We start from the raw sequence: 72,089 nt of genomic DNA, 5'->3' as shown, positions 1-72,089 counted from the left end.
AGTTCACTTTCCAATTGAAGAATGTAGTTGTATTTTAATTTTCCTAAAATATCCTTATTTAATGTAAGTTGTTGTTACTATAAACCTACCCCATTTAATGAGAGTTTATTCTTTTTTTACCATCAATTCAAGTTCCCATAAAGTTGTACTCTAATTAATGTGAGGGTATTTTAGGAAAATAACTACCTAAATTGATTGTTCCAACAAAATTAACTACTTTTTCTTAAACTGTGTGAAAAAAGAATCAGGACTATCAAAGTGGGACGGAGTGAGTAACTTTTTGTTCCGTGTGGTTGGTGGTGGTGGTGATTCAGAAAAAGTGAAAAACACATAACTTCAGTCATTATCTATTAATTAAAACTCAGGAAATTAAATTGCCATTAGGCTGGCCTTCCTAGGGCCTTGTGCAATCAAAGAATTTCAATAGGGATAATATCAAAAACCTCCCCTAAGGTTTCTTTTAATAGCACTTAGCACCCCTAAAGTCTTTAAACTATTGCTTACCTCCCTTGATGATTGCAAAACAGCTATATCAACCCTCACTTCACACATAACATACCTATAAAATAAATGGAGCTCAAAAAATTGAAGAAAAAGAAACAATAGTCGCTCTTTTTGCTTCCCCTTTCTCTAACTTTCTATCTTGTCTATTTTTTGGATGACTATGCAATTTTTTTTTTTGTAAATTATCACAAAGTGAATTTTGTTTATCTTTTGTTTTGAGTGATTGTGTTAGAGTATGGTATGATTTCTCTGGTTATTTTGATTTGATTTTTATAGTCATTTAGTACAACTTAAAGGCTTAGGTCATGGGTTAAGAAGAGATTGGAAAAAATGGAGTTCATAAAAATTTGATTTTTTATCATATAAAGTTGGATTGATGCTAATGTATTTCCTTACAAGTATCTTTTTTGTTTTTTAAATTTATATTTTAAACAATTATGGTTAATGATGTGGTGGTAGTATTTAAGATTGCTTTTTAGGTGGTGGTTTTTAATAGAGTAAACAAAGTAGTTTAAAAATATTTTTATTTAACAAAAGGAGCAAAAGTGTAATTTAGGGTTTTTAAAGATTTGCCATACAAAAAGCAAAAGTAAAGGAAGTAAATAATATTTTTAAAACCTTGGAGGCACTAAGTGATATTAAGAAAAACCTCAAGGGAGGTTTCTTATATTATCCCATTTCGATATCTTGGGAAAGGTTTACATCGTTGAATAGGTGAGGCATGAAAGTGAAAGATCATTATTTTACTTTTCTTTTCCTGTTTTCATTTCTGTAACTTTCATCCCATAAAATTCTTTATTTTCGCCCTCCCTGATCCTGGCCGCCCTGATTGAGGTAGGGTAACGAGGAAAGAGATACATTACTATTGTTGTGATTTTCTTTTTCTTTTTCCTTGTCTCGTTATATACTAATTATTTTCTATACTCTGAGCAAACTGAGGCAATTGATAGCATCTCTCAAGTGCCTTGTTCATCAATTCATTTTCATCCCTTTGGGTAGCAATATCATGAAGTTTTGTTCAATTAATTGATTTGCTGAACAAATTGGTGCTATTAGGCTGGCATTTCCTAGTCCTATCATATGATTTTCATACCTTGATGTAGGATTATTTTGTGGTTTTAATTACATTACAATATTGCTGATTAGGTGGTGCCTGAGCATGAATGACAAGGGCCATTACTATTATTTTCGTTTACTATTTTTGTCTCATTAATCTTTTCAATTTCTTTAATTTTCTCAACACCCAGCCTGGCCGGCTGGCCGCCTTGATTGAAGAAACATATACTTTAAAATTTTGCTTTGGTTGAAGGATAATATTGTAGTTTTGTGCTTTTCACACTAACCATGGTTAGTGCCCTCGTTTTAAAATTTTTATTGGTTTCAATGCTGCTTTCACCCTGTCTGTGAAAAGTCTGCCAAATAGAAATAAAATCCAATAAGGATCCGTTAAAGATGGGGTTGAAAAATGAATTAAATTATTTGATACTCGAATCTAATTCGACTTGATAAGAGCTCATTCGAACTTCATTCGTCAACTAATTAAATCAAATTTAAACAGCATTTTATTTTCCATAACATTTAAATTCGATAAAAATCCTGTTCAAATTCGGTTCGACAAAATAAACAAACAAAATTTTAAACTCGTTAAAATAATCAAACTTGTTGGAATGGCAGTTTGAGTATCCATTTAATTATAGTTAATTCCACTTTGTACCTTTTTATGATATCTAAATTTTGACTTTGGTTTTTAAATTTTAAAATAGAATACTTCAGTACCTAAGATTTAAAATCTGTCTCGCTTTAGTCTCTAAAGTATATTTAGTTTCACTTTAGTCCCTAAAATATTAAATTTGTCCTATTTAAGTATAAAAATCTCTCCCACTTCCATCACCGATTTTACTTAAGTATGAAAAGTCTTAAATCTTATTCCTACATAAGTAAAATCATTGACAAAAGTGAAAGAGTTTTTATAATTAAATAGGACAAACTTTTTAGATTTTTTTAAAAATATTTCTAGGTACTAAAGTAGGATAGAATATATACTTTAAGAAATAAGGTGGGGCAGATATTAAATTTCAAGAACTATCTCATTTTAAAGTTTAAAGGTTAAAGTGAAGACCCAGTTATAGTTGAAATGTGCAAAATGAAATTAACACTTCCAATTTGATGTAATGGATTGTATCAAGTTGGCTTTCTTAGAAGCGTAAATGAGAGATTTCGAGTTCGAAACACTACTTACACTGGAAAAAATTCTAAAAGTTGCAATCAACCCATCAACTTTAAAAAAAAAAATGCTACAATGACAATATAGAAAAAATTAATTCATAAAATCAAATATTAGAAGTGAATTAATGTGGCTCAACTAGTGAAAGTAGTTTAGTAAGGCTCCCGTTGCCCGAATTTCTGTCAAATATTGCATTGCGAAAAGAATCTCCAATCACTGGAATATACGGAAAAGGATGGGATCTTTTCGGACCTAGATTCTATAAAGAGTTGGCTTTTCGGATCTGTTTGGCAAGTGAGTTTTTTGGGTGTTTGTATAAAATTTTACTGTATTTTACTGTAGAAGTTTTTAAAAAAATTTTTGAAGTGTGTGTTTTTTTTTTAAATATTTTGAAATGTATAGTTTAAAAATTTTGAAAAGTTTTTTGAGGTTACTGTAGTTAAAGTTTTTAAAAAATTGTACCAGACGAATTTGGTAAAAAACTTGTCTGGCAAACAGTGCTACGTTGACACCCCAATTTTTTAAAAAAATATTATAATAGGAATCTCTAGCTTCTCTGACAAGCCGACATATACAGTATAATAATGCAATTGCTGTACTATATTCCAATTAGCTCTAGTTAATTTTCTTTTCTATTGGTAAACAATTTCTTGAAAGAACGTGCAATTGCATTGTACATCAATCATTAGCAAGATGGTAGCGCCAACCTGAAGTAGTCAAATGCGGCGGCAATCGACATGGTTTTCTCTCATCCACAAAAGAAAAAATAGATGCATAAAAAATGAAGCATATTATTTGGGAAAAGATGCAAAACGTATGTGAAATAAAAAGATGATTAATATTAAAATTAAAAATATATTTATAATATAATAAAGAATAAATTTTTATTAAAAAAAATTCACTATCCAAACAAACAATGAAGTTATTGTCTCACCCCCAAGTCTCTTCTAGTAGTAAATTTTCTAAAACAAATTAAAAATACAGTTTTAGTCCCTAGTGTTTAATACCTGTGGGAATTTAGTCCTTAAAGTTTCGATAAAAACAAATATGTTCCTTAATGCTTAACATGTGTGCAATTTTAGTTACTAAAATTTTGGCAAGAACAAATCAGATCTTTGATGCATCCAATTTATAGTAGATTTTGGACATTTGAAAAATGTTTTATTGGAGATTATCTTGTGTATATGTCTATCTTTGTATGTTTAGTTATTCTCTGTAGTCGTTATCCCTGGAAATATGTTTAGGAGCAGTTGAGGTATGCTAGAACTCTGTCATTGAGATGTGATAGGATTATGCTTTCAAGTTGGGCGGTGATAGGACTCTATCCTTGGTGTTTGTATATATGGAAGGCACGAAAGCAATAGAGAGGCAGACTTTCCCACAGAATTTTTACATGGTATCAGAGCCATGGATAACGAACGGAAAAGCAAGAGTGTTGGGAAGAAATTTGTTTTACCATACATCTTGAATTCGAATGATAATCCTAGGACTATTATTACCCAGGTACAACTGAAAGGTAACAACTATGATGAATGAGCTCGAGCGATGTGCACTGCGTTGAGAGCCAAGAAGAAGATGGGATTTATCGATGGAACGGTGACGCAGCCAGTTGATAATTGTGCCGATCTGGAGGATTGGTGGACTGTGAATTCGATGGTAGTGACATGGATTCTCAACACGATGGAGCCAGCTTTGCGCTCCACCATAACTCATGTGAAAATCGCAAAGGACCTATGGGAAGACATCCAAGAGAGGTTCTCTGTCGCTAACGGGCCTCGGGTACAACAGATCAAAGGAGAGATTGCAGAATGGAAACAATGGAGACTTCCAATTGTGACCTACTATGGAAAATTGAAGCAATTGTGGGAGGAGCTTGCAAACTATGAACAAATTCCGACATGCCAATATGGAAGATGCATGTGCAATCTTTCAGTTCAACTTGACAAGAAACGTGAGGAAGAGAAACTTCATCAATTCTTGTTGGGTTTGGATGACATGGCATATGGAACAGTTCGTTCCAACATTCTTGGCACAGAACCACTACCTAGTGTGGATAAGGCATACTCGTTGATATGCGAAGAGGAGCGCGTTCGAAGCATGTCTAGAGGAAAGGAGGGACGTGGAGATCACGTGAGTTTTGCGGTTCAGGCCAACGCAGGAGGGAGGAAACTTAGGACTGAAATAAAGGATAGGTCTGCATTGTGTTCATATTGCAATCACAGCGGACATGATGCTAGAAATTGTTTTCAGCTTATTGGATATCCTGAATGGTGGGGTGATCGGCCCAAAGGAAATGGACGCGGTTCAAGACGTGGATGCGGAAACCAGAATTCACGACGTGGACGTAGGGGTGCGCCTAGGGCTAATTCTGTTCAGACGATTGGTCAACCCTCCTCGTCAGCAGTAGTCACAGAAAGGGAGCATACGGCACAAGGATTGTTGAATGGTGAACAATGGGCAGCTTTTCTAAGTCTGCTGAATTCTTGCAAATCTAGTACCAATGAAAAGCTATCTGGTAAGCATTATTTGAACTAGATAATTGACTCGGGTGCGTCTCATCATATGACTGGGAGTTTAGAATGTATGTCTGAATCGAAGGATTTGACGGGGTGTGCAGTAGGATTGCCTGATGGCAACCAAACAATGGCGTTGAAAGAAGGATCAGCTCGTTTGGGAAAATATATGAAGTCGAAGAAAGTGCTATATGTCCCCAATTTGAACTGCAATTTAATTTCAGTATCACAGTTGCTTGACGAATTGAATTGCAATGTTTTATTTACTAAAAAATTATGTGTTATACAGGACCGCACTTCGAGGATGGTGATTAGAACGGGTGAACGACGCGAAGGGCTTTACTACCTCAGGTCCATGGGAGAAATCAAGGCATGCAATACAAAATATCTGGATATCAGTGGGCTATGGCACAAAAGAATGGGACACCCATCTGCAAAAATAGTAGGATTACTTACTGATATGAGTTCTAGCAGTAATAAGTATGATAAGGGAAAGCCTTGTGAAATTTGTTTAAGAGCCAAGCAGACTAGAGAAGTATTTTTTCCTAGTGATAATAAAGCAAATGCAATTTTTGAGATGATACATTGTGATATATGGGGACCCTATCGAACTACTGCTTCTTGTGGTACCTTATATTTTTTAACTATTGTAGATGATTTTTCAAGAGCTGTGTGGATATATATGTTGGTTGTTAAATCCGAAGTAGAACGTGTACTTCATAATTTCTTTGCAATGATCAAACGACAATATAACAAGGATGTGAAAATTGTTAGAATTGACAATGGCATGGAATTCACTTGCTTAGATAGTTACTTTACTGAAAATGGAATGATACATCATACATCATGCGTAAGAACACCCCAGCAGAATGGGTTGGTTGAAAGGAAACATCGCCATATTCTGAATGTGGTTAGGGCATTGCATTTTCAAGCAAATCTTCCTATTGAATTTTGGGGAGAATGTGTGCTGACTGCCGGATATTTGATTAATTGGACTCCGTCCAAACTTTTGGGGAATAAGACGCCATTTGAATGTTTGTTTGGAGAGCCACCCAATTACAAACATATTCGTGTATTCGGATGTCTGTGCTATACTAGAGATGTGAATCGAGAGAGAGATAAATTTGTCAATAGGAGTCGGCGGTGTTTATTTGTGGGATATCCCTTTGGTAAGAAGGGATGGCGGTTGTATGACCTTGAAAATGTGACTATTTTGTATCATGAGATGTGATGTTTTCAGAAGATAAGTTTCCGTATGCAAGTGCAACTAATACGACCAAAGATGTCCTGGGGACAAGTCCACTTAAGCTGCTTCACCTCGTTGAAGACGAAGTGGTTGATGCAAGGAAAGATGATCTGCTTACAGAAGTTGCGAGTGTAATACTGGAGATCACAAATCGGGATCATAATGATGAGAATAACGAAGACAGGGGCACCACAGGCGAAGAAGTTGGATCGGTTGATGAGCAACTTGGGCGTGGTCAACGAGTGAAGCGCCCATCTAGTCGCCTAAATGATTATGTGACGTACACAGCTCAATGCATAAGCCCTTCAGCGTGTTCACACAAATCAATCTCATCTTCAGGTACTCCTTATCCTATAGCACATTATGTAACGTGTGATAATTTTTCTGTGCATCACCGGTCATTCTTGGCAGTTGTGACAACTGATAGTGAGCCAAAATTTTACAGTGAGGCAGTGAAGGACTCTTTGTGGCGACAGGCCATAAAGAATGAAATTGATGCACTTGAGAATAATGGGACATGGACGGTGGAAGACCTACCACCAAGGAAGAAAGCCATAGGTAGCAAATAGGTATACAAAATCAAGTATAACTCAAATGGAACTGTCGAGCGGTTTAAGGCACGTCTGGTGGTTCTTGGCAATAATCAGGTTGAGGGAATCGACTTTCATGAAACATTCTTTTCTGTTGCAAAAATGGTGACTGTTCACACGTTCTTGTCAGTGGCGGCAACAAAGAAATGGGAACTTCACCAGATGGATGTTCACAATGCATTCTTGCATGGTGATTTGGCAGAGGAAGTGTATATGAAGATGCTTCCGAATTTTACAACTCCACAATCTGGAAAGGTGTGTAGGCTACAGAAGTCCTTTTATGGGTTGCGACAAGCTCCACGTTGTTGGTTTGCTAAACTCACAAATGCCTTGCAGCAGTACGATTTTTCTCAATCTCATTCTGATTATTCATTGTTTACTCTGAGTCAGAATACCATACAAATAAGTATACTTGTATATGTTGATGACTTTGTGACTGGGGGCAATAACAGTGCTGCAATTCAGCAATTCAAGGAATATTTGTGTCAATGCTTCCATATGAAAGACTTAGGAGTATTAAAATACTTCTTAGGATTGGAAGTTGCTTGAAATAAGGATGGAATTTTTCTGTCAACGAAAGTATTCGCTGGATATTATTACCGATGCCGAGTTATTGGGTGCTCGGCCAATAGGAATTCCGATGGAGCAATATCATCGGTTGGCAATGGCAGACAGCAAGCCTTTGATAGAGCCAGAAAAGTATAGGCGGTTAGTAGGCTGGTTAATTTATTTGACACTAATGCGCCCTGAGTTGTCATATGGTGTCCATGTCCTCGCTCAGTTTATGCAGAAACCCAAAGAGGAACTTTGGGCAGCAGCTTTGCGGATGGTTCGCTATTTGAAAGGCAGCCCTGGTCAAGGCATATTTCTTCGATCGGACTGCAATTTGCAATTGCAAGCATATTGTGATTTGGACTGGGCAAGCTGTCATCTGACACGCCGGTCTCTCACTGGATACTTTGTTTTATTGGGCAACTCTCCTATATCTTGGAAAACTAAGAAGCAACATACAGTGTCAAGGTCATCTGCTGAAGCAGAGTATAGATCTATGGCAGCGACCATCTGTGAGCTGCAATGGTTGCAGGGCCTGCTAGCTTCCCTTGGGGTGTTACAGTCTGGTCCTATGCAACTTTACTGTGATAGTCAACAAGCCATGCATATAGCAGCTAATCCTGTGTTTCATGAGCGGACAAAACATATCGAGGTGGACTGTCATTTTGTGCGTGATGAAGTTCAGAGTGGAAATGTCACTACTACTTACGTGCGTAGTTCAGAGTAGTTAGCCGATATTTTTACCAAATCGTTTGGGAGACAACAATTTGAGTACCTTCTTCGCAAGTTGGGCGTTTGCGATCTGCACGCACCAACTTGAGGGGGTATTGGAGATTATCTTGTGTATATTTCTATCTTTGTATGTTTAGTTATTCTCTGTAGTCGTTATCCCTGGAAATATATTTAGGAGCAGTTGAGGTATGTTAGAACTCTGTCATTGAGGTGTGATAGGATTCTGTTTTCAGTTGGTCTGTGATAGAACTCTATCCTTGGTATTTGTATATATGGAAGGCACGAAAGCAATAGGGAGGCAGACTTTCCCACAGAATTTTTACATGTTTCCTAATTATAGATAAAATTTAGTCATGTGCAATCATGTGTTCGTTAGATTGAATTTAAAAATAAAGAAGCAAAATACCTACTATCTTTAAACAACAAGATTAAGAACTATTATCAGTCAAAACAAAGATTAAGGACTAATAATCCACGTGCTAGATGATTAATATGTAAAAAAAGAAAAAAATTTGTCAAACTACAATATTGAAAACCAGTCAAAGCATTCAATTCATTGATTAAGAAGCCATTTTTATACTTTATCTCCATTACCCTTAAGCCAAAAACATAATACTCAATGTTCATATGTAGTTTAACAAATTTCCTTTTTTCTGTTTGTAAGGATTGTAGTTTTGGTTCCAAATATTTCAAGTATAAATGGTTCTAGTCATTAGAGTCTGGACGAAAATAAATATAGTTCCAAATATTTTAATTTCTAAGCACATTCAGTCCAATTGACTAATTCTTGCAACTTGCTGCCCAAATCTGGTCATGTATTGTCACGTGTGGCAACTTTTGGAAAAAAATTTTTAAAAACTGAAAGAAATATTGTTGGCTGCAATCTATAATTAAATGGAAACTCAGTACTCACATGCCAACCACAAGAGTAATTAGTCTAAGCTTAAAATAAACAAAAAAAAGCTAAAAATGTAAAGGAAAGAAGTCCAATTGAGCTAATCACATCTTTGCATTAGACATTGCATCTTCTCCGCTTTACTCTTTCCAACAAAAAGAAGAGCCCTATGCTCTTATTTCAATGTAAAAAGAAGGCCATGCGACAAATGGGTCTTCGAATTTTTCTTTTTGCTCGAGAAAATGGAGCGCAGACGATGAAGTGCCTAATGCAAAGATGTGATTAGCCCGATTGGATTTCTTTTCAATTTTTAGCTTTTTATTTATTCTAGTAGTGGAAGGCTAATTACTCACGTAATTGGCATGTGTGTAATTAGTCCCTTACAGATTATGGTCAACAATCTATAATTTTTCATTTCTTAATTTTGTTTTTACTGACAAATGACAGCGCACGATCGGATTCCAATAGCAATTTACAAGATTCAGTCAATCAAACTAAATGTGTTTAGACTGGAAGGATATGATGAGAAAATAATAGAGACTGATTGCAAAACAGTGGTGGATAAGCTGGAGAATGATATGAAGGATGCTGTCATCTCTACAATTTTGTAGGATATAAAGCTGTTAAAATATAATTTTGAGGAATGTTGTTTCTCCTTCGTTAGGAGGGAGAACAACTTTGTCAGCCATAAGTCAGCAAAATTTGCTCTTAACTTGAAAGATGTTTCTGAGTGAAAAGTTACTTTTCCAGTTTGGATGCTTGAAATTGTTCAATCAGACGTTGTTGAGGAGCAGTTGCTCCAAGATTTGTAATTTTGATGAAATCTATGAAACGTTGCCGTTTGGGAAAAAAAAACTAAATGTGCTTAGAAATTAAAACATTTAAGATTACGTTTACTTTCATCTAAATTTCAGGGATTAGAATTGCTTATGGTCCAAATATTTGGGATTAAAATTGCAACTCTCTTTTTTCTGTTTCTTTGTTAATTAGTTAGTCACTGTTTTACTTCTTTTTAAAAGATTTGATTTAACGGACACAAGAATGTAGCTGATTGATTTTGTCAATAACCGGAAAAATCTATCAATTGTCCTAAATTTGCTTCAAAATAGCAATATTGGGGATCAGATTTATTTTTGCTCAAACTTTTAAGGGCTAAAACCACACTAGGTGCCAAGCATTGTGGACCACACTTATTTTGTCAAAACTGCAAACAAATCGACCACTCACGAACCTTGAGTTGACCAAGTTGAATTCAAATTTAAAAATATTCAATTCGTTAGCTCATGAGTCGACTCGATTTTAAATATATTTATTTTTTTATTCTAATAGTATATATATACATAATATTTTATTATTTGTTAAGAAAAATTATTACTTTATTTATTTCTAAAAAAAATTATTTATTTATTTTTTTAAGCTCGAGTTCGAGTCGAATTTGCGTTCGAGCTTTATATTTTGAGTTCGTCGAGTTCGAATTTCATAAAATTAAGTTGAAACTTGTGACGATCTCACCTCCCCCTAGGGCGTACCCCAGGGTTTAGTGGACCGCCTGTCCAACTCTCGCCAGGACTCACTCACTCACTCCAACTCAAATAGAGTACAACCTCAATAATAAAGGAAATAACAGTTACCAACTTTGAAAAGTACATGTACATTCATTTCTATTCAAGGTATTCGTACAAACCTAAATATATCACAAGATTTAAGTTCTCAATACATTCAACCCTAATTAAGCGACTAGTGCGAGTACAATCGCAAAATTTTCAAAAACTAGACTATGCTAGCCTGTACCAGTCTTACACCTCGCTCGTATCCTCTGTAAGAAAAACAAATGGCGTGGAATGAGCTAAAAATCCAGTGAGATTCCAAATAGCAAGTTGACCATAATTTAAAAGTGCACGTATCAAAGTAGCAAAGTAGCGAGCGTAACAAGTTCATAAAAGTGAGCAATAACACTTCAAATAGCAAATCTCAAAATGAGCGAATGTAAAATTCTTTTATAAAAGAAACAAAAACACTACGAATAACAATCAAAGTATAAGGATATAGATGGCTCTCAGGAGCCAAATTCTCGTTGCTTCACCGGAGCTTGATCAAGTATTAGTTGACACTCCGTCAACCTTCAAGTAAAGTAACCAATCCAGTAGTGCTTCGTTTCACACCAATCCGTCCACCATTCAACCCCCTTGTCGGGTTCGAATACCAACTAAACATTGGTGGTAATACTCGAATATACCGATTAGTCGAGAAGATAACACTCTATTCGACAACACTAAATACCCATGGTTCGTTATCTAATCGACCAAGTCCTTGCCGACTCGACTTGATTATCTAGCTAGTGGGGTTTGGGTTCCTAAGAATTCGATGAGATAACATCTCCAATCGACTAAATCAAGATAACAGTACGTAGACGGGAATGAGAGGCACCTCCCACTCGGATTGAGTGTGGTACATACTGCCGTTCAGCACTTACAAGTCAAGTACAAATATATCAAGTTAATTGCAACAATAAACAAGTACATATCATATTAGGGCAAGTGCGATAAAGTATACCCTTGCCCAACCATACCAATCAAATATCATTTGATCATATTGGTCACGTATTGAAATCAAGTGTCAAGTTCAATCAGATATTTGGAAGCACTCACCAAAGATGTAGTGTTTCTACGGATCACGTTCAGGTATTACTTCTTGTTGGGAGTCCAAATCTGCGATAAAACACTGTTTAAGAGCTTTGAAATCACTAAAGTTTGAAACTTAAACGTTTCATTTAATGAGAATCAAGTAATTGAAACTCATTTGAAGAATATTTGTAAAACTCATGCTCGCTCTTAAAACTTTGAAACTTTAAAACGATTAAACTTTGAAATTACCATTCGAATCGAAGATATGAGGAAAACGTATTTCTATTAGTCATTTTTTCAAAGGTACAAGCTTCAGCCAAATTCTAGCTTAAATACCTCCATGAAAGAGGACTTGAATAACCTAGACAGTTCAAGCTCAATTCAACCCCAATTCCTCGCTCAAACTACAAGTGCACACGTCTAGTCCTCGAATGAAAATTTGGGCAGCAAGCCCTTTGTATTTACCTATTTTTCAGCCATTTATGGCTTCATTATTTTTCTCAGATCAGCTCCAAAGTCACACACAAGCAATGTTACCATCATAACCCTTCAATTAGGCTCCAAAATCATCCAATTATAACACAAGTATAATAATACAATCAGAAATCAGTTTTGAAGACAAAAAACTAAACAGCAGATTTGACATATTATAGCATTTTGGTAACAACTGAAATTACGTTTATCGGATTGGGGTATACTTTATACCGTTTTGAAACTAAACAAAAAGGTTACAATTTTCATGAAGACATTTTCAAATACTTGACCAATACTTAAACTTGACTATATTTCAAATACTAATTTTCTAGCTATTATTATAAGGGAATTAAGTTTCAAGACATTTTTCGCTATAAGTTAGTTCATGTGACATTAGTAGTGTATATTGAACGTAGGACCCGCTAGTGCGGTACGTGCGATAATTTTTAACAACTAGTTCGTGAACTATGGAGATAATTGCAAAGATTAAACGTTATTGGAGCCATAGTGTGAGGATTAGCAAAGTAAGATATTAGGAACCTTAGAGCTTCTAGAATTTTCCTAAGCTCAATTGTGATTGGTGGAGAAAAAGTATCTTTGACCTTAACTTAAAAATCTAAGTTGTTAGTAAATGAAAGGAAAACAAACAAAGCCAAACATTAAGACAAAAAAGAGAGAGAGGCCGTGAGCTCCTTGGAGAGAACAAGAGAAAAGTTTCAACTTTGGGGATCTTGATTTCTTACTCAATCTTGCAAACTAACCAATAGATATACCAAATAATCCATAGAAGTTGCTTAGGAAGGTGGATTGCCATCTTGGAGTGAAGAGTTTTGGTGGTTCAAGCTTCCTAGGGGTTGTTGTGCTTCCCCAATTCTAGGTAAGCATGGTATTAGTTCATGGTTGTGCTACTTATTGGTTTACAAGTGAAAGTTATGGTTTGTTAGGTAGATTTCATGGTTTTAGTAGTGGGTATAGTAAATTCTAGTTTTATAGTGTAAATTTCAGCTTTGGTTGTTGGAAATGATGGTTGTTCTTGATGGTCATATGTAGTAATGACTATGCTTAGTTTATGGAAGTAAATTTATGGTTAAGCCTTGTTAGTTTTGTAGCATATAACATTCGGTTAGCATGAAGGGTTTGGATTAGAGTTTTGGTTGATGAATTTCTATGTACTGTTGTGTTAGTAATGAACTGCCCTATTCTGACCAGTTTCATTCGGCCATGATGGAGGCCAAATTAGGCTTAGATTAAAACATGAAAGTTGTAGGAAATGATGTTATATAATTGCCTGTAAAATTTTAGCTCGATCGTAGCACTGTAGCATGTGAAATGACCGAAATACCCCTGACTGCCAAAAGTCTCATTTCGTGGACAGTTTTGAGATTTCATAACTTTGGCTTCATTTTTCACCTTGATCCGTATCTAATACTGTTAATCGAGCCGAGTTAAGCCGAGTATCTGAACGCCGAGCTCAACTCGTGAAGAATTCGAGCCAGGCTTGAACTCGCTCGATCGCGCTAATGAGCCATGATATGCACTCGAACTCGACTCGAAAAATGAAAATGTGACTCGAACTCGAGCTCGAGCTCGACTCGTTTATCACAAACGATCCAAGCTCGGACGAGCTCGAGCTCGAGCTCGAAATATCTGTCCGAGCTCGAGGCTCAAGTTCGAGGCTCGAGGCTCAATTTTGAGGCTTGAGGCTCGATTTTAAGGCTCGATTTCGAAATATTTGTCCAGCAATCAGTTATTACGAAGTCCTGCTCCAGCATAGTTCCATTTAATAGATCCAAAAATTTGTCCAGAGTTAGGTTATCCAAAATCAACAAAAATTACTAGGATTGGCAAGCAATGCCATTCTCATTCAAGAATACACAAACTCTAACCACATTTCATCAGAAACAACATATAAGACCATAACATCCATACAACACAAACTTTAGGAATAAAAGTTAACAAATACACAAACTAGAGCCTAATGCCATACGAGGCAACATCCATAAGAGCCAATATATCATAACAGGTTTTGTCCAGCCAAATAAACGCACAAACTACAGCCAAATAACTATGTAAAACACTGCTACAAAGCTAAAAAATTGTCCAACTTCAGAAATCACAAGAAAAAGTACAGCAACCGCTTCAGAAATCACAAGAAAAAGTACATTTCACAAGGCTAGTTTTACAAATCACAAGAAACAGCATCACATATTCTAGAAAACAGCCTTCAAATGTCCGGAAGATCAATTTCTTCAATTGTAGATGATTCGGGAACATCGAGTGGTTCCTACAAAACGAAAACAAAAAAGTTACAACTCCTAACAAGATAAAATGAGCTGCCAAAATAAACAACTGGTAGAAGATATATTTTACTTACACGAGACTTGTTTTTTAACCCATGAAGATTGCGGATCCAATCATTCCCACAAAGTAGCATTTGCACCGTTTCAACAGACATAGAAGCACGCCTATCATCGATTATTCTACCACCAGCATTGAAAGTAGATTCGGACGCCACGGTTGTAACTAGAATAGCGAGTACATCACTTGCCAATCTTGACAATATAGGAAACCTCCACCTTTCCCCTTTCAACCAACCCAGGACATCAAGATTTGCATTTGCATCACAAACATACCTGCCCTCTTCCAAATAGACATCTAAATCTGATTTTTCAGGGGGAGCCTTATCAATTTCACTAACAATCATCCGAAATTTTTCTTTTCCAGTTAGAATATTAACTCCAAGCTTTTTAGCAGCCCCTTGGGTAGATTTACTTGAAATTTTTGCATGTTTTCGTTTTCCAGCTTCCCTTTGTGGTTCCTCACTATGAGATCAGATGTGAGCATCCACATATTCATTATAGAGGTCATAAAGAATGTATCTAATCTCATCAATGTACCTAGGGGCTGCATCTTCTCCATAAATAACTGGGAAAGTATGATTAAAAAGGATCATTTTGTACCTCGGATCAAGAATAGCACCCAAAGACATCAAGACATTGCTTTCACCCCAATACTTGTCAAATTTTTGTGCCATACTCTCAGCCATAAACCTAATATGATCAGAAAAATCGAGAGCTTTTTCATTTAATAGCTCTTTAATCCTATACAACTCTACAAGAAAAAGGTTAGCTGTTGGGTAATCGGATCCAGAAATAATATTGGTGATCTCATAAAAAATACCCAAAAATTTACAAACTTCTTCAACTTTCATCCACTAGTACTCACTTGGGACATAGTGAAACCCAGGATCAATGTCCCCATACCTGGGAAATACATCCCTAAACTCTAGAGCTGAAGCTAACATCAAATAAGTGTTGTTCCACCTAGTTGGGCAGTCCAAAATGAGCTTTTTAGAAGGCAATTGAAGCTGTTTTTTTTATTTTGGCAAATTCATTGAGACGAGACTCTGAATTTTTCAAATATTTAATCCCCTCTCGAACAACATCAATCACATCAACAATTTGATTAAGCCCATCTTGAACAAGCAAATTAAGTATATGGGCACAACACCTAACATGAAAAATTTTTCCTCCAATGCTCAACCTTTTTCTTAGAGAGAAATCCTCTTTAACTCTCCTAATGCATACATCATTATAAGAAGCATTGTCCACTGTAATAGTAGAAACCTTATTCTCAATCCCCCACTCAAGAAAACACTTACTTAAAGCATCGGCAATAATTACCCCCGTGTGAGGAGGTGGGGCATTACAAAAATTTAGAACCCGTTTTTGCAACACCCAATTACTATCAACAAAATGCCCTGTCACAATCATGTATTGAATTTTTTGACCAGATTTTCACAAATCTGTGGTTATACTAACCCTATTGGCACCTTTTAATATATTTCTCAGCCTTCTCTTTTCAAGTATGTAAGCAGTCACACAATCTTCCTTTACTGTTTGCCGGTTAATCTTTTTATAAAATGGAGATGCAGCTTTCATGAACTTGTTAAAAACAATATGGTCCAACATCGAGAAAGGATACTCATGCACAAGAACCATATGAGCTGCTAACTCTCATACTTTAGCATGATCATAGGAGAAATTAGTTATAGAAGTTATACCATCCGAGGGGTCCTTCGGTAAAGGATAACACTTGCTGCCTCTTTCGATCTTCCACCCCAACAGCCAGCCTCTTTTGTAGGCAATTTTTGAGGTGACGCTTGTGTTGAGAAGTAGCTCCAGATGGACTTTTGGCAAATAGTTCTTTGCAGTGATTGCACTGCACTTTCAATGTTCCATCAGGCTGTTTTACTACTGTCATATCCTCCCATATTGTTGACTTCTTTTTCCGTTGCTTTTTTTCAAACGGATTTGCTCCTTCAACAAGACCTTTTTCCCCTGTTTCTACTCATTCATTCAGCTGCTCGAAGTTATCTAAGTCCAGCTCTTCTTCGCTCATCTCATCAGCATTAGACTTCACCTCAAGTTCTTGTTCTACAACTTCATTTCCAACCTCCATAATAGGACTTGTTGACGATCCTTGGTGTGAATGAAATGGAGGACTGTACATACCTATTATTTAAAAGGGAAAATATACTTGAGTAAAGTCCATAAGGAACATATGCAGGAATATATGCAGTCAAGTCCATATGATATTTAATAACTATTTTCAACTTGTTTTTCGCCATTTCTACAAATGCATTTATCCAAATTAGCAATAAAACCTGAAGTACCATTTATGCAACGAATAACAAACAATTTCAGCAGAAAAAAAATCTTCTTAAGCACTAAAAGTATTTATTTTCGGGGATCACTAAAAGTATTTCTAGAGTATTTGGTGACTAATTTTTGGTAACATAAATACTCTAGATTTGATAATTTAAAAGTACTTTTTGGTAACAAGCACTTTTTATTTCAATGTCATCCTAATTATGTAATATTAAAATAATTAAAAAATATTTGGTTGGTGCATTGCTGATGTTTTGCCTAGGATGGCAACTACCATGGAACATGGATGCACAACAAAATGAACACTAACAATATTTGCAAGAAAATAAAATGTAAAGAGGACGAGACACAGAATGTAACAATAGACCATGATGTATTCAGCTACTAAATTGAGGTCCCTGAAGCCTTTATTTCATGTTGAATGCGAAATAAATGTTGCAATATACTGAGGCAATGAGGCATATAAATCATGTCTAAAGATCAAGTTTGTCAAGTTTTTACTTATCACCATTCGAACAGCACAAAGTAGAAGCAATTCAAAATCTACAATACATCCATAAAATCATGAAGTTCAAGAAAGTAGGGAAAAATCAAACAAAAAATGCTTCCTCGATGGATGAGATGAGCATTTAGAATTATAATCTCCGTCGGAGACAAAATGAGAGGTTACGGGAACAATTAGCAATACACTTCCAGTACCAATATGCTTGTTCATTTGTTTGAAGATAAAAAATGCAATTCTCTTGTCTGAAAGATCTTGCTTCTCATTGCAACATACATATCCAGCCAAAGCAATTTTCTCAACAATTAACCCTTCAGGTAAAGTGTACTAAACTTCAGGTGTAAATCTATTTTGGCCTAATTTCATCTTGGTAATATAGCATTTAAAAAATTGAATAAGTTTATGCATAATCTGGTTATGATCTATGAAGTGATAATTTACCTACAAAAAGAGACAACACTTACCACAAATCACGATGGATTAGAGAAACCAGTCAAATTGGACTGGTTTTGGCCGTGGCAGTGGATCGGTTGTTACTGGAAAAAAACAAAGGCGCTGGCTGTGGGTTGCTGCTGTGGGCTGCGGTGGAGAGGCAGAGCTTGCTGTGGGTTGCGGCTATGGGGTGCGGTGGAGAGGCAGAGGTTGCTGTGGGTTGCGGCTGTGGGCTGTGGTGGAGAGGCTGCGGTGGAGAGGGAGGTTGCTGGCTGTGGAGTGCGGCGGAGAGGAAGGGGTGCTGCTGCGGGTTACCGGGGAGGGTGCGGCTGTGGGTTGGGACTTGGGAGGCTACTGAAATGAAACGATGCAAATTATGCAATATCGAACCCTAATACAAATTTTTTCTCCTTGACTGCTAAAATGACAAAAATGCCCTTCTTTGTCGAGCTCAATCGAGCTACTCGATAAAGAAGGGAATTCGAGCTTACTTGGCTCGATAACTAAACGAGTATTTTTCAAACTCGAGCTCGACTCGTTAATTGAAATTAACGAGCCAAGCTCGAGCCTTATCGAGCCGAGCCTTAATGAGTTTTCGAGTTACTCGTTTGGCTTAATAGCTCTATCCGTATCAAATCAGCCTTTGGCCAAAACATAAAATTTTTATTCCTATATTTCAGTTTTCCAACGCATTTAGTGCTGACAACCAGACTAACCATGAACTTCGGGTTCTGTAATTTGTAAATTCGACCTAGATCAACTGTGAACTAGATTAATTTATCTTCATGAAAGTTGTAAACCTTTTGCTTAGCTTCAAAGCAGTATAAAGTATACCCCAATCTGATAAACATAGCTCTAGTTGTGGCCAAAATGCTATAATATGTCAAATCTGCTGTTTAGCTTTTTGTCTTCAAAACTGATTTCCGATTGTATTATTACACTTGTGTTATAATTGGATGATTTTGGAGCCTAATTGAAGGGCTATGATGGTAACATTGCTTGTGTGTGATTTTGGGGCTGATCTGAGAAAAATAATGAAATCATAAATGGCTGAAAAATAGGTAAATACAAAGGGCGTGCTGCCCAAATTTTCATTCGAGGACTAGATGTGTGCACTTGTAATTTGAGCGAGGAGTTGGGGTTGAATTAAGTTTGAATTGTCTAGGTTATTCAAGTCCTCTTTCATGGAGGTATTTAAGCTAGAATTCGGCCGAAACTTGTACCCTTGGAAAAATGAAAGAAACGACTAATAGAAATACGTTTTCGTCGTCTCTTCAACTCGAATGGTAATTTCAAAGTTTAATCGTTTCAAAGTTTCAAAGTTTTAAGAGCGAGTATGAGTTTTACGAATATTCTCCAAATGAGTTTCAATTACTTGATTCTCGTTAAATGAAACGTTTAAGTTTCGAACTTTAGTGATTTCAAAGCTCTTAAACGGTGTTTTATAGCAGATTTGGACTCCCAACAAGGAGTAATACCTGAACGTGATTCGTAGAAGCACTACATCTTTGGTGAGTGCTTCCAAATACCTGATTGAACTTGACACTTGATTTCAATACGTGACCAATGTGATCGAATGATATTTGATTGGTATGGTCGGACAAGAGTGTATTTTATCGCACTTGCCCTAATGTGATATGTATTTGTTTATTGTTGCAATTAACTTGATATACTTGTGCTTGACTTGTAAGTGCTGAGCGGCAGTATGTACCACACTCAATCCGAGTGGGAGGTGCCTCTCATTCCCGTCTCCGTACTTTTATCTTGATTCAGTCGATTGGAAATATTATCTCATCGAATTCTTGGGAACCCAAACCCCACTGGCTAGTTAATCGAGTCGAGCCGACAAGGGTTTGATCAATTAGATAACGAACCATGGGTATCTAGTGTTGTCGAGTGGTGTGTTATCTTCTCGATTAATCAGTATACTAGAATATTATCACCAGTGTTTAGTTGGTGTTTGGGCCCGACAAGAGAGTTGAATGGTGGACGGATTGGTGTGAAGCGAAGTACTACTGGATTGGTTACTTTACTTGAAGGTTGACGGAGTGTCAACGAATACTTGATCAAACTCTGATGAAACAACGGAAATTTGGCTCCTGAGAGTCATTTGTATCCTTATACTTTGATTGTTATTCATAGTGTTCTTGTTTCTTTTAGAAAAGAATTTTACTCTCGCTCATTTTGAGATTTGCTACTTGAAGTGTTATTGCTCACTTTTATGAACTTGTTATGCTCGCTACTTTGCTACTTTGATACGTGTACTTTTAAATTATGGTCGACTTGCTATTTGGAATCTCACTGGGCTTTTAGCTCATTCCACGCCATTTATTTTTCTTACAGGGGATACGAGCGAGGCGTGAGACTGGTACAGGCTAACATAGTCTAGTTTTTGAAAATTTTGCGATTGTACTCGCACTAGTCGCACTTATAGTGCTACCGCAAACTTATCTCAAGTGCAATCAAGATATAGACCCTTATTCTAGTGCTCTCCATTATTTGGTACTCAAGTACGGGAATCCATAATAAAATAATTCACATCTCGAGTTAGTCGGTCCCAAGAGTAAATCACACCTACTAGAGATTCCTACCTGACGTACATATCTATCCATGATAAGGGATTTTCACTTATAACAGGCACGATTCATAACTTATGTCCAAAAAGAGCACTTAGTCCTTTACACTTATTTACATAATCAGGACCATATCACCACTTGGCACAAACTCACTCCGCGCAGAGACTACGCAAAACAGCTCTGATACCATCTGTGACGACCCCACCTCCTCCTAGGGCGTACCCCAGGGTTTAGCGGACCGCTTACCCAACTCTCGTCAGGACTCACTCACTCACTCCAACTCAAATAGAGTACAATCTCAATAATAAAGGAAATAACAGTTACCAACTTTGAAAAGTACATATGTATTCATTTCTATTCAAAGCATTCATACAAACCCAAATATATCACAAGATTTAAGTTCTCAATACATTCAACCTTAATTAAGCGACTAGTGCAGGGCAGATTTTTCAGTCAACTTTGCCAATTTTCTAGATTTATAGACATTGAATCAAACTCTAAATTTTACACTGTAAGAAATCCTCTGAGTTTAGTTTCAAACGCAACAAACGAAACTCAATTCCAACTTTTTTATACGAAGTTATAATTAATTTTCCAAAGTTGCGCAGAGTCTTCTGCGAAAATTCTTAGATTTTCTAACAATCTGAGATTATGAAACTTTTCTTAACAAAATTCACTCCCTTAACTCAAATTCAATCATTAAAATAATCAAAAATCAAAGATACGTGGGTTCATATAAGAATTATAAAGACAAATAAAATTTCGGGGTCTCACAAAACTCGTCTGTCCAAGACTCGATTCGTTTGCATTCGTGGGCACAGGTACCAAACATTGAGGACAAAAACTTCTCTCTGTGACAAACGCACTACAACTTTCTGCTATTTTAGTCTTCACCCATGGAACTTTCTTTTCCTCAGCCCTCCCTTTTGAGCACTTGTTTTTTTTTTTTATACTTCTGTGACTATTTGACCACATCAAGACCCTAAACCAAGCATCTTCCTTCTAATACGTGAAAATTTCCAGACTTCTGCAGAATCAACATATCCTAGTTTTTTCTTTGCACTAAAATGTGAGTCTGCAAATCCAAAACTGTTCTGTTCAGTTTATCCTGTGAGTCTGTAGAATCTAACTTTCAGACTTGCTTCTTTTTTACCTTTTTCCTCTCCCTTTTCTTTTTGAATTAATTCAGGGATGCTATGGATTGCTGGTTTACCCTGTGCTGTCCTCCGTGAAAGAGATCCCACAGATAGATGGAGAGGTATGGATATAAATCATCTTCTCTATGTGTGTTGCTTGGTTCTGCTTTTTTTTTTTTTTTGGGAGGGGAGGGGGGGTGCTGAAATTTCGATCTGTTTTCTTACTTCGCTTGCATTCTGATATAGTGTAAGTTCAGTTGAGTTGATAAAGGTGTGGAGTGTAGAAGGGCCAGGAATAGATATTCAGGGGAAATAATACAGTATAGATGAATTTTTGTTATGTGGAAAATTGTTTTGTAAGGTTTCCTATTGCCTAAAGTCGTGTCATTTATTCCATTGCAGGGGTTTCTTAATGCTCGGTCTCAGCATAGTAAACTGAGCGTGAAAGAGAGAGAGTAATGGAGAGCAATTGTGCTGATTCTACCATTGAACAGCTCACAAAGCTATTGAGTCGACCATGCCTGACTTTGCCTATGAAACACCAAATCCAGGATCTGCAACTGGAACTGAGATTCCTGAAAATGTTCTTTTACTGCTCCACAAAGTTCAGTGGTCCTGATGAGGATATTATGGGCGTGAAATCGGTCCAGAATAATGCTGAATCTACTTTAGAATCAGCAGGAAAGGCCCTCTATCAAGCTGGATATTTTGCAATCATTGGAATAGATGTTAAAGACTGGGACCGTTTGGCATCCGATCTGCTACAAAAAGTCTGCATGTTAAAGCCTGAAATCAGAAGACTCTGCATTCATTGGCTAGAAAGCTCATCGCAAACCAAGTCCTCCACAAGTGATGAGATCCTGGAATTCATGGATTCCATCCTCGTGAATCTTAAGGATCTTGTCAGCTTGAAAGCTGATATTGTTGTTCCTGTGAAGATACAAATCCGATCTCTTGAAAACAAGCTAAGGTTTTCCAGAAACTTTGTTGACTTCACAGCAAAGCGCTGCATTAGTCATGGCAAATTGGAAGATTTCTTGACATACATTCAAGCTTGGGCTAATAGCGCTGCCTGTATGTTACTTCGGTACTGGGTGGATTTTATGAATGAAAACATGGAACTTCATTTGAAAGCTGTGCTTTCTGCTACGCTGCTGAAGGTCATGCCTTCTACTCCAGCAGTCGCAGAGATGTATCTTGAACTCCTGAAAGCTTCAAAGTCTTTGCCAACAGATGCTCTTTTGATGGGAGAAATTGTAGCTAGCTTTATTGACTTTCTTCTTGAAAATCTTGCGCTTTCTTTGAAGGATAAGTATGCAATTCTTCGGGAAGGGCTGATATTCTTGATGATTTTTCTCTTGGATCCCCCAAAGGAATGCACAAGAAAAACAGAAAATGTATCTTGGACGAATGTTGATATTCTGAACAGTTTAGTGGAATCTCTGGTTTGCTCGCTCTACACTGATCCGACCGAGGATGACACTTCCAAGAGAGATGTTCTTTCAGATTTGCTGGAAAAGATTGAGAAAGTCAAGGTAGAGGTCAGAGCGCTTTATCTTGAGACCTCAAGCTCATCACAGTCTAACTTCCCCAAGATTAATGGAATGGGATTCATTGATTTCCTCACAGTGGATTTCACTGACATAGTGAAATGTGAGGCCAGTTTCATCCCCTTTGCAGAAAATAAAGTTATGACAGTCCATGAGGAGCTGTTATATTTCAGGTCCTTTCTTTGTGATATCATGAATCTGCAAAATAAGCATGAGGAGTTAAAGGCTCTCTGGACACAAATCATCAATTTGGCATACCAGGTGGAGAATGTTATCAGCTCTTTTTCTATTGTTGACATTCCTATTTGGTACAACATAATACGCTTCTCCAATATGCTAGAAGAAATCAAGCTGGTCAAGAATGAGGTGACGAAGTTGAAGCAGAAATATAACATTGGAAAGAGAATTGCTGAGACAAATTCCATGCATGGCCATCCGTCTCAAGTTAAAACTTCAAAAATCGATGAAACTGTTGTAGGTTTCATGGATGAGGCAAAAGAGATAATTAGGTTGCTTACCGGACCATCCAGAAGGCTAGAAATTGTTGCGATTGTTGGTATGCCTGGAGTAGGTAAGACAACTCTAGCTAAGAAAGTTTATAATGATCCTTTCCTTGCATCTCGGTTCCAAATACAGGCATGGTGCTTTGTTTCTCAAGTGTATACTCCTAGAGACTTGTTACTTGCCATTTTAAAGACTGTTATTGATAGTGGCCGTGATGTTGATTTATCCAAATTTAGCGATGGAGACTTGGCTTTAAAGCTCAAACAATGCTTAAGTAAACAGAAGTACCTCGTGGTAATGGATGATATTTGGGAAATTAAAGCTTGGAATGATATAAAACTATCATTTCCAGATGATCGAACAGAAAGTAGAATAATGTTCACGAGTCAAAATCGTATTCTGGCTTCAGATGCTGGTCTAACTAGCAACACCTATCCACTCTCTCCACTGACTGAGGAGAAAAGTTGGGAGTTTTTACGAGAGAAGCTATTTCTCAAAGGTGACTGCCCTCATGAGCTATCAAGAATCGGGGAGCAGATTGTGAAACATTGTGAAGGACTGCCTCTGGCAATAAGTGTTATTGCAGGTCTACTTGCGAAGGAAAAGAAGAATGTAAACTGGTGGAATCAAGTTGAAGGAAGTTTACATTCAAATGCTACTAGTGATGGGTACATGGGAACTCTGGAACTGAGCTTCACGCATTTATCTTATTCGTTGAAACCATGTTTCCTTTACTTTGGATCATTTCAGAAGGGCGAAGTAATTAGTGCCCAGAAGTTGACCCTGTTATGGAGTGCTGAAGGACTCATAAAGAGAACCGAGAGGGAGAGCTCTCAAATTCTGGCAAAGGGTTACTTGACGGAGCTAAGGGATCGAAGTTTAGTAATTGTTTCTGAAAGAAGCTTCGACGGAGGAATAAAAGCTTGCCGTGTTCATGATCTGCTATATGATTTTTGCGCAGGAAAAGCTAAAGATGAAAAGTTTCTACATGTGGCGGAGAAGTCAGAGGTTTCTCATAGTTCTTTGGATCCTGCAACGCATGGCTATTGCCGATTGTGCATTCATGGTGACTTGGAAGCTTTCATGAGCTCTGTACCTCCTTGTCCATGTGTATGCTCTCTTCAATTCTTTGGCACCACTAGATGGAATCAGTCATACTCTAACTTGGTTGGCTCTGACATATTTAACCGATTTAAATTTCTTAAAGTGTTGAATTTGGAGAGAGTCTGTCTGGATTGCCCTTTTCCAGAAGAAGTAATATCAATAATTCGTCTGAGGTATATAGCAATTTGGGGTTATATTACAGCTGTTCCTGCATCGCTAGCCAAACTTCGGAAGCTGGAAACACTGATCGTAAAAGGAATGGAAAAATTCATTCATTTGCCTGATACCATCTGGAAGATGAAAAGCTTAATGCATGTTGAAGTAAGTGAAACGGCTGTTCTCTCCTTGGGTGACTATGAGGATGAGGAGTCCTGTCAATTGGGTAATATGGTGACCTTTGCTTCACTATCTCTTTCTCATGTAGGAGATACAGAGAAGCTGTTAGGGAGGTTAAGGAGAGTTCAGAAGCTGAGATGCGTACTTATGGAGTCAAAGGATTATCAAAAGACGGGCATTCAATTTCCAGCACTGTCCTCCTTAGAAGATCTTCAATCATTGCAATTGTCAATCGATGGTTCTCATGAGCAAGTGTTCTATTGTTGGTTGCGCATTCAGTTTAAGGGATTTAGCTTTCCGTCAGGGCTTAGGAAACTGACCTTGTATAAGTTGGGTCTACCATGGAGGGCAATGTCAACAATTAGGAAGCTGCGATTTCTTGAGGTACTGAAATTGCGACAGCATTCCTTTCGGGGCAAGATATGGAACATGGAAGGTGAAGAATTCAGAAAGCTCAAATTCTTAGAAGTGTCAAACTTAGATATCGTGCACTGGAAGGCCCGCACAAATCCCCTTCCCAGCCTTGAGCAACTTGTTGTGGGAGAGTGTCTTGAACTTGTGGAGATTCCTTTTCGCTTTGCAGAAATTCAAGATCTGGAGGAAATTCTGTTAAGGAGGTACAACAATGAATTGCTGAAATCAGCTCAGGAAATTGTCGAAGAAGCGATGATTGAAGACGGCAGGGAAATTCGTTTACTCAAGTTCCGTTAACAGAAGTTTCCGGACGAGGGTTTGTACCTCTTCCCACTAACATGTAAGTTTAAAGTTTAAGTCCATCTTCTTTCTTCCTATCAACTATATCCGCAGCTACAGTTTCTTTTTCACTGGAAGCTCAAGTGTCATCTTCCATCTCCTTTTCCTTGTATAAATAACCAACTTGATGAAATAATAAATAGACTTCTGTTAAGATTCCTCCAGCATGAGGAAGGAAGTATGCACATTACCGACTGCTTTCGGATTATATGTTTTCCTCTTGAGCAATGAACTGTGAGCTGGCCATTGACAATTTGCTTGTGAGTTCAGTTTGCATTCTTGTTCTTAGCTTATTTATTTGTTTGGTAATTCTTTTTTCCTCGTTTGCAGATGCTTGAATGTCAAATCTCAGACGAAAGTCAAGATTCAGTTCTGAAAAAGCTGTATTTGGACAGATCGTGTAGCTCTGCTATTTCACAGTTTGAACATACTCTCTACTACTAATTTGGCAATTGTTATATGCCTTACTGAGCAGATCAGATTCTCTTTCAAAGATTTTTCTTTAGTTTTCTTCACAGGAAACAGATTATATACGCTGTGTCCATATTTTTTTTGGATATCTATCTGTGTGTGGTTTTCCGAGATGAAAATGAAATTTCAGGTCGTTTACTCTAACTTGTAACTTCTCACTGATAAAACTGAGTCGTCATACAGCCAATATTGGAGTGGAAGGGCATGGAGGAGAGGCAAAGAGGGGAGGAGGTTTGGAAAATTGACTGGTCTTACTTTTCGCTTAATAAAACAGTTAGTCTGCAACAAATGATCAAGAGTCTAAAGAGAGAGAATTGATCAACTTTGAGTAGACATCAAATGTTCGATATGCTAATTGTCAACAAGAAGGGACCAAAGAAATAAATAGACACTTAGAATTATGGCCAGAATGCTGTACTTTTTTTTTAAAAATAATTATAAGGGCAAATTATATTTTATCCCTCTGTGGTTTAGTGTTTTTATATATAATTTCCCTATAGTTTCAAAAGCTATACATAACCCTCTCATGGTTTGGATTAAAGTGTCAAAGTAACAGAATTTGTAATCCATAACGGAGTCACCTAAAATATCAAAAATATTTCTATATAAAGTTGAAAATTATTTATTAACCACAGGGAGTTATGTGTATATTTTGAAAATCATAAGGGGGTTATATGATAAAATATTAAATCATAAAGGTTAGTGTATTATGTATTTTATGTTTATATATTTTGATCACTTCAGCCATTTTAATTTTCAAACAATGATAATTTCGACATTTTTAAAGGTTCCGCTACGAATGATCATTTCCGTCACTTTGATACTTTAATCCAAATCATGAGGGGTCATGTATAGCTTTTGAAACCATAGGAGGGTTATGTACAAAAAATACTAAACTATAGGGCGTAAAATGTAATTTGCCCTAATTATAATATCGTAAAGGAGTAGTCCAGAATTATAACTAATGACATCTGATTACAAGAGTTTAAAGGAGATAGAAATGATTTTTCCTTATTGCTGGGTTTTAAACAGTTGTCAAAAAATTGACCAAAATGTTGTACTAATCTAAATGTCTAGAAGAGAGGAGGCTAAGCTGACTCAGTTTGTAAATGAAATGGAGAACTGGAATTCCAATGGCATATGCATATCCATCACATAGGAAGAAGGAAGCGCGTGAAAGTAACAGGACGCCAAACTGTGTAGATAAACTGGACGCTGTAAGACAGGAACTAGGATCACAGGTTGCTTAAACGAATGTCTCTGATCTGATTCAACCAGAAGGCTATGAGACATTAGTGGCCAGAGAAATCAGTTGATGATCCAAAATACAGAAGTTGTTTAAGCAGAAATTGTTTCACAGTCATGTATAAGAACTTCTGTTCTGCTGATATAACTAGCCAAATTTTTTCGGTATTAACTTCTACAAGGACCATGTGGACGTGGTGGCGAGAAAGCCAAGAGAATAGAAAATCATGGCGCAACCTTGGTGGCTGAAGACATGAAAAGCTGGTGGAGAGGGCTCTGCTCTTGCTGCTTAAAGAAATATTTGGAAAACAAAAGAGTGACCAAATTGGCAAATATTTGGGTAGACTCGGCTCGTTCTATGTTGATCATGTGATCCAAGTTTTGCCATATTTTCAATTATTTTGTTGGTCAGATGATCTTCAAGATCAGGTATATCCAAGTTTTTGTCGACCCATTTCTAGTTCCTCCTCCAATTTTAACAAATTAGCAAGTTACTATCCTGACAATTAGGGATGGCAATGGGGCGGGTGCCCGGCGGTCACCCGCCCCGCGGGGGACTGTTGGGGCGGGGGGTGGGGCGGGGGCGGGGGTAATTTTATTCCCCCGTTTAGAAACGCCCCCGCCCCAACCCCTGCCCCGTCCCCCGCCAAAAAAAATATACATACATATAATATATATATATATACAAAAGTAACAAAAGAACAAACGAAGAAACGAACCTCCATACTTCTCACACCGCTCTGCACATAATAACAAACCATGACCAGAGTTTGAGTCTTCCCCCGCAGACTTCTCATCATCATCAACAACTAGTGCATAATTTAAACTAGGCCCACTAGCTACTTTGCCAACAGGACTAAAATTGTCAGCGTCTACCAAATCATCAGCAACATTGAAATGCAAACTAGGCTCACCGCAACTTTGTTGATATTTCTGCTTCAATCGTTGTTGATTACCAGCACCAAATCTTCCAGAACATCCAAATGCTGGGCTCTTCAGATTTGCCCTCAAATCAGAAGAAAGTTTCGACCTTTGGGAAGAAGTTTTTGAAGCGGGCCTTCTAGCGGATTGCCACTGGGAAAGGAAAGAAGGGTTCTTTTTAAAACTTTGTGAAGACGATTTTTTGGGCACATCATTTTCATTAGCAATTGATTTATTAGATCTAGCCCTGGAGGAATTAGAAGCTGATTTTGGGGCGGACTTGGCAACGAGGGGTTTATTTCTGAGTTTGAAATTGGGATCCTTCTGAAGATGGGAACTCGAAGAAGAAGAAGAAGAGGAGCGAGGTCTTGAGTTTGACGTGGAGGAAAGCAGAAACTTGAGGCAACGGGGGACCGCGGGGACCGTGGGGAAACGGGGCGGGGGATGGGGCGAGATATTTGACAATGGGGCGGGGGACGGGGAAGGGATCCCCCGCCCCACCCCCGCCCCATTGCCATCCCTACTGACAATGGGAACCACACTATTTCACCCCCCTTATGACCTAACAATTTTATCAATTTGTAGAGTTTTCCTTCATTAATATAGGGTTTGTTCTCGGTTGATTATAGATATTGATTTTGAATAATCAGTTTTTGTGATGTTTTCGATTATTTTTATATTCTGGGTATAAATTTTTTTAATGATAAAAAATGCTAAAATCTATAATCATTCAAAAAGTAGTTGATTTTTTTTTTTATATATATAATCAGTTTTTACAATCAGATTTTATAAAATTTAAACCAACCCAGAACAAGGCCACAGTCATGTTGCTACTCATATGTGAAGAAGTAGCAATATGATCCGTACACAGGCGAGATTCTAAATACTAAAACTCGAATTCAATCCCGTTACAGTAATAACATTATTGTGGGATTATTTGATGCGGTTTGGAGAAGCTAGAATCTCCAACATGATAATGTGTTTAAATTGGATTTTGGTTGAAGTTTCTATTGGAGGTTGGAGCTGAGGTTTTTTTGCATTCCTTCATCTCATTCTGATGAACATGTTTGGCTATGCCTGATCCCACCACTTCTATGTGGTTCCGGTTGAAGAAAACAGATGTATTCATTCATGTAGTAAGATGACGTTTTTATGTTAATGACAAAAGTGTTTCTTTAAAATGTACAAATAACTTGTGATGAGAATTGAATGTCTTTTCCAGAATCCAAAAATGAGAAACAACATATTCATATGTCAATCAACAATTGGTTAAGTATGCTATACTTCCATTTTGGCTCGCTCCCGGTTTTCTTAACAATTTGCTAATTTTAGGATTTTGAGGTGTTATGGTATTCATTTTGGTCCTGCTCTTCACTTGGTGTGAAAAAAATTACATGTAAAAATAAAATAAAATCTTGGAGGAGAATTTTGATAAAAACTACCCCTTTTATAGAGGTAGAATGAAAAAACCAATCCCAAATATCTCCTAACAAATCTCAACCCAAAAAAAAAGAAAAGAAAAAAAAACTTGTTAACAACTCAACATAATGCTCTACTAATAAATCTCCAAAACAATCTTTACAAAATTCTAGAAATTCTAACAAATTGAAAATAACTAAATACTAAAAATGTGGAAAACCCCTGGGTTTATACAACAACTATTCCATTTATTCTAGTGCTACAAAATCTAGAAAAATCTGCAAAGAAGTTGCATATTTTGACACTTCTTCTTGCTACTTTTACTGCAGATTCCTTATTGTCTTTGGCTGGCAACTTTTCTTTCCTGAATATGTTTTCTTGGTATAACTTGCAACTATCACCTTTAAAGCCATGAATGAAGAGTAAGGGTACCCAATCGAATTAGTGCAACAAAAAAATACATGAAGCTTTTAGCAGATGAACAAAAGTCTACTTCCATTACCACAATCTGGAAATGCTCTTTGTAGCTTTTGCCATGCGCTGATGCACCAGCCCTCTATAACAATGAGGTATCTTCTTTCCATGAAATAGTAATACAAGCTTTCCTCCATGTCATACAACCTTGTGAATGTATAATTTGGGATGGACACATCAGTATGACCTGAAATAAAAATCAAGGCCCTTCGGTGGTCGTATTCTTGCTCGACATGATACCATATACGAGAATCGAAAAAATTGACAATTGAAGGATCATTGTATACTTTCTCTGCAAGAGCTTTCTTACCAAGCCCAGGCATCCCTACTATGGCAATGATATCCCTCGTCTTTGTCCCTCCTGTCAGTTGATGAATTATCATTAAAGCCTCATACTTCAGACCAACCACATTGGGATCTGATGGTGGCAAGTGGGAAGACTTGGCAAAACTATGATCTTCTATGTCAATCTCATTGTCTTCACAAAGCTCCATGATCTTTCTCTTAATCACGTTGATCTCTTCCATGGAAATAGAGATCCACAGCATAAAGTACCAAAACAAGTCATCTCCCACAAAAGAATCGATGACATATTCTGTCTTGTAAGCAACGTCTGTAATACAGTCCCAAAGATCCTTCAGTTCCACATGATCAATATGTTCCATTAAGTTTTCCATCAGAAATGATTTCACCAGTTCCAACTCTGCATACATGATCTCAATGTGATGCTCCACACTAGCAACTGAAATTGCTTTTCCATTCAACAGCTTCCTCATATTCTCTGACAGGGAACTAATATATACTGATACAGCTACCATGGGATAGCTAGATTGCAGTGAAGGCAGAACTTGAATATAAACACGTTTGATCTCTCCTTTAAAAAGCACAATCTTTTCTAGCAACTCAGAAATCAAAGGGTTCACTTCCAAGGCTATGCCCTCTTTGGTCCAGTTGTCATACATCTGAAGAATTAGGGATGCTACCTGATTGGCTAACAAACTACTTCTTCTGAAAATTAGTTCCCCATATTCCTTGTTTTTCTTTGGAGGATCCATGAGAAATATTCTGAGAAATCTAAGCTCCCTTTGAAGGTTTTCAACTTTATCCTTCATATTACCCGTCAAACCATTCTTGTCATTTGGTAATTCTACGAAAATAATCTCTGCCTTTATGAACTTAATCTTCTGAACCAACCAGGAAAGTGAAAGTTTCAATTCACAAATTATGTCTTCTGTCGGTTCATAGACATGAAGCAAGGGATCAACAAAAGAGGATATATCGCTGGCCACAGCTTTTATGTGTTTTAGGAGCAATAGCCAGTCCTCTACCTTAGCTTTCAAGTCTATTGTGTCCATGAGAAATGATGTCAAGAAACTCAACCCCTCAAGAAGGCTTTCTACTTCATCCTTCACCAGAGACACCACGTTAACTTTATGGTTTTGTTGCAACTCAGTCAAATACCACTCTGCCTTAATAAGCTCAATCTTTAGCAACGATATATGTACTGCAAGATTCATTTTTGTCACAGTCTCATCTGCCAATTTGTTCTCGTGAACTGAGCAAAGAAGAGTCCTTACCTCATTTGTCACAATTTCAACATGAGTTGATATTTGAATTTTTCTTGTCTCCTTGGTCACCTTTGTTCCAAGGGATTTCAGCTCATCAAGAAGGGTTCTAATGGTGTCCTTCATAGATACCACCAAGTTGTCTTCAGAGCACGGTGGCGACAACAAAAACGCCTCTGGCTCAATGGGCTTTGATATCTGAATCATCCTTGAAAGCACAAGATTCACTTCCTTGAGCTGGATGAGAGATGAGGCTGCCTCCCGTAGTGCTGCTCTGCTTTATTTTGACCACCAGTAGCTTTTTGCATCTCCTGACCACAAAGCACAAGAATCCTTTATATCATTTCTGCCGACAACTTCTTCCCCACTACGATGTGAATGCAATAAAAATGTATTGTGGTATAATTCGTGTACTAGCTTCTTGCAAACAGATTCAACTTCATCCCTGATGGAGTCCACTGGATTCTCTTGGAGAAAATTGGAGAAGCAAGCAAATTCATTCGATCCCTTTATCTGCTTTGAAGTTTTCAAAATTGCAATGAACATCTGTACCAGGTATGACGCACAAGGAATCATGGTGTTCTGCAGCAAATCAGAAAGCTTAACATCTGGCTCACATGACAAGATTTCATCTTTGTGCCCAGCCCAGAACAAATAGGACAATGAAGCAATTAGGATGACCGCCCTTTGCGTGTCTCCAAAGCAGTAGGAGAAGCGACCAAAATGTTGTTCAGCATTCCATGGGTTTGCAAAAAGTTGCATCAAACTCCTACGAAAGGTTAGATGCTCCTGCAGGATTTCAAGTTTTTCCTTAATGCGAACTTCCACATCCTTTGAGTCTAGAAGATCCTGAAGATTGTCCAGGACACAATCAATCATGTCCTTCAAAAGAGTCTCTGGATGGTTAAATTTTGAAGGCTTCTCAAACAAGATGGCGTAGGTTTCCGCGATCTCAGGTCTGCAACTCTGGACCTTTTCCAGCATACGACAAATAACTTGATCAACTGTCTCCATGGTGTCTGTATTCAGTAACTGCGTACAGCATGCAGAGGTAAGTTCCTGCGACACCTCTGCCAATGAAGCTTCGACATTACAGCTCAGTGAACTCGATCCGGAACAACGGGCCTCCAATTTTCCCATCAACGTTAAATAAGTTCTGAGAAACCTCAGTTCTTGTTTAAGGATCAAGATTTGATCCTTCATCGAAGAAGCCAGTAACCCATTATTCTCCAGCCACTCGAACGTCCACATGGGATAATCAACAGCTGTGAAAACCATCTCGAGCGTCGTCCTGTGTCTCAAATCTCCTTACAAAAACAGACACAGATTTCTTGTATGTGGACAGCCGTGAAAATACGAAAAGAAACCCACGCGAAGAAACGGGAAAGGAAAGTAGTAGGACTAAAGTCTGAGCTTGACTCAATAATATTTTAACTTGCTCGCACTCGATCAGAGAAATGGAGCTTGAATTCAAGCACTATTACCCAATATTTTCTAAGAATAGAGCTTATAAATTATCTAACAGGCGAGCTTAAGAGAGGTTAATAGGGAGCAATGACTTTAGGATTGTTTAACGAGGGAAAGAGTAGAATAGAGAGGAAATCACAAGTGGAATTTGAAAAATAGAGCGGAAAGCCTATCGCACGGGGGCCGGGTGTGGCTTAGGGGAAGGAGAGAGAGAGAGAGAGAAGCGCGGGGGCGTGGGGCAATGTTAACTAAAGTTATCAATTTGACTCGTAGTCTGGATGTTACGTATTTTAATTATTTATTAAAATTCCTCTCGATTCGCATGGGAATAGAGATGCATTTGAATCGAATTGAATTGAGCAGCGCACTATTTGAGTGTTACTTGAGTTAAAATAAGTCAAGTTCAATTAGTGTATTATTTCGAATTTTTGAAAGTTAAATTTGGACATGATTTCAATTTATTTTAAACTTGAGCTTAATCGACACTAATTACACCTAATCAAGCTCGGTCAAGGTCTATTAATCAAACCTAGTTGAGCCCACTTGATATAAGTTAATGTTTTACATATACTTTTAAACAAGGGATATAATCGGCATTTTATGGTAATAAATATTATCTGAAACTGACAGTGATTTACAGCTTTATTGTTTCCTTATCTTTTTTACTTCAAGTTCTGGTGAAAATGGATATCCCGGCATGCCTAATTTAAAGGTAACATATTCTGAAGTTAGTTTCTTGGGGCATGAGAACATAATTGCTCATCTTGAAAAATCACACTCGCCTTTTATTAACAGATAACAGTTTACTCAATATGAGATGAGTAATGGATAAATCAAGGGTTTGTGTAATTTCTTTTTTATTCTGAGAACTTCATGTTTTTAGCAGTACATGGCAAAGGAAAAGAGAGAACTATAGCTTTAGTTCCTTACTTTCTTATGGTAATCCCTAGTAATTTTGTGGGGAATAGTCCCATTGTTTGTTGGTATTTTGAACTCTCCCAGCTTAGCTTGCCTTAAGCCTTGCACCACTCCCAAAACAAAAAAAAAAAAAGTAACATCGAACCACCTTAGGTATAATATTTTTCTTTCTAGTCACTTAATCTAGCACATGTACTTGGGTTGATTTGAAAAATAATCTCTTACACTTAGCTTTTCATTTTGTTCCAAAGAAAGTCTTTCCCAAAGGTCTCATCTTGATGACTTCCATGCTACAAGTATTGGTGCAGAGGAGCAGGAATGTTTTATATTTTGGTTCTCATAACTTCCTGCATCTTTATTGAATTTGCAATACTAAATAAGATCTGCATGGGAAAATTTTCAAACTCTCTGCAGCAGTTCTTTTTTTTTTTTAAAAAAAATCCTTTTCCCACCTTTTCCCTTGAGAAACTAATCTCTTTATGAATCAATCTTCAATTGCAAAAGCAATTTCTAGCATCAAAGATTGTCTAAACTTTGTCACAACAAATGGTAGAATCAAATCAAATCTTGTCTATATCATTGGTGCATTAAAAAAAAAAAGATAAGGATGATTAAAAGCATTAAATGACAAAAGATTGCATACATTAAGTTCTATTACTTCTTTAACTGATAAAGACAATCACACACACATACACAAATTTCTTCATCACTTCAAACATTTGCCTTGAAGTAATTCAGATACGTTTACAAGTAGTGTAAAATCCAGTAAACCCCTGTGGTCTGTGCAAAGGTTTAGAAAACATCCTATATTTTAAAAAAAAATAAATAAATAATAAGTCCACATAAGCCCATTTGGCAATGAACTGGTATGTACTTTGGATGGAAACCATCTAAATTGTAGAATTTGAGCTACATTCGCTTCAAAGCAAGTATAAATGATAAAAATTAGTTATCATTGTTCCAGTTTAAATGCCAAATTAACAAATTTTAATTCGTTTTTCTTCTTGCTCAATCCAAAATTTTAGTTTCAAAGAAAAGTTAATGACTTCCCCTTGTAATGAAAATGACAAGCCTTTTTTTTAAGTTTTTTTTTTTTGGCTTCATGTTGGTAGATTTTGATATTTAAGACAAAGGTTAATCTTTTCTGCCTTATCGAATCTGCATAAATGGTATTGACTTCTCAAATATCTTTTTCACTGTTATGCCAGCTAAACATTAGACTACCTTCAAGCTGGTGAGCTCCCATCTAAGCGAACTCATAGCTGTTATGCTGCTGGTCTTCCATCTAAGTGAACTCCCATATGCCCGTGCTCGATGAGTTCGACGAACTTTCAACTTTTAAGCTTTGACTTGTGTAAAATATAAGGTGCTGGAGCTCGCTCAAAAAGCAAATTGAGATTGAGACCAAGCTTGAGCTCAAGTGGTAAGATGTGTAAATTGTTTTAAGAATATAGGTTTTTAGGTAATTTAATAATTATAAAAATAAAAAATAAAAAAATATAAATATATAAATATGAAGCTCGGAGAGCTCAATGAGCTTTTGAACAGAATATGTAAATGCTTGAATTCGACTCAATTAGATCGAGCTTGAGTTGAACTTTGACTGAGCAACTCGACTGGACCCACCGCCATGCTTAACTATATAAAAGCCTGGAGATCATTATTGGCTTTGACAAACATTGACAGAAAAGGATTTGTTATCTCTAGGAAGTAATTGGCAACACAAAGACGTTAGGATGAAGTTTAAAGCTTTAAGGTCAAGAAAGTTTTGTATTGTTGCTTTTGTTTCAGTTAATAGTTGCTAGCTACTCTCTATTCACAAAATCTCGTCGGGGTATGATGCAGATATCATACAAGTAAATCCTTACACTGAGTATTTCTGTATCATTACTGTACTAGCTTGACACAAGAAGATCTTCATTGAGTGGGCTTCTCCTATGATACATTTAATGCTCTAATGTTTGTCCATTATAGTAAGCATTATGTTAAGGTACATCAGGTAGATTATATTAAGGTCCATTGCATCATCTTCATAATTAAGAGTATATTAGGTAGATCTAAAAAGTAAGAAACACCAAAATGATAATTCATCCAACACACTTTTTTATGAGGAGTATAGATAGATATGGATAAGAAGTTCCTAAGCTTATTATGAGAGTACATAATATGGACAAGGAACTAACCGGAAACTTGTCCCAAGCTTCAGAAGTGAAGATATATATCTTGTCCAATGAAAAATTGATACAACTTCCTCGTATTTCATGCTATCTAATCCTTCCATCTCCAAGTTTAGGAAAAGTCAGTTTTATCCTTGAGCATCTCATATCTTACTAAGTCTGTTGAACTCGATTATCAGATGGTGTACTGTTCGCATAAGTTTATGAAGCTAGATCCAACCCAACAACTTCGTAGTGTACGTTTCATCAATTATTCAAGTGAATACTTGATTATGTGACCACCTAAAATAAAACATTTTGAGAGAAGGTTGTCTCTGGTCTGCTTTGATCTACATCCTTTCAGCATAAAATATATGCAGAATTTCACTACCGCTAGACATGAAACTTTTTCCATATTGTTCTGAGAATGAAGCCTATGATCAAAAGTTGGTATGTTTCTGCTCAATGGGTACAACAGAGGCTAATCACTGGATATCTTGAACTGATGTTCCAATTAAATTGCAGCTTTATCATTTCTTTACTTTTCTTTTTCCAGGTCCTTGAGGGATAAATATTTGGAGCTGAAGGTCAAGCTTTCTTCATATATGTGCCCTGGTCTCAATTATGAAGGTCTACTCAATCCTGTTGGTTTTCCAGATTCTGACATGGTTTTGCATTTTTCAAGAACACTACTATTGTTCTAAGATAGTGTCTTATCTAAACAAGAGCTCAAGCTTCATGTAGCATTGACGATTCCAAACCAAATTGGTTATAGAGATGTTGCAAGCTAACCTTGTTCAGTGACTGAATTAACTCTTGTATCTATGTTCTGTTGTAGCTCTGTACAATGAAGAAATACATCCATTACCTTTCAATGGATATTCTGAGCTGCGCCGGGGGGTGTCAGTAGTTTCTATTTACTTTTGTTATCATTGCACCAGCTGTTTTTTCTTTTTCTTTTCGCCCCTCATTTGTTAAACTTCTTTCAAAAGTTCATAGGTATACAAATGAAATTATGTAAGTCCCAAAGAGCAGAGCAAAGGAATCTGAACCTGGAGCAGCTCTGTGCGAGAGTAATTAATTTTTGCCAGAGATCACATCCACAGTTAAGGGTTGACACTTAACAGTAAATGGACAAACACTTTATCCAATACAATTGTAACAGTACAAACAATCCAGTCGTAGAACAGGGAGGAGACGAACAGCATCACGAGTGGAAGACTGAAAACGAATTATGCATCTTCAGTTTTCAGCAGATAGAGAAGAGGCACTACAGGAAAACAAGACAGGTCAGATTGTGGAAAAGCTAAGCTGATCCATGTAAACTCCGACAACAGCTTGCCAGATGAAATGCTGGAGCAGTGAGAAGTTAAGAGTACAAGTTCAGGTAAGAAATACATTAATTGGATGCAAATCTTGCAATCTACATTCCTTGTTCAGATTCCTTCAGCTAAAAGTCCATCACATTAACTTCGATAAAGCAAAAAGAAGGATATTAACGCAAACTATAGACAAAATTACACTACTTAAAACAATCTGTGTTTGGATCTATTCAGATTCGAGTAGCTGTTGCCACCATCCATTAACCGGATTAATCTTACATGCAAAATGAAATGAACGAACAAATTTTCAAGTTAATACATAGCCCATGCACAGACGCAAGTACATCGGCACATGCCTGTTTCACGCAGTTGGAAAATATTTCGGTTAGAATGACAATCAGATAATTGGGAACAGGTGATGTAGGTTGATAAAATGGTGAACAAGTATAGAGTGCTTATATTTATAGTTGTACTTGTATAATTTTGCATCCTTATCATATTGGGATTAAGATTCTTTATCCTAAGATCTACCTGAGGCAATTTAGTTTATTGAGAAAGCCCTCATGGGCAAGTGTTCTATTGTTGGTTGCGCATTCAGTTTAAGGGATTTAGCTTTCCCTCATGGCTTAGGAAACTGACCCTGTATAAGTTGGGTCTACCATGGAGGACAATGTCAACAATTAGGAAGCTGCCATATCTTGAGGTACTTAAATTGCGACAGCATGCCTTTCCGGGGGGAAGATATGGGATATGGAAGATGAAGAATTCAGAAAGCTCAAATTCTTAGAAATGTTAAACTTAGACATCATACACTGGAAGACCAGCACAAATCCCCTTCCGTGCCTTGAGCGACTTGTAGTGGGAGAGCGTCTTGAACTTGTGGAGATCCCTTGTTTTTTTTTTGCAGAAATTCAAAATCTGGAGGAAATTCTCTTAAGGAGGTACAACAACGAATTCTGCATTCAGCTGAGACAATTGTCAATGAGCAGAAGAGTGAAGGGAACAAGAAAATTTGTTTACTCAAGTTCCGTTAACAGAAGTTTGCAGATGGAGAATGAGTATCTCTTTGCATTCACATGTAAGTAGAATCAAGACCATCTTCTTTCTTCTTATGAATTATATCCCCACAGCTACAAGTTTAATTTTCACTGGAAATCTGGAAGCTCAGTCATTGTCTTCCAACTCTCTTTTCTTGTATAAAGAACAAGCTTGATATAGATACTCCCAAATAATAATTAAACTTCTGTCAGGCTTCTTGTAACGTGAAGAGATGCATTTATAGTGGACTGCTTTTGGATTATGACTCATCTGGTTGAGAGCAAATAATTTTGCACTGGCCATTGTTTTTGTCTAAAATCGTTTGGCAGCACAATGTACTTGTGACTTCAGTTTGCATTTTTGTTCTGACCTTGATTGCATCTTTGGCTTCTTGCTTTTTTCAGTTAGTAGAAGCTTGAATGTCAAGACTCAGATAAAAGTCAAGATTCGGTTCTGCAAACACTACTAAGTTTTAGCAGAGATCAATGGCTGAATTGCATTTTTATCGATTTTTTTTTTTTTTTTTTTTTTTGTAGAAATTTGATATATGTAAGGTAAAAAAGTGATTGAAAAATGTGTTCACGGAAAACATAGCAATTGAAAAATTGCTTTCCAAACAAAGCGAATGTTTAACTCACAATCATTCGCATTAGCTACTGTAAACTTATTGTACTTGTTAAAAGAACAAATCTATATAGTTCTAACTTCTTTCATGTATACCAATTGTCTCAACCACAAATTGATGGCACCAACTCTGCCTTGCACTAGCCAAATCCGCGATAAACATACACTACAATTCACACTATCAATAAGAGGATTAAAAAACTAAATTTTAAAAAAAATTAACCAAGAAAAACAAATTAATTCAATTGAGAATTCAAGATTTCTCACTAAGCCACTCAGTCTCTACTAAATTAACACTGTGTCAAATATTTAACCTCAACAATCAATTTCCCTTCACCAAAGAATCCTTGTAGGATTAGTTAAAATTAACAACAATGTAAGACGAAAAATTTCAGTGTCAATCTATTCTCCAAAAAGAATGAATGTACTTGAGGAACCATAGTTATAATCACTCCCACTGAGTAGTGAAAAAGCTTAGAAATTTCACTTGAACTCAAAAGTCGGTGGCAAAGGAGCATCAAAGCTCTCCAAAACGTCCGTCTTGGCTCCACTCTTTCCTTCCTCTTTCTTTCCACCACCACCAAACCACCCTTCAAACCAGGAAGAAATAGAAGAAGACGGTGACCCGGAAGCACCAGCTGTCTGCGGCAGGTCCTGATTACCCTGATGACCCATGCCAATAGGCACGCTATTACGATCAACATATATAATTTGTTGCTGTTGAGCTGCAACGAATCGATTTACAGCGATCTGAAGACCTTCTATGAGGGCCAATAAACCTCCACCAATTAAAGCAGCCCGAGAAGCGGAGGCAAAGCCCTGGCGCATTTGTAGGAATCCCCCGGTGAAGGCCCCGGCCATGATGGAGTTCCACGGATCCTCCTTTTGACGGAGGTAGACGAGGGAGCAGTCGGAGAGGGAAAATAAGGCACCCCAAACGGCGAAGCTGCCGGCAGTGGCCGGCGTTTTCATGCGGGCGTTTTGGTAGGCGCCTAGGAGACGAGATCCTCTTGGGGAATTCTTTAGGCCTTTGAGAAAGTAAAAAGCTCCGCCCCCTACGGCGCCCATGCCAAAAGCGCCGCCGATGTCATCTAATATACGATCAGGACAGGGGTCCCGTTCCATGGCGGTTAACAGAGGAGGAAGAGAGCGGGGCCGGTGGAGGGTTTTGAGAGGGTTTTTGAGCGGGGAAAATTGCACGTGTAGTTCTTTGGAACCGGAAATTATCGCGGTTTCAAGGTCCTTTCCGGATTTTCTTGGGGCTTTATCGTCTTTTCACATCAATTAATGCGGATTTAAAGGCTCATGCACATTTTTTTCGAGTGCTTTTAATATCTAACATTTTTACATACCTACTTTATAAGTATACTTTAAATTTTTTTTTTCTTTATAGGGCATTTCTTTTAGCTACAACTACCCATAACAATTCGATTAAGTTAGCCAATACATACCAATCGATTAATGAATAAATTTTAATATGCAATTGATTATCATGTAAACAATTCCAATTTCTTACCAATGTCAATTAAGTTATCCAGTTCAAACATACTGATTAATGAATGAATTTCGATGTACAATCGATAATCATGTCAATAAATTCCTTTTTCTTTTTTTACCAATGTAGTAATGCTGTGAATATATATCTAACACTTAAAATTAGAAAGGAATAATTGCAAGTTTGAATAATTCTTAATTTTCTAAAATGGGTACAAGTCATTTTCGATTGGCCCTTAATTTGGTAACTGTGAACAAGCAATTTTTGCGATAACTTAAATTTCAATTTAGCCACTTGAGATATATCTACTAATACATGGATTTATGATTTTTTAAATGACTTAAAGTTGAATTTATCCTGTTCAAATATATGCATTAATAAATCAATTTTGTTACACAGCCAATTGTCATGTTAGCAGCTTCCCATTTTTTTTTTAACCAATGTAATAATGCCAAAATGCCTGCATTTTTTTAAAAAAAATTGTGATGATATTAGAATATCTGAACTCAAAGTTCAATTTGGCCTATTGAAATATATCCATTGATAAATTGATTCGCTATAAAACCAATTATCACATTAATAGCTTCACATTTTTTGCCAATGCAATGATAATAAAATGCCTACCCATTTTATATAATGCTATTAAAATATTTGTGCTCTTCATTGATTAACATTTGTAAAAAGAAAATTAAAAGAAAAAATCACAACTTTGAACACATGTTTTATAGATTGTTTTGATATTTTGCTTCAATATATTAGCTCCATCTAGAGGAGTTGGCCACCACATTAATTGTGGGATGGGAACCTGACCTCCCATCAATGTTTCTCCATATGAGATTTGTTCTAAATCCATACAGGTGCGTGGTGCACCCGTCTGGTCTGATGGTGATTCAGTCCCCACCCCACAAAAACAAAAAAATTTTACATCAATTTATTCAAAGTGCTTTTCATGCTTGTAAGCTCTTTTCTAGACGGTTAACTTCATTAATTTAGAGGTGTTGTAATCGTCCTCAAAGTTTCTGGTTTCTGGAGGACAGCTACCCTAAGTCACTGCACAGCTGATGTTCCTCAACTCAATCCGTTTTGTTGGAAAAACTACTAGTATCATGGGCTTTCCTTTTTCTTTAAATTTTTGGCCCAATATCGAGATCATTATAAACAATACAATCCATTTAATGACCATTGACAAACAATCCATGAAATTGTCTCCAAGACCGAGGCTATATTCAAGAAAAAAGAAAAAAATCGAAAAAAAAAAAAACTCGTTAAATGACGCAATGTGGGGGGCAAGTGGTGAACGTAATGATGGTTCAAATTTGGAGCCATGCAATTGGTGAATTTTATGTTATAGTGAAATTGAAGTAAATATATTGTGTGCTTTCATCATACTCAGAAAAAGTGATCAATAATTAAAAATCTCGTGTACAAATATTTTTTTTTTAATTTAACCAAATATCTAGACTATACTATATATGAAGGAAGAGGGAGTTTTGTTGTAAACAAAAAATCTATCACTTTACGTACTTCTAAACTACTTTTGATAATTACCCACTTCTAATATGTCTTTTTACTAAATAATATGTTTTTTTAATTATTGTTCTAAATTTCTTTTCTAGAATGTGAGATGTGGAATTTAAGAAGTGGGAAGGGGGTAGGGGATTAGATTTTAGGATCTTTAAATCTTGATATCTCAACTATAAATTATGGTTATAAACCTACCATATAATTACTTGTTACTATGGTTTACTTTGGTGAATTTTGTACAAGTCTATTGTCAAATATAAAATCAATTCTCCTTAACATGTTTTCGATAGTTGTACTCAAAAAATTTTAACAAATGTTTTGCCTATTAGTTACACACATTGGTGTATACTTTGGACACTCGTATAAATAACGATAGGATTGATTTAGAAATGCTCTCAAATGTATCCCAAAAAGAAAGTTTTTTACAACCAAGTGGTACAAAGCCCAGTTCTGTACTTTCCTTCAATGTCTTGAAAATAAAACTAAATCAGTTGGTTCAATTGATCAAATCGCAAATCGGTTATATCTTTGATTCGATTCAATTATTAATTCAAAAATTCAATTAAATCGATCAAATTCAGTCAATAACCAGTAAAAACTAGAAGGTTCAACTAGTTTCACTAATTTTTTATTTATTAAAACAAACACATCAATTTATTCAAATTTTTAATATTAAAACAAATAAGAAATAACTAAATAAGTTGAACCAGTCGAACCACGTCGAACCAAAACCAGAAGCTCTTCGCCCTCACTCCTCGATCCGGATTTTAAAGTATTACTTTCCTTTTAATTTCTAGGGATAATTTCAGAAACCTTCCCTGAGGCTTCTAACAATTTCACTAAGTTCCCCTAAAATTTAAAAAATTACATATACCTCATTTGATTTGATAGTTTTAGTAACAAAACCTTAAGATAATATTGATTTGATCAAATTTTTAAATGAATACCTAAAAATACACTTGTGTAATGAGTTTTAATTTACTTTCCTATAGAATTATAAGATTATCTGATGTAATTATAAGGAAAATGTGTCGAATTTTTCATGTCCATACCTACTATTTAGTAAACAACTATAATAATAATTTTATGACTATGATACGATACTTTTGATAGTATTTTATTATGAATTTAGATTTATAAGATAGAAAATAAAACGTTGAAATAATTGATTAAGAATTTATAAATCTTTCGAGTAGTGGGATTATCATAATTTAGTAGTGGTTTTGGGCAATTTCTTTTTGATTTATTGTTAATTTTATACCAAAAAATAGAAAATAAAGATTAGCAAAAAACATTGGATTACGTCTAAAGTAAACTCATAAAAAAAAATCATTAGTTCGACATTTGATAACAATAGAAACTAGAGATAATAGTGAAAATTTTATAGTTTTATTGGCAAAAAATTAAAATAAAAAGGAAAAAAAAGGAAAAAGAATGAAAAAAATAATTTTAAAAGTCATTCTGAGTATAAGCATATTAAATAAGGGAATTTTATTAAAATATTTAAGGGTAGTATTGTCATTTTAAATGATAAGGGAGGTATGCATAATTTTTCAAACTTTGGAGAGCTCAGTGAAATTGTCAGAAATATCAGGGGAGGTTTCTGAAATTATCCCTAATTTCTACATTCTCTCTTGAAAGCTTCCAGGTAACTGCAGTTCTGCCTCTGCAGTACTATTTTAGCTTTATTTCAGTAGTCAAATGGTATCAACATGCACGGTCTGGACTCCAATATTTAATCAAACAAAATAAAACTTGCAGGTGGTGATGAAAAGGTAGCAACTAGCACAGGAACAAACCAGTTGACTGACTTCTGAATCAAATCCATACTTCTTAGAGACAAGTTTCTCAATCTGTTGTTCTTCATTCCCCATCCGAGACAGCAAGTGAAGGTAAAGAAAAATTAAGTCTGAACTCTGTTTCATATGGTTTTGGAAATTTTAGGATTATTCAGCTTGATTTCCCTTGTCCTAATGCTATTTTTCTTGCACTTTGGATTGCAGGAGAAAAAGGATAATCCATAACGTCAAAAGAAAATGGCATTTCTGAGAATAATGGGTACTTCTTTTCATCTTAGATTCATCAAAAACCTTAGTACTTGTTTGACTTCCTCTGTTTCGAAAATTAGTCCTTTTCTGCGAAAATACTAATTCTGATTCCTTTCTGTGTGGAGCAGTTCTGATATGGGCTGATATGTTGGCAACATATGTAACGTGGATTATGCAGAAATACTTATCAGATGTTTGGAAAATTGGATTTACTCATGCTGCTGGAATAATGAATGTGTACAATGGCCTTGCTAAATGTGTCCCTCTATTTCTTTTCTCATTTGTTGATTGTGGAGTGGATAATTTCTGGATACTGCTTTTCTCAAGTATTGCTTTTTCTACTGTAAGATCTTCTGCTGGCAAGTTCTTTATCAGTTCTTCCTCCCTTCCTTTAATTCAGAGAAAATACTTAGTGTGTTACCTGATTATTGAAAGTGGAGTTTTTACTTTGAGTTTAATTGGACTTTGTTGAATTAAAAATTCACTCAAAATGAACAGGGCTTGGGGTTTCTGTCAATGTCTACACCACCAGTTTTGCATAAGGCAACACATACCTGTAATGAATACCAGCCTAATTGTATTGGTCACACACAAAAAGCCCTTTTTTACTCAGGTCTGGCGTTGGTCGCTGTTGGAATAAGTGGGCATATTGTTTCATTAGTTACATTTGCATTGGATCAACTGGAAAGGAGGTCAGTCCCAGTTCATGATACTACTTCTGACAGGCGACGAAATAATATGGGATTGGTAATTCAGCTCGCTCGTATGAGGAGGAACAAAGGCAAAAATGATGTTAATTTCATGAAAGAATACGAAGACCCACCACCACCACCACCAGTTGCTGAAAACAGAAGGCAGCAGCCTAATGACACACTCGAAGAGGATTTGTTGAAACTTCAATTTCAACCATTGGAGGCAATGTTGGAACTTGTTAACAGGCAGAAAGAAAGAAATGGAGGCAGCATATCAGACTTGAGAATATTGGGCTTTATTTTCGTGCTCATTGTTTCAGTTGGTGTACTTATTGGTCTTCCATATGTAAAACCGTGGAAACTCCGCTTTGGAATTCCAGCAATTTGTACCTTGGTGGCAACACTTGTATTCTCGCTGTGTTTTTGTGGATACAAGGACAGTAAACTCAGGTTTGTTCTACACACTCTTCATGTTTTGCCCTTTCTGTCTTTCGTTTGGTTGACCTATTGGCGCCAGAGAAACAAGTTCTTTACAAGACAACAATACTCTGTCATACAAATTAACTCTACAAGCATCATACAATCAGTTTGCTCAAAAGATTGATATAATCTAGATGCCATCTCACTATGAACAGGTGTTTAGTGTTAGTTCTTCACTTTTTAGCTCATCCACACATGATTCAAATTGACAATTTTAAGCTGCAATTGACAAGTTTGTGAAAATTAGATGTACATGGTATGCTAATGAGCCTAAACAAGGAGCAAACTATTGTTTTGCGTGTGGTTTAATATCTTTAATGAGTCTGAAATTGTGTTCAAACATGGATTGATTGAGATTTGAGCTGAGTATTAACAAGCTCTTATTAAGCCAAGCTCAAGAAGCTTGATTTACCATATGCAAATTTCAAGTTTCATCTCATCAAGCCAAGCTTGAAACTAGCTTAAAACATTAACCAACACTAACTCTTGATCTGGCTTTGTTTAATTAAGTGAAAATGACTTTTAAGTCAAGTGAGCTCTTATCGAGCCAGGCAAACTCCATTGTGGTCTTATATAGCTCGGTTCATCTTTCAGCCTTAGTGTCATATTGTCAATGCCTATATGCTCCGGGTTTGACTGCTCCAAACGTAAATGTATTTCTTTGTTTTAAATTAACAGATAATGAATCAGCTGATCCTGGCCTGGTACTGCTTGCTGTTGTCTACTTTCATTCTTTTGTTTCTTTCCTTAGGTACTCTGACAGGGCTGTCATCAGATTAAGGACTCACAGAAAAGAGAGACAAGTCCTAATTCGCATGCTTCCAATTTGGTTCACCTGCATAATTTGTGGTGTAGTAACAGCCATTGGAAACACATACTTTGTGGAGCAAGCAAACCACATGAATTACAAGGTTGGAATACTAAAGTTCCCTGATTCAATCCTTCTGTTACTGTATGGAACAGCAAAGACAGTTTTTAAAAGGGTGTATGACCGTATCTCAAACTGGTTAGGAGAAGCCAGCCAAAAAAAGTATGCACCCGCATTTGGCATTGCGTTAGCTACAATATTCTCAGCATCCTGCTGCATTGTTGCTTCCATCATTGAAACTCGAAGGATACATGTGATCAGAAGTCATGGTTTAGTTGACAAACCTGATGAGGATATTCCAATGACTGTTTTTTGGCTTGTTCCACAATTTGTTCTTCTTGGTGGACTAGACGCGTTTTATGAGAACAGTGTTGCTCCATTCTTAAATGATCAGAGTCCTCCATCGATGAAAAAGTACCTTGTCTACCTCAATCCTGGATTATCCGGTCTGGGAGCCATTGGAAGTGTTTTATCAGTTTATGTGGTGGGTGAAATTAGCAAGAAAGGGGGAAAAAAGAGTTGGTTCCAGCATGACTTGAATCAGAGTCGGTTGGATCACTATTATTGGGTACTTGCTGGCCTGAGCGGTGCAATTCTCATTTGGTTTTTCTTGACAGCAATATGCATCCCTTTCCCTTACAGGGATCCAGTTTCAAGTGATACACAAGAGACAACCGACAATCAGGACAAAAATGTGGACCAGATGAATAAAAATGATGAATTCATCAATTCTCTTATAAAGGAAAATCAAGACATCTTATGAGGATTGAACATTCAGGAATCAGGCCAGGCTCGAGAGTTTCTCAAACTGGGGGAATAGAAGTCTCTGCCATTCAAGTTTCAGAGTTCTTGTATAAATCGTGATAGAAGATTTAGATACCACAGCATTCTTGTCCATATTTTGCATTTTAAGGTTCAAACGAGCCAGTTCTTTGGTGTTGTTTCATCTCATTCTTTGAATGCTAAAGGGCCCGAATCTGAACTAGTGTTTCTTTCTTGTTTTACATCAAGAAAGTTGGAGGCAGTATGAGGCTCAGAATTGCTTGCCTTCTCCATTGGTCTGATCAGTTTTTGTATGGCTGTTTCAATATCTTTCAGTCTTAGCCTGCTTTTGTATAAAGCTTGTGCCTTTTCTTTTATCATTCATATAATCAAATCAAATAGAGGAAAGGAATGTGACTTCATACATGTAACAACCAGCATCATGAATTGAATTGGATATTGTCCCATAATGTAGTTTTCTTCAACCTTATATTGATTACTCTTAAAGTAAGTTTTTTTTTTTGTTTTTCTATCTCTACTAATTGCTTATATGGTAAATTCTTTGTACCTTTTTCAAGTGTAATCAGTCAATAAATTACTTTACCTTGTATCATTTATTTCTCCTCCACCTTCACTTTTTTTTTGTTTTAATTATTTGAGTAAGATGAAAGAGTATATTTACAGCTTTGATTCACTTCACATAGAGCTTTAACAGGGGGGGGGAAAAAAAACTACTACTGTAAGTTGAGAGTTGCACAAGTTCAACCACATGGGCGCAAATAAGAGTTGCACAATAAGAACTTAGGACTAGACCCAAAAAAAAAAAAAATAGGACTAGACCCAAAAAAAAAAAAAAAATATATATATATATATATATATATATATATTGGCATATGAAGCCAACTAAGCTAGCCAGCTAAGAAGGTAGAAATTTGCTTGATTATATTTCTAGGTTTCTGTCATCTTATTTTTCTTGGACAAACTGCATGTTATATAATTACTTTTCAGACACAAAAAAAACTCCAAGTTGATTATCAAACAACTACGCTAATCATAGTTAGAACCTTAGTTATCACTTGTCTTCTACCCCTTGCTTATGTGCATATTTTGGAGAGCAACCAATTTGGTAGGATTAATTGTTAAATATTAGATTTTTCACACTCAATATGTTCTAGATTGGCATCAGATGATATATATATAATACAAGTATCTAACGGTTCACATTAACAGAATGCAAATACACATAAATACGTCTGCAATGGAATATTCAAGGTCAAAATGAGAAGAAATCTAAAACTAAAAATTGGCTGAAACATATATATTAGGGGTAGGCTGGACTTGTAGGATAAACCTGCTCCAGTTTTTATCTACCTCTGGCGTATTTCAACTCATTTATTAGTAATTTGAGAAGTAATTGGAGTTTTAGTCCCTTACATTTTGTGACTGTCCCATTTTACTTCATCATTGTTTAATTTCTTACAAAAAAATATTCAAGGAGTTCTCCTCATCCTAGCTAGTGGTGTCTCAGATTGGAAGTATGGGACTCAAGTATTGGGTTTATAACCAACTCAGGCCAGCAGAGTGGCCTGAATTGACCAGTAAGTCTCTTTTTGAGTGTAGGTCGAGAGATCAAATTTCCTGACTTGCATTTTTACCCCCCAAGCTCACTCTAGGGATTCATTTCATAAAGTTTTAAAATAGAAGAGAGATCATAGATGCCAATTGAATTAGCTTACAAAACTAGTCTGCAGCTAGAAGGTGCCAATTTGCTTCATTATAGTTTCCAGGTCCTGTAGCTTCTGTTATCATATGTACGAGGAATAAGTCATAGTTAACCGTTAAATGGCTAAACTAAACATATCATTATCAGAGTGGTGGTTACCACTTACCACTCACTTGTCTTTTACCTCGAATTTCTTAGTCTTGCGCACTAATCAGATTTTCTACGAGCATGTTAATGGAAAAATGTGGATCTTTCACACTCAAATGTATGTGCTAGATTGGCATCACATGAAGCATAATAATGTTAATCTTCTTACTAACGTAATGCAAATTTATAAAGTATGCATGCAATAAAGAATTGGATGTAAACACGAGAACAAAACATAATTAATAATTTGGTAAACTTTTAATGTCCAATTTTTTGCTAGAACTGCTAATTTTTTTTACTCTTTTTTTTTTTTTTTGGGTTGATCAAATAGGCAACAATTAATTTTTTTCAAAGTATGGGCATCTCGGGGGTTTAACCTTTTATTTCATGTGATTGTCACAATTAGCTGTGACTGTATTTGAATTTTCTCAAACTACAATTGGATCGAGAGATTTGACAAAAGATTTAAAATATTTTTAAATTCTTCTAAATTGTTTGGATTACTTGAGAGACCGATAGTTGGACTTGTCATCCATTAATTATCTAAAAATACCTAAGCATTAAATTAGTTAGTAGATTACAAATCCAAATACCTCTCAAATCAGTCGTACGAGCTAAAAGGATTTCAAAATATATTTCAAATCATTCGTCAAATCTCTCAAACCAAATACAACCACATGATCTTGAAATACATTTTCAGTCTTTTGAATATGCGGACGATTGTAAGACTTTCAAAAGGAGTGAATAGTGATCCCAACTTGTTATCGATTTATATTTCTAAACAAATGTGATTACAGATGCCAGAGACTATGCGTACATCTGTTCTTTCTTCATTTAAAGAAGAATTTCATATTGATATTTCTTTTTATTATAATAGTTCTTTTGAAAATAGGCTGTTATTCTGATTTTCACACATGTGGCAAGTGTGTACATGTTCTTCAACTTTTGCCCTTATTAAAGACAGTAAAGAAGAGGGATGACAGGGACTTGTCTTTTTGTTGTTTTCTAATATTCAGAAGATAATACAAAATAAGTCATAAGAATTGCCAAATATTTTGATCTTACAAACTCTTTAAACATTTTTTTAATTGGTGTTCATACGAGACACCAAACCTTCAACATCTGATTTTTACGTTGTTGCCATTGAAAGTTAGCAAGCACTTTTATGTTTGCTTTTTTCCTTGCTTTTTTTCAAGTTTTTTTTTTTTTTTTGTTCCTTAAGTTGGATTTGGCCCTTAATTATCTTGTTTGTATGCAAGGAAAATTTTGAAATAAAAACACTTAAAAAAATTTCTGTGATTTTTATGCGATAATTATCAGAAGGGCTTAACTAGTTGTTATATAGTGATGGGACCAGTAGTGGTACTAGACATTAAGGTTTGAAGGGGCAAGATCATTAAAGATGTGCATTGAAGAAGGTATTCTTATACATTTTAAAAATTTTGGGGGTAAACTCTAATATTTACATGGAAAATGTTAAAGTTTTTAAGAAAGTGTTGAAGGATCTATTAAAGTTTGGGGCAAAATCTAATTTCTATTAAAATATAAGTACAAGGTTTGATTAAGATAAATAGCTATAAAAGAATTTTTCAAATTTTGAGGGGGCAGCAGGCCCTCCCCATCCCCCACTAGATCCCTGAGGCCTTATCTATACAAATGGAAGCAAGAATCATATAGATTTGATGGTTAGAATATTTTTGGGCAAGCATCAATCTTGATGGGGCGAAGGGTCACTGGAGGGGGCCCCGAAGGGGGCAAAGGGTGAAACTTGCCTCTGATTCTAGATCGATGAATGGCCTGAAGAAGTGCAAAAACAGAGAGCAACAAGTCATGGATGTGATCAGTGAACTACCTGATGATATGATATTCTTCGTTGAATTATATCTTTTCTGCCGCTTAAAGCTGCACCGAGAATAAGTGCTCTGTTAAAAAGTTGGACAGATTTGTGGACGCCAGAGCTGCATGATTTTGATGCGTCCAAAGCGTTAGACAAGATGGCAGGAATACAAGCCATATCAGTGAAAGAGCATAGCAAATTTGCAAAAGAGAAAGGCTCAAGTATATTAAGCTGGTGAACAATGTGCTGCTGTATATCGCACAAATCCTTGACATTGCTTGATGAATTCAGGGTTTGTTTTGATTTGGACAGACATTCCCATGAACATTCACCAGTGGCTTCAGTATGCCTTTGCATGGCGAGTTGAATGGCTAGAATTGGACTTGTTAGAGTTTGACGAGCTGTTTCGTTATTACTTTAACGCGTATACTTTTTCACTTGACTCCATTGGCCTGAGCGGTCATGCTGGTGAATCTGTTGATTTCAATTCCCTCAGAACCCTGAGTTTGATGGGCGTGAAATGTGTCCGGCAAAATTCTTGAAATTCTTCTTGCACAAACTACCCATTGCTTGTGTGACTAGTAGTGCATGGCTGTTACGATTTGATAAATCTTCAAGTCTCAGGTCCATCTCTTGCAATGTTGCAACATCTGGAGATAGTTTATTGTACCAAATTAAAATCGGTCATTTTCTGGGATACAAATCTAGTCTCACTGCAATTACTCAAGCGCACTCTCTAGTCTCCAGTGCTTGATAATGATGCCCCCGGGCTATATGTTTCCGCCAGATGGACCAAGTACTTATATTCACGTACTATTCACACGCGGTCCCTTTTTTTTTTTTTTTGTCGATATAGGGTTGTCCGGATCAATCCTTACGGGGCCCGACTAATCCCCTGCGCCCGGACCCGGCGCCCCAACCTGGCCCGAACACGTTAAGTGCGCGGAGGAATCCAGCGTAACGGAAACTCGAACTTGTGATCTCAAGGGTCACTCGTGAGAGGCGCTACTGCTGAACCATTCACGCGGGGCCTATTCACACGGGTCCTTGTCTCAAAATTATAGACATTATTTCGTCCGTACAACTTGAAATTAAACAGTGTTGGCCCATTTTAGGCCATTTATTTTTTGAGACAACCGTTCCTGTCCTTTATCCTGTGCTCTTTAACTACTTACATTGTACCCCATAATCATGTTAATTTACATTTCCACTTGCATTGACCTGGATGAATGTCTTGTCAACCTCACAGTAGTACTACATATTTTACAGCATGCAAATTTGTGGGAAAGGTGAGCATTTGCTTCCCGATAAAGGGTGAAATCCCTGGTCTATTATCACTAATTTCAATTAGAAGCAGTCAAATCAGGCTCAAGTCATTTTGAAAATCATTGGGAAAATTGAGCATATTTCCCTGATGGAAGGTAAAATCCGAGGACTAAATCACTCAATTTGAACTTAGAAAATTGTCCAAGTCTTCATGTTCAATCCTCAGACATCTGCGTGCGACCTTTTAGATTGTTGCTGGACCCATAGGCCATTGATTAATCAATATGTAAAGCAGGTTTCCCTAGGCAGCCCGAATTCAAGCTTATACAGCTGCAAATGACCGTGAAATTGATATGGGCAGCAAACAGTCTCGAAAGGCCGAAATCTGTGTTGGATGATTTGAGCTTTGATTGTTGGGCATCTCAGAAACCCACAACGGCATCAGTCAGGGGAACCTATAAGTAACACATTTTGAATGAATAGATTGTAACATTTCATTTGGGATTAGCTCACTGATCCAGCCATAAGTTTTTGGGAGTCTTTCGAGATTCTACTTGGCAAAAAATAATTTGATGCATAATCTTTTCAATTAACCAAAAAAGAATTTGATCATATCATGTCTTTCTTAAAACATCGCAAGTTTTTGCCAATTGCTGGAGTTGGGAATATTATGGTCGTCAAAGTGATCTAGAAAATGCAGTTGCCCTTGAGAAGATGGTAATTGATCATCGTGATCAGCCGTTGAACTTACCTTGGCATCATCCTCAAAGAGTATTGGCAAATTGAGATGGAACAAGATGCCAAACTTCATGCAAATTGCAGGCAGATTTTGTGGAATTCACGCCTTTGTGAGACAAGGATGCATCGATTATTGTTTAAAAAAGTGCCTCTTATTTAAGATGGAAAAACAAAAAATGTTTGTGCTTTTTAACCACTTACATTATACACCTTAAACATTTTAAATTTACAATTTCCATATGCACTAATCCGGATGAAAGCCAACCACATAGGTAGTAGGTACCTTGTAGCTTAAGGGTTGTGCCATAGCACTCCCTTGATCTAGTTGGGTCTGTATACCCACTAGCCCATATCACAGCCTCCTTAGGCTCTCCCTCCCCCTAGATTAGGATAGAATAGGTTATACAAATGTATCGTTGCTAACAAAAAAAAAAAAAATAATAATGGACAAAATTTCACAAACCAATTTCAAAATTAAGCCTCAAAATTATTGGGAAAAGTGAGCATATGTTCCCTGATAAAGGGTAAAACCCCGGCACCAAATCACTAAATTTCAGTTAGAAAACGGTCAAATCTGCATGGTGAATGGTCAACCAGACCACTAAATGTGACTGCCAAGATTATTATCAATGTATCCGATCTGAAAATTGATTGCCCGCATCCAAGAATTCTGTTTATTTTTTTTTTTCTCGTTTATTATTTTGGATGAAGAAAGTTTAGGGAAAAGAAAAAATCACTACATTAAAAGATAGAAGATGTTAAAAGCGCATTGTTCACTTGCTTACACGAATGAATTCATAGGAATCACGTATTCATGGGAAGCTACTAGTAACAAAATTCCAATACGAGCCTCCTCTGTAGTAAGAATATAGAGATTTTATTTATTGAATCGTTTTGGTTATTTTTCCTTTTGAATCTCTCTCTCTCTCTCTGGATAAATGAGAGGTTTTAAATTCATAATTTCTTATTTACAATTCTTTCCATTTTACCGCTCAACCTAATCCTCCCCTTTGAATTTAACCATATTATTGTAATGTGTCAGAATTTCCATAACTTGACAAGATGAACTCTGAAAATGCTTCTGACACTCTTAATCTCGATTATATTTAACAATTTTCCAAATATATCTACATATCTATGATAGGATCTCGCCCAATAATTAGGAACGGGTTTTGTTAAAACATGTTAGGGTACAGCTAACTCATGAATTTGGTAGCCCTTTGGCGTTTGCGTTGTCTCCTTATATATTTTTTTTTTGTCAGCAACGGTAGATTTGCCTTGTCTCCTTATTTGCTCCTTAGAAAGGTACATGGAGCCTCTTTTCAATCTGAGTGGTAGTTCTCGAGAAGACCGTGCACATGGCTTGGGGGTTAATTTTATGATAAGAATAGCTTTTGTATAATCTATTTAGTGAACCAAAGGAGGCCTTTCTTATATCATGTTAAAGAGGATCGTTTACTTCATTTTAAGTTGACTGACCAAGATTAAGAATCCTTACTGGCAAAAAACGTGCCACAATTCTGCTACCTTAAATAATTGGAGTATATTTTTGGCTAGTAGTATCTCCTCTCCTTGACCAAAACGCTTGTTATTTTATTCTGTCCACACCTAAAAATTTCTTCGTTTACACTTCAACCAATTATATAAAATTAGATCATCACGTGGCCCCAGTAGACTTCGAAAGGGCACTTTCTTTGTTTTTAGGAATTCAAACTTTCTATTGGAGAAAAGTCAGCATACTTGTACAACTTCCACAAATGGAACTTATATATGTCTTTTTCCATCAACTAAGAACGAAAAAAGAAAATAAATAAAAGAAAGAAATACCCGTGTTAGAAAATTTATCTGGGGAGGTACAACTGTGTCATGCCTTTTCTTTTCAAGTGTAAGTATTGGAGTTTGAACTCGAGATTTCTCGCCTATATCTCTTCCTCTCAAACTATTCAATCTATTCCTCTCTCCTCCACCATGTCCGGCGACAATAGGTCTAAAAGAAACAACTCGTGTATTTAAAGATGGCAATTTCACTTGAGATAAAGTAAGTTATCTTGTCAATAAGACATGAAATAAAATAATAGTAATATTGTTTCAATTATTGCCATATTTTATGCATGGAGACCTTCACAAATTGAACAGATTTTTACAAAAAGAATGATTAGTGGACATTGCTCCAATTTGTCAATTAAATTAAGAGTTCACATCATGATTAACAAGGTTATCTACCATCTTTCATGACATGGATTTACTTTCTAGTGGTTGCCGAGGCTCATTAATATAACTTGTACTTCATTAATGATTGAAACGTTAAGTAAAACCAGCAGTACAATTCGGTGAGAAGAAAGAAACTTAATTAAAACAGATGGTTAAATGAAGCTAATGCAATGAATTAAAACAGCTGGGAATTCCCTCACGTTTGATTTATGGCCTAATCCAGACAATTGAACTGATGTATATGGATATTATTATCGTCAAGATTACTAAGGCTTTTGAAATCAGAATTTCATCAAGTTTTTTTTTTTTTTTTAAACAGTGCTCTCTCTTTAGTCATAAAAACTTATTTTAAGTTTTGGCTTCTTAAGTTAACTGAAATTGGACTGACATTCCACCCCCATACACGGGGTTTGTCCAAAAAAATTTTAAAAAAATAGATAATTGAGATTGGTCAATAGAGTATTAAGCAAACAAATGTATTGCTTAATCTAAAATCATACATACAAAAAAAGGAAGTGAAAACCTCACTGAAGTAGCCTCAAGAAAAGAAGATTTTATTAGAGGGACACCAGAATTTTTTCTTCATTGTCAATTTTTTAATATGGTAATTGACTTGAGATTTCAAATTCCATCAAGTTTTTCAAAGAGGCCCATTTCCGAGAAAGCAGAGAGTTTCCTTATGCAGCCTAATGATGGCACTTGAGGACAGAAATTTCCACGATTGGCCAAGTGTAAATGCAGAAATTTTGCAGGTGTGGACGGATTAGAACAACGTGTAATTTGGTCAAGGAGACGAGATACGACTTGCCAAAGAACAAGTTTGGCTACTTCAGTCCTGAGTTAAGGCTACTTCAGTCCTGAGTTAACCACCAGCCTTTGGCAATACATTAAGGCTTGGTGCCACAATTAAATGTGGCCTTGTTTAAAAAATTCAGGTGAGTGCGTTCTGCACCTATTTGGTCCGATAGTAATTCAGTTTCTTCCGAGTTACTCTAGAATATCTTCAGGCCCTACCCCTCGCCATAGTGTAGGAAGCTATCGTATCGACAAAAAAAAAAAAAAAAAAAACTTCAGTACTGAGTTTCTGACTTCATTTCTCATATGGTTCTAGTTTAGACGAAATGGTTATTTGATCAATACTCTAGCTACCAATCCAAAGTGATTTAGAAGCCAAAACATAAAATAGATTTTTAAGAGAAAGCACTAAGGTTAGAAAAACCTGGATGAAAATTTTTGGACCAGGAGAAAGGGAATGCGAAAACAAAGAAATATTATACATCAATTTAATTAACAGGATTAGGCAATAATGCAGTAAAAGAATCAGATAATTCAAACTTGAGGGAATTCCCAGCTGTTTTAATGCATTGCATTGGATCCATTTAACCATCTGTTTAATCAAATTTCATTCCACTCACTCAATTGCACAGCTGGCTTAATTGCTCAATTACACAAGCAAGATTATACAAAGAATCAGTTTTGACGTTTAAATAACGAATGAAGTACGATCATGATCCTTGGCAACCAATACAAATTAATTAATCCATGTGATGAAAGATGGTAGATAACCTCGTTAATCATGGTGTGAACTCTTAATTTAATTAGCAAATTGGATCAACGTCCGCTAATCATTCTTTTGCAAAAACTTGTTCTACTGGTGAAGGTCTCACCCACAAAATATTGTGATGATTGAAACAGTATTATTATTTTATTGCACGTTTTATTGGTAAGTGACAGGTGCCGAACCTGTGCAATAATAAATACCTACTCGAGAAAAATACAGATTTTGTATATAGCGGTGAGTAGGGTCGAATCCACAGGGACTGGGGATAATTCGTTTCTTCTAGAATCCAAAGTATGGGGGGTTTTGGATTAAATGCTAACTAAATAAATTAACTGCAGAAAATAATTGATTAAGAGAAATAATTAAGGGAAAACTCTAGCCAAGGGTACACTTCAGAAATGGTTCAGGCACTGATCATTGATTCACAGATAATTCCACATTTATTAATAGATTAGTTATAGTTGTCATGCACGCGATAAACAACCAACCCTTCCTTAATTTCTCGATAGCTAAGGTACGACCGTTAGCTATTTCTCTAACCCAAAAACAACCCTAGGTACGACCGTAGTATTTAATTTCTAGATTGCATTAATAATTAGAAAGGCCCAATCCTAACTAACAAACACGCTACGAGGGTTTGTTTAAACTAGATCGTATGCTCCCCTGACATAAACCCAATTACGCCAGTTGCTACTAAGATAGAGATAACGAACAATTACGGATTCAATTATCCCTATTTAGCAAAATAGCCTATGTGAATAATTAAATATTGCGCATCTATTCAATCACTCACACGAGCTATAGCAATTAAAAGCAGGAAACATATAAATACCAATAAATTAAGGAAGCAATTAAAATAAATTAGATCTCACAGTAATTGTTGAACCAAGTCTTCAGTTGTCCCCTTGACTAGAATTAAGAGGTTAGTCCTCCATTAATGGAGAACAACCATGCGAAAGAGCTAAGAAAAGAAAACTAAAACTATGCTAAAAACTGTCTCCGTAGCCTTTCTTACAATTGTCTTTTTATAGCCAAAAGGAAGATGATCCAAGCTATCCATCCAGTGGTCCCCACAAATAAGGAACAAAAACAACTCTCAAAGCTTCCTACGTTTCTTTCCTTCCAAAGTCCAATGACTAATGCTTTTCTGTGGTCCCCGCCGCAGATTCCAAATCAAAGTACAAAAGGCAAGGCCTCTTGATGTCTCCTCCTCTTTTTCGTCTTTCATTGCTCTTAGGACTCTTAAGTACTCAAGACACTTCTAATTAGCAGAAGAAATGCAGTCCGCGTATATCACCATGTGGGCCAAGTCTGTGGCTTATTTGAAGTCTCAATTATCTCCAAAAGTCCCTCCTTTTTTGTAGTTTTCTGCTTCAATCCCTGAAATTGGGTCCAATACCAAATATAAGTAAATATTAATAATTAAAACAATATTTGGCAAGGATAAAAAGGAAAATTAACAATAAAATTGCTAACAATTAACACCCTATCAATTCCCCCCACACCTAAATCATGCTTGCCCTCAAGCATAAGAACAGCAATTGAACACCAAAATTTTGACAATGGCTATTGCTCTAACTATCATATTGCCAAGATACCCAGAAAAACATATATCAAGCATCACAGTTAAGATCCAAGAAAAAACCACTCCGGTTAGCTTCTCAACCACCAACTCCTCCAATTTAAAGCAAACTAATCTAAGAAAAAGGAATGGTTGCTCACATTTATCAGCAAATGGTCCAACTATTAACCAAAATCTCGACATTAAGATCACAAACCGGCAAGCTGACTTATTCACATACTAATACAATCTTTATTTTTTTTCATTTTTTTCATTTTTTTTTTTTGAGTAACAAAAGACTTAGTCTATAGCCCTTAGAGCCTTTTGACGCGAACTCCAACATTTGACGGATGGAGGAGCCCGGTTACTCAACTCTAATTGCTACGGGACCACGCACTCATAGCAACTACTACCTTTTGACGCGAAAATCAACACTTTAGGTGAAAATCCCCGGTTACTCAGTAGTAACTACTAGCGGAGTACAGTCAACTCTTATTTACAACCATGTAGCACAATAACTAAAATAACACAAAAATAACAGCAGCTAACCTCAAATTTCCAAATATGGAGAACTAAAATTAATAATTGGACCTATTCACATGAAAAATGCCAACAATCATTCCCCATGCTTAGAAAAGTTAACCAAAAATAGAAAAAGTTAAGCAATTATTGATATTCACCAAAGAGATATTCCTGAACTCAACCACATCAACTTGATACCTTTTTATTAATAACACTTAGCAATAGCAGAATTAGAGACAACAATCCAACATCAAACTTGGTATTCAAATAAAAAATTGACCACTAGGAAGAAAGAAAAGGAAATAAACGAAAAATAGAACAAATAACAACGAAAATAAAGGAAAAGAAAAAAACTAAAAGCTGAACACCAGAAATACCAGCTGTACCACAGCTCTCCCCCCCACACCTAAATCCGACATTGTCCTCAATGGAGATCATAAAGTAAAGAAAGCGAATAGGACAACTACACTTCCCTGAATACGTGGTGGAAGGTCTCGGGCGGCTATGGAATAGGTGGGAACGGTGGAGTGAAAATGGTGCTACGGTAGTGCGCGGCAGTGAAAGATTGTAGAGGGAAGGAGAGCTCCGACGTGCGTCTTGATCCAGGCGAACTAGAGTGCAACAGAGAACTTCAAACCAGCAAATTTCTAGACAATGCAGCAGTTTCAATCAATGGCCGAGGACGTCCAACAATGTGCTTGAACGCAGTCAATTCCAACGAATATGGCGATCAAACAGACTAGAAGCGGTAATAGAGTATAAATAAATCAACAAATCTCAACAAATGAACCCAATTCTACCCAAAATCGCAACAAATGTTCTAAAGATTTAGCAATTGAAATCAATAGGTAAAATACTCCCAGCAAGTCAATTAGACGCCACCAACAGCAATAAGCAAAGGACGTGGCACAGTAGCCCTCCAATTCAACAAACAAACGCAGAAAATGCCCACCCAAAGGCACTTCAAATGACGCAAGACAGAAACTAGCAAAATAGAACTCAAGTGATACCAACAGGGACCCCAACAGAGCAGTGAATTCAACCAATTTGAGCAAGTGAACCTCAACAAATGTCACCAATTGGACAATTAATAACCCAATTCAGCCGACCAAAATTAGCACTTGAGCCAAGCAACAGGCAATCCAACAACAACAATTCAGAAATTGGACAGAAATAACTCAAGAAAGATGCCCAGTAGTCAATGAGGCAACCAATAACACAGGAGTAACAAATGGTACGTACACTACCCTCACCAGTGCCACTGGTGTATGCACAGGGGAAAAAGTAAATCAAATGGCCAACCCACTGCACCTGATAGATCCGAACACACCCAATAGCACCAAAAATGAGCAGAAATCAAAACGAGAAGCAATTGGCAACTAACTCCCAAATCAACCCCAAAGAATGCACCAATTGTACTTAACGGGACTAGGGACAGTGCTAGTGTGCTAATAAATCAACAAATGTCTCCAATTTAGGAAACCATGGGAATTAAGAGGTTAGTCCTCCATTAATGGAGAACAACCATGCGAAAGAGCTAAGAAAAGAAAACTAAAACTATGCTAAAAACTGTCTCCGTAGCCTTTCTTACAATTGTCTTTTTATAGCCAAAAGGAAGATGATCCAAGCTATCCATCCAGTGGTCCCCACAAATAAGGAACAAAAACAAATCTCAAAGCTTCCTACGTTTCTTTCCTTCCAAAGTCCAATGACTAATGCTTTTCTGTGGTCCCCGCCGCAGATTCCAAATCAAAGTACAAAAGGCAAGGCCTCTTGATGTCTCCTCCTCTTTTTCGTCTTTCATTGCTCTTAGGACTCTTAAGTACTCAAGACACTTCTAATTAGCAGAAGAAATGCAGTCCGCGTATATCACCATGTGGGCCAAGTCTGTGGCTTATTTGAAGTCTCAATTATCTCCAAAAGTCCCTCCTTTTTTGTAGTTTTCTGCTTCAATCCCTGAAATTGGGTCCAATACCAAATATAAGTAAATATTAATAATTAAAACAATATTTGGCAAGGATAAAAAGGAAAATTAACAATAAAATTGCTAACAATTAACACCCTATCAGTAAGATAACTTATTTTATCTCAAGTTGCAATGCCATCTTTAAATACATTAATTGTTTGACCTCAGGCCTACTGTCACCAGGCATGGCAGAGTTGTACCTCCCTAAACAAATTTTCTAATACAGGTTTTTCTTTCTTTTATTTATTTTTTCTACAAACAGGACCATCTCTTTTGGTGCTTAGCTGATGGAAAAAGAAATTATTCCATCTGTGGAAGTTGTACTCAAAATTGGGATGGAGGTGATATGAGTTCTAAATCATAGTACAGGTTGTTGGATAGTGAATTATTTGGAATAATTTAAAAAAAAAATATTGTAACACTTTTTTGATATGATGTAGGTAAAATATAAAGGTAATTAAAAAATTTGTTGATGATATAAGCAAAAAAAAAAATTATACAAATAATTTACAATCCAAATAATTCCATTGTTGTATTCTCAGTCCAGCTCAAGTGTGCCGAGATAGAAAAGGATTATTGTAATAATTTTTTATGATGCGATCCCCTTGAAATACAAAAGTGAATAGAGAATGTGCTATGGCACTAAAGACAAAAATATATTTAAAATGACAATATTACCTAAAGTCTATGAATATTTTCTCAGCCCTTCCCCCTGATTCAGTTAATTTGGAAGTACTAAAGACAAAAATATGATAAACATTCAAAATTTTAGAAAAAAAAAGTTGTAAAACAAAAAAGATATGTGACAAAGCGCTAAAAACACGTACAAACACACACAAAACCAAAATAGATAAGCCAAAAACAGGATAGTGTTTTCGTGCAATTAGCAATAAGAATTCTCTAAAAGGCCGTCAAACCTAAAAAGTAGGGAAACTAAGAAGTAGAAAAACAAAGCTGCTAAAATTCTTATGGCCTCCAGATAATTACCAAGTTTTAATCATTACATTTGATCTTAATCCAATCGAAATCACATTGGCCCATTGGCACTGGCATCGACTTGTCTTCTCTCCACTGGACTATTTAAAAACCTGGTTTCCAGGCGGCTGTCTTCCAGCTGAGTTAGCAGGTGAAAGAACACAGGAGTTGACTTCTTGCAGACTTCTCTCAATTTCTTCCCCTCTGGGCTCTAGGGGACCAGGACAGACAGGAATTTGAGGTAAAGAAAACTAAACTTTCAACACCATTTTAGCTTTGTATGGCAAAAATGTGTTCGATCTTCTTGAGCTTTTCTTGTCCTAATAAAGTTGGTTTCCTTCATCTTTTGCTCTGCAGAAGAAAAAGGTGAATCCATAAGGTTCAAGAAGAAAATGGCATTTCTCAGAATCATGAGTAATTCTTCTCACCTCTGATTCATCCACATATTTCAGCTTATTTGACTTGTTCGTCTGTTCCGAATTGGCCCTCCTGCTGGATTAGTCCGATCTCTGGATGGTACTAATGCTGATTTTCTTGCTCTGTTGGCAGTTCTGTTGTGGGCGGATATGCTTGCAACATATGTGATGTGGATAATGCAGAAATACTTAACAGATGTTTGGAAGCTGGGAGTTACTCGTGCTGCTGGAATCATGAATGTCTACACCGGCCTCACTAAATTTCTGCCGTTAGTCTTTTTCATCTTTGTGGATGCTGGCCTTAGTAACTACGGGAGTCTGCTTCTCTCAAGTATAGCCTTTTCTATTGTAAGTTCTTCCGCTGGTCAACTCCTTTTCATCTAGTTACTTCATTTAATTGAACCATGATTAAACTTCCACTCCACTGTTAGAGACCCATGATTTAACTCTAATGACTCTTAATTAGCTGGAAATTCACCCCTAACAAACTGAGAATATCGAAGTCAATTGTGTCCCTTGATGCAAGAACTTGTATTAATCCAGTTGGTGTAAACTGTTGAAAAGGAATTGTCTTCAGGTATGAATGATTGCTGGGATTGGACATCAATCGTCAGTCCCAATACTAGTTTTGTCCCTTTTGAATGTGTGACCATTAGTTTGAGGCCATTGTGAATTTGTAACTCAAGAACATTAGCTAAAAATGATGATTGGTCTCTCTTGAATTTTACACCTTCATTGGCTGACAGGGTATGGGATTTCTGTCAATGTCAACACCACCAGTTCTACACAAGGTCACAGGGACCTGTAAAGATTATGAGCCAAACTGCCTTGGTCATACACAAAAGGCCCTCTTCTACACAGCTTTAGCATTGATAGCAGCTGGATTAAGTGGACGTGTTGTCTCACTGGTTGCACTCGCCGAGAATCAGATTGAAAAGGATCCAGATGAACCTAGACCCCTAATAAATGTGTGTGATCGATTTGGTTTTGTTCCAGATCTTACACACTACCTGTATACAAACAACATGCTCCGGTATATTGAAGGATATGTGCAGAAGGTCAGTTGCTTTTGAGAACCTACAATTTTGGCAAATGGCGCATACACTCTGAAGCTGAATTGCTTTTTTTTCATGTGTTCATAGGTCAATCCTGGAAATGCTCCACTAGTTGTGGGGCAGCTGCTAGACGATGAATGTCCCGAAGATTTTATTAAAGGCTTGATTCTCTCTGTCCGTTCGCTTCTTCCTGTTGAGCCTCTCGTGGACGAGTGTGAGAAAAGGTGCTTTTTCGTTGCTAAAACAACCTTTACTTAGCATATCGGTGGACTTATTAACTTTGAACTTCTGATTGCAGGAACCGGCTTCGGTTACTTACCCAATTTTTGGAGCATCTTGTGAGTGAAGGAAGCCAGGATGTGCATGTGCACAATGCACTTGGAAAGATCATTATAGACAGTAATAATAACCCTGAGCACTTTCTCACTACCAACCCATATTATGATTCACGTGTTGTGGGCAAATACTGTGAGAAGCGTGATCCTACCCTTGCTGTTGTTGCCTATCGGAGAGGGCAGTGTGATGATGAACTCATCAACGTAACAAATAAGAACTCCCTGTTTAAGTTGCAGGCCAGGTTCGTTGGTTTTCTGTGCTTAATTTGCTGTTTGGTCTGCTGATTGGTTGGTAATGCTTTGACTTGTTATTTGTAGGTATGTAGTTGAAAGAATGGATGGTGATCTGTGGGAGAAGGTCCTGAACCCTGAAAATGAATATAGGAGGCAACTCATTGACCAAGTTGTATCTACTGCTTTGCCTGAAAGCAAGAGCCCTGAACAAGTTTCTGCTGCTGTCAAAGCATTCATGACAGCAGATCTTCCACATGAACTCATTGAGCTTCTTGAAAAGATTGTGCTTCAAAACTCTGCGTTTAGTGGAAACTTCAATCTGCAAAACCTACTCATTTTGACAGCCATCAAAGCTGATCCTTCTAGAGTTATGGACTACATTAACAGGCTCGACAACTTTGATGGACCTGCAGTGGGGGAAGTGGCTGTGGAGGCCCAACTATATGAAGAGGCTTTTGCGATTTTCAAGAAGTTCAATTTGAATGTGCAAGCTGTCAATGTGTTATTGGATAATATCCGAGACATTAACCGTGCTGTGGAGTTTGCATTCCGTGTTGAAGAAGATACCCAATGGATTGTAAAAGTAGCTCAATGTCCTTGGATCGCAAAGGTCCTGATGGAAAATTGATAAATAAGCCGAGCTTACGACTCCCATCATTCAAGGCCAAGAAGCCGAGCTTACGGCTCCCATCATTCATGGTCAAGAATCAGGAGAGAGAGCAGCAGCAGCAAACTGAGAGTACTAAAACGGCTGAAGTTGATCTATCACAACTTCAATTCCAACCACTAGAAGCTATGCTAGCCCTTGCGCAAAACGACAGCGGAAAACTCCCTGGTGCTTGTTGTATATTGCTTGTTCCTGTTGTTGGTTTAATTGCTCTACCATATATAAAACCATGGTCAATTCGGTTTGGAATCCCAGCAATCTGTACATTGGTGGCAACACTTGCATTTGTGCAAGGTACACGTTCGTGCAACAAAGAGGAAAACAGACCCGCAGAAGGAAGTACAGTGACAAATGTTTTCAGAGTCTGTGTGGCCTCCACACGCAAAATGTTTGAAGATCCCAAGCAATATTCAGAGCTTTATGAGAAACATGATACTGACACTCCAAAATTGCCTCATACCAAGGGGCTACTCAGGTGTGACAAATTTTTACCCACTGGTATTTTGTTTTCTATACATTATTTAACTTCCCAAGATTGATTAACTTGTTCGTTTATAAAAACTGAATTCTGGTCAATCATCCATTAAAATCCAGATATACTGGCTCCTGATAGTGGTGCAACAAATTTGTATGATTTTATGCCAAATTTAGTAAGAAACGCATCAATGCTGTGGGCGCCCCCTGCTTCCAAATTCCATGGAACTCTATTTTATCATTCTAACTAGTACCAATGGCTTATGATAGTTTGCTAAACTCTAATAGTGCATATGCTTTCCAATCAAATATCTACATTGCCAGTGGAACGGTTTTAGGGTTGTGAAATTTCCAGCAGATTTATAAATTTAGATTATCTGAGCTCATTTAGTCGAAATGTGAATTTATTATATCCTGTTCTATACTCGGAAAGCATGATGCATTTGATTTTCTCAACTCTGGCTCTTGCTCATTTTTATCCTTTGTGCATTTGGCTCAGTTTCTTAGACAAGGCTGCCATCCGATTGAAGACTGAAATTGAAGAACCAGAAAAATACAGGTGGAGACTGTGCACTCGGACAGAAGTAGAGGAGACAAAAATCATAATCCGCATGATTCCAATTTGGATCGCCTTTGTAATTTGTGGTGTCATTACTTCTGTTGGAAACACATACTTTGTAGAGCAAGCAAACCACATGAATTACAAGATTGGAAAACTAAAGTTGCCCGATTCTGTCATTCTGGTGTTCTATGGAATATCAAAGTTACAGATTAAGTCAATCTACGACGCCATTGGAAGGTTCTCAAGAGAAAAGTATGCGCCCTCAATTGGCATTGCGCTTGCTACGATCTTCTCAGTGTTATGCTGCATAACTGCTGCCGGAATCGAAACTCGAAGGATACATGTGATCAGAAGTCATGGATTGCTAGATAAACCGGATGATAAGATCCCTTTAAGTGCGCTTGTGCTTCTTCCACAGTATTTTCTCCTAGCAGGTCTAGACTCGTTCTTTGAAAACAGTGTTACCCCTTTCTTGACTGATCAGAGTCCCCCGTCGATGAAGAAGCACCTTGTCTATCTCAGTCCAGGATTATCCGGGCTAGGAACAGTCGGAAGTGTTTTATCAGTTTATGTTGTAGGTAAAATTAGTGAAAAGAGAGGAAAACCGAATTGGTTTCAGTACACATTAAATCAGAGTCGCCTGGATCGCTACTATTGGGTGCTTGCTGTCCTGAGTGCTGCAAATTTCCTGTGGTTCGCATTCTGGGCCATATTGTTCCCTCTTAGAGAACCAGGTTCAAATGACAAGAAAGAAACTGGAAAGGTAACATAAAGCCAGATTAACAGCCCTACATTATGTATGAAGTTTGTGGTGGTAGCTGTTTGATAGGGTGCTAATTGTTAGTAATTTTATTAGTAATTTTCCCTTTTATCCCTGCCAAATATTGTGTTAATTGCGGATATCTACTTATATTTGGTTTGTGGACTTAATTTCAGAAAGAGAACAGAAAACTACCAAACCTGAGGATCTTTTTGGAAATAATTGAGACTTCAAACGAGCCACAGGCCAGGCCACAGTGCTGAAAAGAACTGGACTCGTATTCCTTTATTTTTGTTGACTAAGAAGACTACAACCAGAGACTTCGGCAGAGAGAACTTCAAGGCTTGGACCTTTGACTTCGGCAGGGACCACGGAGGAAAGGAAAAGGGCATTAGTCAGTTGGCTCTTAAGAAGAAAGTAACGTACAGAGATGGGAAACAAGAAGCAATTCGGTAGAGTTCCCTTCTTGGACTTTGACTCTTAATTCGGCGGGATCCATGCACTAGGAGAGGCATTAGTCCTCTTTGGCTTTAAAAAGGAGCAGACGTACAGAGATCTGGGATGAATAGTTTTTATCATTAGTTCTTAGCTTAGCTTTTAGCATAGTTTTAGTTTTCTTTTCTTTCTTGGCTCTTTTGATGGCCTGGACCTCAGTTAAATTACGGGGAGATTTTCTCATGAGGCGTGGCTAAGTTTCTGATCTAGTCGAGGAACAACGGAGGACTTGGTTCTACTAAATTTGTGAGATCGAATTAGTTTTTATTTATTTCCATTATTCACTGGTATTCGCCTATCTTCTGCTTTATGTTCATATGGTTGTTTTATTAATCGATTATTCAGGGCCCGGATTCTAGATTAATTCAATAACCTGAAGCTAATTAGGGTAGTTAAATCCGTAATTGTTTAATTATTCTAAATTGGTGGCAACTGGCATGATTGTGTTTGTGTCAGGGAGATAGACAGGCTAACTTAAAGAGACCCTCGTAGCGTGTTGATTGGTTAGAATTAGGCTCTTCTAATTATTCATGCAATTAGGGAATTGAACTTCTATGGTCGTACCTAGGGTTGTTTCCTAATTAGAGAAATAGTCAACGGTCGTACCTTGACTATCGACAAATTGAGGAAGAGTTGGTTGTTTATCGCGTGTATGACAACTATAACTAATTTATCAGATAGTAACTGGAATAATCCTTGCATCTGTGATCGAATTAAGTGAACCATCTCCGAAGTTGTCTCTTGGCTAGAGTTCGTCCATTATTATTTTTATTGTGATAATTAGTTATTTGAATTGTAGTTATTTCATTTTATTTTAATTTATTCCAAGTAATTTAGTTACTATCATTTTCAAAAACCCCCCATATCTGGAACTTGAGAAGAAATTAAATTATCCTCAGTCCCTGTGGATTCGACCCTGCTTACCGCTATATACAGAATTTGTATTTTATTTGAGCAGGTATTTATTATTGCACAGGCTTGACACCTGTCACTGTTAAAAGGTAACAACCATGTTCAACGAGTAATTAAATCGCTCTCAACAAACACTATTTGCCCGCCCTCCACCTTAGATTAAATCGTAAACTATATCATTCTATATATATATATATATATATATATATATATATATAACTTTTAATAGGAAAAGGGTGAGATTTGAGAAGCAAAAAGAAGACGGGTAGTTAAAATCTAGAACCATTAATTTTTGGGGCATCAGCCTAACGATTTTAGTACAACTAAATCATAAATCACAAAAGTGATGAACTTATTACCTTGTTATAAGGGAACAAGGTAAATATAGAAGACCAATTACTAAGTTACTCTTTTAGTTAGATACCAAACATATGTTCTGCAATTTAGTTTAAAAAGAGGATAAAATCAACATGCAAGAAGAAAACCAAATGTACAGCATCAGAAACTAATTGTCCTTCATAAGCTTTCCAACCATACAAACCTCAGTAAACCACTCAAACACAGCACTTTTTTTTTATTTACATTTGAAAAAAAAAAAAAAGGCAGGCTCAGATTGACAATTGACATGCATGGCGGCAAAGTGATAGAAACTGATGCATCAAGTACGCCTATAAGACTCTGTCGGGTGAGCCCATGACATGGACATGGGCCGTGGACCATTTCTAATGGCCACATTATGTGTGGGGCGTATTTGAGAATTGATTGTCAGCAACGAAGGATTTTCTTTTTTTTTTCGTAATTATTTTTGGGGATTAAAAAAAAGTTTAGGAAAAAGAAAAAAAATTATCAAATTGATGGATAGGGATAGAAGATACTCCCGGAGCATTTTTTATCGCTTACACGAATGAATTCTTAGTAATCACCTTATCAAGGGGAGCTACTAGTAGCAAAATTCTAATAGGAGCTTCCTCTATCGTAAGAGCAGGGCAATTTTATTTACGAACTATCTTGGTTATTTTTTAAAAAAAATTTATTGTTCTAATGATAGAGTGTTAATTGTTAGCAATTTTATTGTTAATTTCCCCTGTTATCCTTGCCAAATATTGTTTTAATTATTAATATTTACTTATATTTGGTATTGGACCCAATTTCAGGGATTGAAGCAGAAAATTATCAAAAAGGAAGGACTTTATGGAAAATAGGGAGACTTCTAAGGGCTTCAATTCTTGGGCCCTTGAATTGGTGGGGGACCACAAGCTAGTGAAAAGCATCTAGTCATTTGGGCTCTTAAAAGAAAGCTACGGGAAAGAGACTTGGAACAAGAAGTACTTGGGAGGCTTTGTCCACATGTGTGGGGACCACCTAGATAGCTTTTAGTCATTTTTCTTTTGTTGCTTTAAAAGGGGACAACGTACAGAAGCAAGGGATACATCTAGGGCTTTAGTTTTAGTTTAGTTTTAGTTTCTTTTCTTTCTTTCCTTAGACTGGCCTCTGACACACGCCAGGTGTTCGACAATATCCCCCAACGGGGAGATTTTCTCATGAGGCGTGGTTAAGCTTTTCTAGTCAAGGGGACAACTGACGATTTGGTTCGACAATTACTGTGAGATCGAATTTATTTTAATTGCTTCCTTAATTTATTGGTATTTATATGTTTCCTGCTTTTAATTGCTATGGCCTTGTGTATGATTGATTAGTGCGCAATAATTAATTATTCATATAGGCTATTTTTGCTAAATAGGGGTAATTGAATCCGTAATTGTTCGTTATCTCTACCTCAGTAGCAACTGGCGTAATTGGGTTTATGTCAGGGGAGCATATGATCTAATTTAAACAAACCCTCGTAGCGTGTTTGTTGGTTAGGATTGGGCCTTTCTAATTATTAATGCAATCTAGAAATTAAATCCTACGGTCGTACCTAGGGTTATTTTTTGGGTTAGAGAAATAGCTAACGGTCGTACCTTAGCTATCGAGAAATTAAGGAAGGGTTGGTTGTTTATCGCGTGCATGACAACTATAACTAATCTATTGCTAAATGTTGGAATTATTTCTGCATCAATGATCAGTGCATGAACCATTTCTGATGTGTACCCTTGGCTAGAGTTTCCCCAATCATTTCTTTTAATTAATTATTTTCTGCAGTTAATTTATTTAGTTAGCATTTAATCCAAAACCCCCCATACTTTGGACTCTAGAAGAAACGAATTATCCCCAGTCCCTGTGGATTCGACCCTACTCACCGCTATATACAAAATCTGTATTTTTCTCGAGTAGGTATTTATTATTGCACAGGTTCGGCACCTGTCAATTTTTGGCGCCGTTGCCGGGGACTGGTGCCAGATTGATTTGTTTCTTTTTGAGTTCACCTTGTTTTTATTTTCAATTTATTTTTCTCTTATTTTTTTTATGGCTGCTAACATTCCATATTTTGATGATAGACTGGACTTTGTTCCTGAATGGGGTTATGAGAGTCATGTTTTTCCTAATGATCAATGGGCTGTTGCAAATTGTGGAACTTATTTTGACTCAGGTTATTCAACTGACACATGCCCCGCATTTCAAGACAATCTAAGTGCTCCAATTGATACTTTCGGAGATTTTCCACCCCAATATCAAATGCAGTATGACCCTTATTCAAACGGGTATGATCAAGGATGGTGGGATAATTCCAATTTTGATTATGCGACCGGACCAATGGATTTTCAACAGCAAGAGTCTCAGCAATCATCCTCCGTGTCAGGTATGTCTCTTGAAGAAATGATGGGATTACTAATTGCTAATACAAATCGATTTCATCAGGAGACACAAGCGAGTCTAAATCGATTTCATCAGAAGACACAAGCGAGCCTTCGCGACCTGGCGGATCAAATGCGTCAATTGACATCCAGGATAGAGCGATTAGCTTCTCACCGTGAAGAATTGCCCTCACAAATCAATATCAATCTTGAAGGAGATGAGAGTGCAATTATCTGGCCAAATGACATGGAACTGCAAGAGTTTCAAGGGAACGGATTTAAAGATGCAGTTGAAAAGGAAGTTGAAGTGCAAAAAATGAGACTCCAGGATCAACTCATTCAAGTGAATGAATCCAGTGAACAATCTCCAAATGCGGTGACATCCCCTCCACTCCTTCATCACTATTCTCCTGACTCTTACTCTTCAATTCCTATTAATGAAATTGACTTTATTATACCAGACAATTTTGAATTTCATGACAGGAATAAGTTAAGAGTGGCAATGGAAAAATATCTTGAACCGAAGAATGCATGTGATGGAGGAGTGAATGGAGAATGCAAATTATCGTTGACTTGTTTAGCACCATTTACTAGTCCATGGAAGCCCGTAGCTCGTGTGCTCAAAGATTACTCCATCTATGAGGGTTACCAGGATCATATTGAAGGTGAAGCATTGAAGCGAGCCACAAGATTTTATCCTCCATGAACAAGACATAACAATGTCTAGCCAAAGACATTAAAGAAAGGCGCTTTTTGGGAGGCAACCCAAATATTGGTTTCATTATTTTTAGTTGTTCAATTCTTTCGTTCTGTTGTTTCTCATTTGGATAGTAGTTGGTCTTGATATTTTTCTCCATTGTGATTAGGAAGTGAAATCTTGGCGTGCCCACGCAGTGTTTAGGTCTCCTGAGATCAGAGGACGAACACCAATCTTGGCGTGCCCACGCGGTGTTTGGGTCTCTTGAGGTCAGTGGATGTTTTGTAATCTTGGCATGCCCGCGCGGTGTTTGACGACCCAAAACATAAAAAAAAAAAAAAAAAAAAAAAGTTTCAAATTTTCACATTGAGAAAATTCAAAAATTCAAAAGGCATTTTTCTTTTTCTTCAAAAATTCAAATTTTGGAATTTCAAATTCAGGAAAAAATTTGAAAAAAAAAAAAACATTGAGAAAAAAAACCCAAAAAGAAAAAAAAAATTAAGAATCCAAAGAAAAAAAAAACTATTTTTTTTTTCTCTTTTCTTTTTCTCTCTTTCTTTCTTCTTTTTCTTTCTTTCTTTCTTTCTTTCCTTCTCTTCTTCCCCGCTGCCCTGCTTTCCTTTTCTTTTATTTCTTCTTTCGGCTGCCCTCCATCCTCCGCACACCACCAAGCACGACAGCCCACACAGCGGCGAGCTCACTCCGCGCGTCTCCGCCACCACCACGCGAGCACCACCAGCTTGCCACCCTCTCGACCACCTCCAAGCTCCAAGTTTCCTGTCCTTTTGCGCGCTCAGCTGCTGACTAGCCGCCATCCACCACCGGCTACCCACT

The 72,089-nt window shown here is 36.8% G+C and overlaps 4 protein-coding genes across 5 annotated transcripts; 3 read left to right on the top strand and 1 right to left on the bottom strand.

Moving 5' to 3' along the window:
• Window positions 1-22,128: 22,128 nt before the first annotated feature.
• Window positions 22,129-25,875, top strand: LOC113752422 (putative late blight resistance protein homolog R1A-3). The gene has a single exon (XM_027296534.1). It carries the CDS (start codon window positions 22,129-22,131, stop codon window positions 25,873-25,875), a length of 3,747 nt encoding a protein of 1,248 aa, XP_027152335.1.
• A 14,145-nt stretch (window positions 25,876-40,020) lies between these two features.
• LOC113752421 (mitochondrial import inner membrane translocase subunit TIM17-2-like) lies at window positions 40,021-40,662 on the bottom strand. The gene has a single exon (XM_027296533.1). It carries the CDS (start codon window positions 40,660-40,662, stop codon window positions 40,021-40,023), a length of 642 nt encoding a protein of 213 aa, XP_027152334.1.
• A 3,620-nt stretch (window positions 40,663-44,282) lies between these two features.
• On the top strand, window positions 44,283-47,894 carry LOC113751190 (protein NRT1/ PTR FAMILY 5.5-like). The gene is made up of 5 exons (XM_027295102.1): window positions 44,283-44,448; window positions 44,560-44,614; window positions 44,733-44,947; window positions 45,103-45,746; window positions 46,528-47,894. The coding sequence occupies exons 2-5, from the start codon at window positions 44,593-44,595 to the stop codon at window positions 47,405-47,407; spliced, it is 1,761 nt and encodes a 586-aa protein (XP_027150903.1). The 5' UTR covers window positions 44,283-44,448; window positions 44,560-44,592; the 3' UTR covers window positions 47,408-47,894.
• A 14,382-nt stretch (window positions 47,895-62,276) lies between these two features.
• LOC113753685 (clathrin heavy chain 1-like) lies at window positions 62,277-66,971 on the top strand. Of its 2 annotated transcripts, XM_027297908.1 has the most exons (7): window positions 62,277-62,327; window positions 62,463-62,677; window positions 63,076-63,387; window positions 63,472-63,608; window positions 63,683-63,961; window positions 64,038-65,095; window positions 65,594-65,642. In XM_027297908.1, the coding sequence occupies exons 1-6, from the start codon at window positions 62,306-62,308 to the stop codon at window positions 64,579-64,581; spliced, it is 1,509 nt and encodes a 502-aa protein (XP_027153709.1). In that variant the 5' UTR covers window positions 62,277-62,305; the 3' UTR covers window positions 64,582-65,095; window positions 65,594-65,642. The 2 variants fall into 2 exon arrangements, with proteins under 2 accessions (XP_027153709.1, XP_027153710.1); XM_027297909.1 differs by lacking the exons at window positions 62,277-62,327; window positions 62,463-62,677; window positions 63,076-63,387; window positions 63,472-63,608; window positions 63,683-63,961 and adding an exon at window positions 66,593-66,971 and having other exon boundaries at window positions 64,586-65,095; window positions 65,594-66,419.
• Window positions 66,972-72,089: the final 5,118 nt, after the last annotated feature.

This window comes from Coffea eugenioides, chromosome 11 (assembly GCF_003713205.1).
Source record: "Coffea eugenioides isolate CCC68of chromosome 11, Ceug_1.0, whole genome shotgun sequence".
Lineage (NCBI taxonomy): Eukaryota > Viridiplantae > Streptophyta > Magnoliopsida > Gentianales > Rubiaceae > Coffea > Coffea eugenioides.
This window is presented reverse-complemented; position numbering and strand designations above follow the sequence as displayed.

Coding starts and splice junctions, on each gene's coding strand:
- LOC113752422 (XM_027296534.1), top strand. CDS start 22,129: ATGGAGAGCAATTGTGCTGATTCTACCATTGAACAGCTCACAAAGCTA.
- LOC113752421 (XM_027296533.1), bottom strand. CDS start 40,662: ATGGAACGGGACCCCTGTCCTGATCGTATATTAGATGACATCGGCGGC.
- LOC113751190 (XM_027295102.1), top strand. CDS start 44,593: ATGGCATTTCTGAGAATAATGG. Junction 44,948..45,102: donor CAAGTATTGCTTTTTCTACT/GTAAGATCTTCT, acceptor CAAAATGAACAG/GGCTTGGGGTTTCTGTCAAT. Junction 45,747..46,527: donor TACAAGGACAGTAAACTCAG/GTTTGTTCTACA, acceptor TTCTTTCCTTAG/GTACTCTGACAGGGCTGTCA.
- LOC113753685 (XM_027297908.1), top strand. CDS start 62,306: ATGGCATTTCTCAGAATCATGA. Junction 62,328..62,462: donor GGCATTTCTCAGAATCATGA/GTAATTCTTCTC, acceptor CTCTGTTGGCAG/TTCTGTTGTGGGCGGATATG. Junction 63,609..63,682: donor GTGGACGAGTGTGAGAAAAG/GTGCTTTTTCGT, acceptor TTCTGATTGCAG/GAACCGGCTTCGGTTACTTA.